Source organism: Drosophila santomea, chromosome 2L (assembly GCF_016746245.2).
Source record: "Drosophila santomea strain STO CAGO 1482 chromosome 2L, Prin_Dsan_1.1, whole genome shotgun sequence".
Taxonomy (NCBI): Eukaryota; Metazoa; Arthropoda; class Insecta; order Diptera; family Drosophilidae; genus Drosophila; species Drosophila santomea.
Genome location: NC_053016.2, coordinates 21,852,625 through 21,924,713, shown reverse-complemented (window position 1 = coordinate 21,924,713; position 72,089 = coordinate 21,852,625). Strand labels below are relative to the sequence as shown.

General features: G+C 38.8%; 2 protein-coding genes across 6 annotated transcripts; one reads left to right on the top strand and one right to left on the bottom strand.

Moving 5' to 3' along the window:
* Positions 1-16,316: 16,316 nt before the first annotated feature.
* On the bottom strand, positions 16,317-65,355 carry LOC120456148 (rhoGEF domain-containing protein gxcJ). Of its 5 annotated transcripts, XM_039642780.1 has the most exons (8): positions 63,446-65,355; positions 60,579-60,662; positions 40,001-40,096; positions 32,225-32,401; positions 31,856-32,173; positions 31,595-31,792; positions 20,491-20,934; positions 16,317-16,454 (listed from the first exon to the last, which is right to left on the bottom strand). In XM_039642780.1, the coding sequence occupies exons 1-8, from the start codon at positions 65,111-65,113 to the stop codon at positions 16,344-16,346; spliced, it is 3,096 nt and encodes a 1,031-aa protein (XP_039498714.1). In that variant the 5' UTR covers positions 65,114-65,355; the 3' UTR covers positions 16,317-16,343. The 5 variants fall into 5 exon arrangements, with proteins under 5 accessions (XP_039498714.1, XP_039498730.1, XP_039498723.1 ...); XM_039642796.1 differs by lacking the exon at positions 40,001-40,096; XM_039642789.1 differs by lacking the exon at positions 60,579-60,662.
* On the top strand, positions 24,519-25,052 carry LOC120456169. The gene is made up of 2 exons (XM_039642829.2): positions 24,519-24,909; positions 24,969-25,052. The coding sequence occupies exons 1-2, from the start codon at positions 24,559-24,561 to the stop codon at positions 24,987-24,989; spliced, it is 372 nt and encodes a 123-aa protein (XP_039498763.1). The 5' UTR covers positions 24,519-24,558; the 3' UTR covers positions 24,990-25,052.
* Positions 65,356-72,089: the final 6,734 nt, after the last annotated feature.

The window sequence follows — 72,089 nt, the reverse complement described above, 5'->3', positions numbered from 1 at the left end:
GAGGATTGCGCCAATCCCGTAGTCACTGGCGTCCGTTTGCAGAATGAACGTTTTCCCGAAGTCGGGGCACGCCAAGACTGGGTCGGTTACCAATCTGGCTTTTACCTCCTCGAAGGCTTGCTGGTGGTCCTGTGACCATGTCCACTTGGTACCCTTGCGGAGGAGGTCGTTGAGTGGCCTTACAATGCGCGCGAAGTCAGGCACGAAACGTCGGTACCACGATGCGACTCCAAGGTACTGCCTCAGCTTTCGGACCGATGACGGTGGTTCTAGCTGGGCTATCGCTGCTACCTTCTCTGGGTCCGTGCCTATCCCTTGGCTTGTGACACGGTGCCCTAGGTACAGAAGTTCTTGTTTGAAGAACTGGCATTTCTCCGGGTTTATTTTCAGGTTTGCTTTCTTCAAGCGACGGAATACCTCCGTGAGGTTTCTCTTGTGTTCCTCTAGGGTGCGGCCAATCACGATGATGTCGTCTTGATACGCAAATGCCTGCGGCGACATTTCCGGTCCAATCACCTGATCCAGGGCCCGTTGAAATGTGGCCGCCGCGGAGTGTAACCCAAATGGCATCACTTTCCATTGGAACAGCCCTTTCCCTGGGACCGTGAAGGCCGTGAAGCCCCGGCTTGACTCTTCCAGCGGTATTTGCCAATACCCATCCTTTAGGTCCAGACTGCTTATAAAGCGCGCCTCCCTTAGTTGGTCGAAGATGTAGTTTATCCGTGGCATTGGGTAGGCATACTTTATGGATTTCGCGTTTATCTGCCTAAAGTCCACGCATAGTCTCCATTTTCCCGTTTTCTTCTTCACCATGACTATGGGTGAGCTGTACGGGCTCCTTGAATGCTCTATCATTCCCATCTCCAGCAGTTCGTCCACCTTCGCGTTGATCTCCCCTTGAATCTTTGGATTCTTGGGGTAGTATCTCTGCTTAATTGGTTTATCGTCCTTCATGGTTATCGTGTGCTCGGCTATACTCGATGTTCCGGTCATGGCGAGAAACTTCGCGAGCTCTGTTTCCAGGAATTTGTTCATATCGTCCTCTTCGCCGTCCTTTTGGACTAATGCGACCGACAACTTCTCCTCGAGCCACCCGTTGTGTCTGCCTCTGGCCGGTATTCGGATTTCATGACCGGCGCACTTGGTCTCGGCCCCGACTTGCATGAGGAAATTCCATCCCAGCACCAACGCATCCACTATCCCTGGTAATATTAGCAGGCTCATGACGAGTCGCCTGTTGCCGAACTCCACTCCTAATTCGAGCTTTGCGTTGATTTCGCCGCACCTTCCATCTGCCAACCTAACCTGCCGTCGTATCCCTGTAATCGCTCCACGGGCAGCCAGCTTTTCCGCCAGCTCTTCACTTATGAAGCTTGCTGTCGCCCCGCTGTCGATCGTGGCCTTGTACGTGTCCCCACCGATCGTTACCGCTGCGGACAACTGCTGCTCCTCCTCGATTAATTTTCCAGTTAGATTGGAGAGGCGGCACCCTGCGACCCCTGCTCGCCTCTCTGCGGCTGAGATCGCTGCCCATTTCCCGCTCTCTGGCAGCATTTCGTACTTCGGACTCCTATTTCCGCACATCCAGCAGAACAGCAGCCTCTGTTGTCGGCAGCCTCTTGCCCAGTGGTCGTGTCCACCGCACCTGCGACAAGCTTCTTGTGGATTGGCCACATGGGTTGGGTGTTGACCCGAGTTACCCGCACGAGTCGTTCCAGTGTGGGTCTGGGTGGTGACTGGCGGCCTCCATAAGGTTGTGTTATGACGCCCAGACTGACCCGGGGTATATCGTGCCCACTGTCCCTGGGACTGCGTGCCTAGCTCTCCAGAGTAATCACACCTTCTACACGTGACGTGTGTTGCGGCCGGGGCTTTGTTGCGGCTGTATTTTGCGGCTGTGGGGTCTGCCGTGCAGTTCTCCTTGATGAGCTCCAGCGTTTCTTTCTTCCCATACCCAAGGGGTCTTATCAGGGTCTGCATCTCGACCATGTAGTCCTTGAATGCCTCCCTGAACCTTTGCTTCCTTTGTCTCGCCTTGTCCGCGAGCTTCGTGAAATATCCCCTGGGCAGGAAATACGTCTGGAAACTGTCTATGAACTCGGCCCAAGTCCTCCAGTGCTTGTTGTTGGCTATGTACCACTTCAGAGCCTTTCCCTGCATTAATGTCGGCATGGCTCGGGGAATCATGTTCAGGTCCAAACCGTACGTGTTTGCGGACCATTCCACCTGCTCCAGGAATTCGAGGGGTTTTTCTTCTCCGTCGAAGCGAAAAGACCACTCTCTTACTTGCTTTGCTACTTTCGCGTAGTCTGGCGGGCTGGGCCTGGGTCTTTCTGGACTTGGCCTCCTTTCCCTGCTTGTCTCACTCCGTTGCCCTTCTCGAAACATCTCCTCCATGTTCAGACTTGCGATTAAGTCTTCACCCTCGGGGTTCGTAAGCTTTATGCTTGGACCTGGTCTGTCTGGATATGCTGCCTCCAATTCTGTCCAGACTGCTGCGAGCTTTGGGTCGTTCTCTGTCTCTGCGTAGTACTCCGCTAGTGCATTCCGCATGTCCTCTGTCCTTCCGGACAGCAATATGCGCAACCTTTGTGCGACATATGCGAAATCTTCCTTTTTGAGACGGTAGATCCAACTTCTACCCATACTGCTTTATTTGTGTTTACTGCCGGGATAATCACGTTATTTGGGCGCCAGATGTAACGAACTGATTTTGTTTGTCTGCTCGCTACGGAATACGTGCGGCTAGCTCAGTAGAGTTTGTGCTTTCGTCCCACCAAATTTATAGAATAACGTGATCACCCGGTTACCAGTAATAGCACTCGCAGTTTCGTTCTCGGGTCTTTATTTGAGCTCAGTTTACAATGTACTTCAATTGTCCGGACGCCTCTGCTCTCTCGTCGTAGCGTCGGACCTTCGCCTGGTATTGCCGCTGACGCGCGAGAAGGAAGGTCGAGGGCTTAGGGAAGCGTCACCGTTCCCAGACTAGGGTGAACAATTGGTGGGCTCTCAAAGGCATACGCCTCGCTAGCCACAACCTTTTGTCCCTTGCTCTGTCCCGGCCGGTCCCGCCAGACGCTTGTTCAGTTCCTTCCGACGCACCGCGCTATCGCCCGGATACGCCGCAGTCCCTGTAGCAAGACGCCCAGTGAAAGACGAACGTTCCACCCTACCTTTTCTCTTCTGCCGGTGCGGTCGGACCTGGATGTCCTGCTCGGCGGCCTGGTTCCACTGTCTTACCGCTTTCGTCGTCCTGGGTGGCGCGGACCTTCGTTGTTGGGCGCTCGTCGCGTGCGCTGAGAATTGTTGTCGTACGCAGACTCACGGAAGCTCACGGCTGTGATCCCCAAGGCAAACGCCTGTGGAACAGCAACGCGTCAACCCCACGTCTGGTTCGGACTGGTGGCGCCGGTACCACGCCTGCTTGGATTGCACGGACACACCAGGCTATCGCCTGGTTCAAGAACGCGATCTCCTACACAGTCCACCGGGTCTACACCACAATCCCTGCCGCTTCCTCGGGTGCCCGCTTAGGTCTGGCCTCTCCTGTTGTTGGCCTCCTGGCTACTCGTGCTTCGTCGTTTGGACCTCAGCTACCTGCGTCTCAGTTCGGAGACCTTCTCGTCCCGAACGTCTTGACGTAGCGATCTTGCTCCTTGGTGACTATCACGGTCGTAGCTCCTCTGCTGACTTCGTTCTAACGTTGTTGACTCGTACACTTGCTTTCCTTGACTGTCGGTCCTGCTTCCAGCGCTCGGACTGTTTATATAGGCCTCCTCTAACGGTTTATCCCTTTGGTCTCCAGTCTCCGGATCCAAAGTCCATGATTTTACCGTTGGCCCGGTCCAAAATTCGATTTGTCCCGTTATTTGCCTTTGAGCCTGCTGACTCTCCAAACTCTCTTTTCAGCAAGTCCGGAGTCTCCATCCTCTCTCTCTCCACTTCCCGAGTCTCCAAACTCTCTTCCTCTAGAGTCTCCAAACTCTCTTTCTCCAGCCCAGAGTCTCCAAACTCTCTTTCTCCGGGCTTCGCACTGCGGTTACTACGCTTTGCTTGTTGCGTAACTGGCAACGGCAGGCCCTCCTTATGCGATCACTATTCGCATTTGTGCGGAGTTTTAGCTCCTCACAATAGTATCAATATCTTTGCGTGCCAATGACAAATAAATTCTATCCGGCAATTTTCGATCTATTACAGATTTAACAGTTCTTTTTAACATTTCAGTGTAATTTGATTTATCTAAAGGGTCGCTTTCTAATTCTAACTTGTCAAACATTATCCAATATTGTGATTCGAGCTTCTCGATGAACTTACAGATGCTTCCGGGGTATGATGTATCCTCCAGTTGTCTTATAAGTTTTATGTAGGGCCTGTGATCCTTGAATGCCATCGCCAGGACCGTCTTTGTATCCAGCCATGTGTTTACTCTTTCTTGGGTCACGACCTCCAATGCTGCATCCACTAGTAACCGTTTTACTGCTCCGTAGATAACGTGTGCTTGTCTGGCATCTTGGGTAGGGTATAAGTTGAGTAGCTGCTCGACCTTGTTAACAAACACAGACCGCTTGCCAGGTGTGCCATCGTAGTAGTTCAGTTCTTTAATTTGATTTAATAATTGATTTAGGTGGGTTTCCGAAAGTTGCGGAACTGCCATGGTGTATTTGTAAAAGTTTCTGGATACACGGTGTTTATTTTAATTTTTTGTTTTAAGTTACGGAATTAAACATTTTAATTAATTTTGTTTCCGACCGCACGGGATTTTAAATTGTTTTGCAGATGTTACTGACCACACGGGAATTTTTTCTTGAATACTACTTTCACGTAGATTCTTTTGCGGATCTCAAAATAATTTTAGAATCACTGTTTTAATTCGCCGATCCAGGATAGCTAGTTGTATAGCGTATCCTTCAATGGATCAGTCCCGTACTAAAATGACTCTTTAATTAACAGATCCTACCGACTGCGCCAATTAAATAATCGCAATACTCATACGTAAAAAAAATATAATTTTATTTTACTGAATGATTACAATATTTTTAGTTGAGAAGAACACCGACCGATTATAATTATGTCTCAAACTGAACTCTAATAATTACTCTGATTTGATTGACGTTCAAGCCTCGGTTTCGAGCTTTTCTAATATGGACTTTAGACTTTAGGGTTCTGATCAAATGAAGAGAGAAAGCTTTGGAGTTGCTGACTTTAATAGTCTTTGCATTTCTCTTGGATTCAAGTGCATTCGCTCCATATGGGTAATTCTCTGATGTCGCACGCGACATGTACCAAGACTTTATTTTAATTTTTAATAATTTTAAGCTTATAGCTCTTGGTTAGCACTATAATTGGTGTTATAGTCGATTTCGGACAATTGTCCGTTTTCAAGATAATTACAAAAATGTAAGATATTCGCACGCGACACAGACAGAAGTAACTTTTTCGCTAACCAGTTCAAGCCCTAATTTCAGCGAAACTTGATGAAAGATTTTTATGCAATTAATTTTAATGTGTTATAGATCAGTTCATCCTAATATAATATTTTAGTTGACATAAAAATATTAAGTAGTTTTTTTTTAAATTGAATTTTAATCACTGTCGCACGCGACATTTTCTTCCATCATATTTTTTTAATTCTTTTATACTTTTAAGTAAATTAGAAGAACACAGATTGCATTTTAAATTTTTTTAATATATTTAACATATTTTTTTTATTTTTTAAATTTCAAACATAACAAAATATCTTCACTAAAATTTCAAAATGTACATATTCTTCTTTTATGAATAACTTAATTACCTAACTTAAATTATATAGTTGAAAAAGTCAAAAAGCTGCTATTCTAGCAGCTTTCGTCTGTTGCCCATTGCAACCAAACCAATGCATCTGGCTCACACCAGGTTTACTTTGCACATCCTTCCGTTTTTAATCTTACTTATAAGACAGTGACATATTGTCAATTTGTGCAGGTGATATAAAATAAATTTTCATTCCATTTATGTTTTACACGTAATTCTGGCCTTTCGCATTTCAACTTTTTCTTTCCAACGTTTGCAATTAAATTTGCCTCCTTGCCTTTATTTATCTAAATTAAATGAAAGTTTATCCTAAAGATAACCAACCAACCAACCCAAATAACTTCCAATTATTAGTATTACCCTCCGGATTTATCAGCTAGGTTTTTTGGCGTGTTCGTTTTGTTTTATATGTGTAAATTCTAATTCAAATAATTACGTTATTAATCGCTAGATTATGCTATTTTTCGAGCTTATTACTTTCAAGCTATTTTTAAAGCAATTTGTTTCAAATTTTCCAATTCCGATTTATACTCGAATTCCGAAGGGTCTTCTGTTTATCCAAAGCGGGGTTGTTTGGCCTTTCTTTTTGCGATGAGCAAGCCTCCTTGCCAAGATCAACACTCCTGATCAAGCTTCTCCGTCTCCATATGTTGCAAGTTCGTCTGCAAAAAGTACGAGTCTTATGGGACAAAGTGGAAAGAGAGTACGAAACATGCTCGGACCTCATTGCTCTAGAAGGATCCCTCGACAAATTGCCTCATCTCTAGGCCAAATATGACTACTGCTCAGTATACAAGTCATGCGCAGCACAAATTAGCGAAACTATTGACAGAGCAATGCCTCAAGTCGCGCAAACACCCTCTAGCCACTAATTTCGTCCGGTTGCCGCTTGCCTCCTTGCGATACGGAAGTGTTCGATGGCGACTACCTTCGATGACCCACTTTCCGTGACCTATTCAATGCAGTTTATATTAACAAACCCAGGCTGACACCGGTCGAGAGGCTGTTTTATCTAATCATAAAGACAAGTGGCGAGGCAAAAGCAATCGTATCCAAATCCCCTCTTACCTATGAGGGGTTCGCTTCGGCGTGGGAAGCGCTTCAAGATCGGTTCCAAAACAAACGACAGCCAACACAAGCTCCTGTTCAACTTGAGTTCGATATCCCAAGAATCTGGTCATGCTCTAAAGGAATTGCAGTCAACGATTCAGGAGTATTTAACAGCGCTATCTGATTCGCACACATCCACGGACAACTGGGATTTTCTGTTGGTTTCCCTCTGCGCGAGCAAACTGCCGAAGATGTCCAAATCCGAAATCCCAGCTTTGGAAGAAATTAGCACCTTCCTGAGCGAAAGGTATCGGAGATTGGAAGCCATTGAGGATATGAAACCGACTTAGGCAGTTTAAAAAAAATTCAATCTCTTGAGTAAAAGGTCAGAACTAAACAGAAAGGGTGTGACTTATGCTCCAAGGAGAACCATCCGGTAAGATTGTGCCCGCGATTTCTCGAAAGAACAGTTTCGCGTTCCTGCTACATCAAAAAGAGACAGCTTTGTCTAAATTGTTTCGCGAGAGGCCATCAGCTACGTGACTGTAAGAGAACACATAGTTCTTTTACCTGCAAGGCACTATACGTTGCTGCATCGTAGCCCTCCAAATTTCGAGAATGCTTGTTTCTCAACCTGAGTTTCTTAGAAACGGTAATCGTTTAAAATGAGACTTTCCTCTAAAAGAGCAATATGAAAGTATCTGGATCTGGGTCACACATCCGATCTAACGATCCAGATACTGAAGTGGCGATATTTTCAATACGTGTTTAGTGCGGACATTACAAAACTAAATCGTCAGATCTGGGTCCATCCACCCCCTTTCAAAGAATTCTGTTCCGAACAAAGGAAGGAGATATCCGAGACTTTGAATTGCAAACAGTTACCTTTGGGGTCAACTGCGCCCCGTTTCTCGCCATTCGAGTACTGCAACAGCTGGCAGAGGATGTCCAGAGGACCAAAAGGGCGTACTGAAGGACGTCCCGGTCGAGCACCTCCTTTATAGCGAGTTCCTCGACATCGATGCTCGGTATTCGGTGAATGGCAAAGTCTGACGAATTCAATATCGTTCCTCCTGAAATCGCTTGACTCGTCTGCTTACAGCAAAAACGCGAGTGGCTCCGGTGAAAACCGTATCCCTGCCCCGGCTAGACTTCTGAGGTGGCGTGCAGTTAACCGAAATGGTAACAGCAATCCTTCAGCATATGCCAACCGTCAGTTTAGATATCCGCTACTGGACAGATTCCACTAATGTTCTACCAATGTTCTACACTTTCCCCACCAGGGGGTCGGCCCGAGGCCCGGATCACCCAAATTTACTCCTAAAATAGGTGTAATTTAAAAATTAATATTTGACAGACAAGAAACGAACAAATGTATTCAGGAGTTAGAAGATCAGGTTATACACATAATTTCAGCGGAACACATGCACAAATTCTTAGACCTAAGAGTCAAATTGAACAGAACGGATATAATATTCTTAATTAGATTTCCTATTTCTAAGAAGATAATGTTTTTATTGCAAAGAGTGATCGCACTCCCCACGAATAACTAATACCCGTTACTCAGCTAGTGGAAGTGCGAAGGAGAAATTTCAGCACTGGCAGTCTTTGCCGGTTTGTGGGCGTGACAAAAAGATTTTTGGAAAATCGAGAAAAAATTTGCAAGACTAACAAAAATGTGAAAAATTATAAAAAGAGTTTTCAAAAGTGTGGGCGTGGGAGTTTTAGGCGGTTTGTGGGTGTTAGAGCAGGCGTGGCAACATGTGTCAACAAACTTGCGCTGCGCATATGTCCTTGGAGGCTGCATGCTTAAACTCATCTTTCTATCTTTCATAGTTTCTGAGATCTCGACGTTCATACGGACGGACAGACGGACATGACCAGATCGACTCGGCTGTTGATCCTGATCAAGAATACTCTACGAGTAACGAGTTTAATAATGGTAAGGACAATTCAAAAAATTTTTTTCATTATCGGATGGGGAAAATAAATAGCACTATGCGAAAAATCAGTATTTCGTACTATGAAAAGGATAAATGTAGAATACTACCAGCATAAAGTCCTTAAATATGTCCATTTTGAAATTGTGGTCCGGTATAAGGTAAATAAACGTACTTATAAAAAACAAATACATAATAAAATAAAAAAATAAATAAAAAAAAATAACAAAAAATAATGAAATAATATTTAATTTATTTCCAAACATGGTTTTACATTGTAGATGTCTCAAGTTGGCTTAACTGAGTCCGTAAACAGCGATGCAAAACTATTTGAAGTTTGGCTTAAAGGACGCCAGGAAGTTTACACGTTGCAAGCACCGACAATCGGTGTAAAGCAGATGTGGGTTGCCGAAATTAAAAGGGTGTTATTTAACCAACTCGAGAAGCTCAAAGGCGATCAAATAGCGAAGTACAACCTAAGACATCAAAGTCTATGGCAGAAAACTTATATCGAAGCCCCCAACTTTACCCGCTGTCCATCTAAGCGCAAGAAAAGCTTACAACGCCCTTTTAATTATTCCAATCGAAACTCGAATAGCATAAGAGAGAAAACGTGCTTTTCAGATAAAAATATTGTAAATGGACTATCGGTTAAGGAGAAACATGGAAATAGCAAATGGAGCTCAGATTGTTCAGACTTTGATGAAGGTGAAACAAGTATCCCGGTAAGTTATACAAGCTATTACTTATATTTAACTCAAAACAAATTTATTTTTCTTAGTTAATCTTGCCATGTCCGTAAGATATATATATTATAACTATTAAAACCTTTTTACGATCCAGTTACGAAGAACGATCTACGTTAATTTTTTCTTCCCTTAAATAAGTTGTAATATCTTTCGAACCAAAGCGTTCAATCCCATTCTGCTAAAAGTATTTTAATCAGTGTGCTCTCTAGTAGGTGTTTTTCACTATCAAAAGAAAAAAAATAGTGTTAATAGTGACTTAACATTGAAAAGAGATTTAAAGTGAGACCATCAATGAAATGGACCTCATGTTGTACCTTATTTAATTCTTGTTCAAATTATTGTTGTTTATATTATCTACTAACCTCAACATCGTATCATGGTGGGCCACGTGAAGGATGGTAACCTTATAACAAGCTGTCTTAACTTTAGGGAATTAGTTGTAAAACCTTTACGGATGCAACGGACAAAATATCCTTGATAGAAGTATCGGTGGGTTCCTCGATTCAAACATTTTCCAAATCTGCATGTTCCAAGAAATTTGGACGGATTTAACCACTTATGTCAAATGATTATGGATAAAATGATAAGCATTCCGAGGGAACAGCAAACGGGTTCTGCATGAGTTATTAGAGGTTGTCCGTTTTTTATTTTTTTCTTGAATGGCATGACGCTAAGTGTCCTCTTTGAAAAGTATCCCACAAGAGCGGACCCTTGGTCCGCTCCTTTTTATTGACTTTCCAATAACCTTAGTAATAAAACTTCGCATGTACTTATTATGTGGAGTATAAGGACAATTCTTGCCACTCGGACTTACAATCCGATCTACACAGTTTTAAAAAAATTTGCCACAACATACCAAATTTAATTTGATTTTTAATAGTTATACCCGTTACTCGTAGAGTTAAAGTATGTAACAGGCAGAAGGAAGCGTTTCCGACCATATAAAGTATATATATTCTTGATCAGGATCAATAGCCGAGTCGATTTGGCATTTCCGTCTGTCCGTCTGTCCGTCCGCCCGTCCGTATGAACGTCGAGATCTCAGGAACTACAAAAGCTAGAAAGTTGAGATTAAGCATACAGACTCCAGAGACATAGAAGCAGCGCAAGTTTGTCGATTCATGTTGCCACGCCCACTCTAACGCCCACAAACCGCCCAAAACTGCCACGCCCACACTTTTGAAAAATGTTTTGAAATTTTTTCATTTTTGTATTAGTCTTGTAATTTTCTATCGATTTACCAAAAAAACTTTTTGCCACGCCCACTCTAACGCCCACAAACCGCCCAAAACTGCCACGCCCACACTTTTGAAAAATGTTTTGAAATTTTTTCATTTTTGTATTAGTCTTGTAAATTTCTATCGATTTGCTAAAAAACTTTTTGCCACGCCCGTTCTTACGGCCACAAACCGCCAAAAACTGTCAGTGCTGAAGACCTCCTTCGCACTTTCACTAGCTGAGTAACGGGTATCAGATAGTCGGGAAACTCGACTATAGCGTTCTCTCTTGTTTTATTACTGAAAATAGTGCTAAGTATAGCTTGGATAATGTAGTTTAGAATATAATACAATTCTGAACAGAATTTAACGTTGTTTGATATATTTCGTCGTAGTTTTTTTTACGTCTTCTCAGCGTTTTCTCCCTATTTCAACTCATCGCTTTTCACCTCCTCGTCAATCTTCTTTCCTCGTCACTCATCTATGGTGTGTTCGGCTAAACAGTGATGCCAGACCCATTCCCACAACTCGGCCATCCTTCTAAACATTCGTCCCGAATGGATCATCGACGTCCTCGGAGGATATTTGAATCCATGGCTTGATGTATTCGGCACAAGAGGTAGTATATCTCGGCCCTTCAGAAGATACTGACTCTTTTGAAAAATCGTAGGTATCTCTCGGTTTGACTTTGATAACTTTATATGGACCCAAATACTTCGGCTTTAGCTTAAGTCCACCACCAAGTTGAGTGCGTTTGATAGCTACAAGATCGCCTACTTTGTATGTCAATGCCTATTTTCGTTCTGCATAACAAGGATCTGTTTCTTGGCAGTCTGACGTATCTCGCCATGCTGATCCTGGAACATTTGTATAAACTCTTGCTGGATTATTTCCTTCAGCTGGACGTCTATTTTAGTGCGCATCTTGACGCCTACAAGAAGCTTAAATCGAGTCGTATGTGTACTCCTGCAGTACGTAGAATTGAGTGTCTGCTGAATCTGGCTGACGAACTTGTACCATTTGCTGGGGTCCTTTATGGATAGCTTTGACAGGACAGGCACAATCGTGGTATTTAGGCGTTCTACTTGCCCGTTTGATCTGGTAAGTCCAGGGTTTTCTGCATGAAGTTCAATGTTCTCTTTCTCGCAATACGAACTTTTCGACGGCTGGACATTCTCGTTCTTTTCATCTTCATTTTCGTCAATTTCGTCGTCTTCGTCGTCCTCTTTATCAGCGTCCTTAAGCAAATTTCCGTTGCGCAAATTTCGGAATATATGTAGCATCAAATCGTTTTTGTCATGTTGCAATCCCAATATGTTGCAAATTACAGCCAAATCGTTCTTAGTCAAATTTTCCGCGACATTCGAATCTTTCTCATGAAAGGGTCGACTTGTCTCCGAAAATTCAAAACCCTCAAAAGAACTTTCAGTTATCTCGATCGCCGTCGTATTCGTAAACAAACTTATGTAATAGTCGAACACTTTTCGTTTTTTCCGTTTTCAATGCCTGTAGAACAAAATCAAAATCAGCTAGACGCGACATGTTTCTTTTTACTCTTTGTACTCGTTGATCTTGTCGTTACACACTCCTTCTGCTAGTACACACACTCCTTCTGCTCGTCGTTTACACACACATACGCGTTGTCATAAATGTATGAATGCAGATTTACTTGGTATTTGTAGCGTCATTTACACACATAGTTTTTAACTTTTCCGTGTTCAAGTTCATAATTTTTACCGCTTTCGTCGTTTCTTTCTTTTACTTTTGCACTTTTCAGATAGGTTGAGCCCCAATATTGGTGGGATTGGTTTTGGTTTTTGTTATTTTATTTGATTTTTTATAGTTTTATTACTGAGAGTGGGAGTGGCAGCATGATCAAGAATATACATACTTTATAGGGTCAGAGCATGTGGGTGCTGTGTTTTTCTTACGCTAGGGACATTTCATCTTTCAAAAAACCTGTCCCTAATGAATTATTTTCGACCATATGTTCTGTTGATTTTTGGTCGGATAGTATGGTGAAAGAGGTCGAAGTTAAGATTAACAAGAAAGAACGCTATAGTCGAGTTCCCCGACTATCTCATACCCGGTACTCAGCTTTTTGAAGTGCGAAGGAGAGACTTCAACACTGAATGTTTTTAGCGGTTTGTGGCCGTTAGAGTGGGCGTGGCAAAAAGGTTTTTGGTAAATCGATAGAAATTTACAAAACTAATACCAAAATGAAAAATATCAAAACATTTTTCAAAAGTTTGGGCGTGCCATTTTTGGGCGGTTTGTGGGCGTATGAGTAGGCGTGGCAACATGAATTGACAAACTTGCGCTGATTTTATGTCTCCGGAGTTTTCATGCTGAATCTCAACTTTCTAGCTTTAATAGTTCCTGAGATTTCGACGTTCATACGGACGGACATGGCCAGATTGACTCGGCTATTGATCCTGATTTCCTGGTCGGAAACGCTTCCTTCTCCCTGTTACATACTTTTCAACGAATCTAGTATACCCTTTTACTCTACGAGTAACGGGTATTAAAATAGGAAAAAAGGGCCCGTGGAAATTAAACTTCCCTCACGTGGCCAGATCACTGCACCATCCTCCTCTTCTACTTCTACTTCCTCTTCAAAAAACTAAAATAGACTTAAAATGTAAGGGGCTTGTGTAGCGAGCTAACTAAATTGTATTCAGATAACCTTTTCTTTGCATCCCATATTATTGTGTTTACAGAGACTCGGTTAAAACCGGAGATTCTTAATTCTGAAGTTTTCCCAGGTATGTACACAATATACAGGCATGATCGTCCCTCCAGACGGGGAGGTTGAGTCCTAATTGAGCTTAGGTCTACCCCCACGTCAGAGGAGATACTTTTTGACGACTCGCGTAACGTCGAACTCATATGCGTAAAGCTGTCATTTTCTGATAGCTCTGTTTATATTACATGTTCTTTAGGGTTCGGCTTATTTGTATGGAGGACAAAAGAAATTCGAATATTAAAGGTCTCATGGGTCTCAAATTGTTCGTTTTGGTGTTATACTTAAATTTGTAAAGTTTAAGCCCGATCGGATAATGTTTAGAGGTGCCTTTCTCAACCAAAAGTTTGATATAGACATTTTTTGGCTTAAATGTTGTATTTTTTGGTTAAAATTCTGTTTTTTTCCGCCAAGAATAATATTGTATTAATAAGTTGGAAAAACTTTTTGACGAGTGGAAAAATTTCAGGAAGAATAAAAACAAAACTACAGCCAAACAAGCGGCTTTCGTTGACAATTTGGACAACCTTTTTGATATTGCACGTGCAAATGCAATGGATCTGATGTCAATTGAAAAGGATAAGAAATTCCTTGAAATGCAACGACAGAATGGACGTCAGGGTCATTTAGGTGGCTTAGATGCATCACTGGCAGGCAAAGAAAGGCGGAAGGAAGCACGTGAAAAAAAGAAACGAGCTCGCAAGAGCAGAGAAACCATTCGTGTTTTTAATAGTGCAGACAAAGGTAGTCATGTTGATTTATTTTACGGGATCTTTAAATAATAACAAAGATTGTATTATAGATCGTATTAGATCTTCTGAAAGTGACAACAACAGTGATGCTTTGTCTGCTGTTCAAGAAGATATGGACATTTCAAGTTCAGATTTAGAATTATCCCCTATAAAAGGAGGCAGGAAAAGCTTTATAAAATCCCGAGTTTTTTCATCGACAAATAGCAGATTTCCAATAATGCAGATACGCATTTGATTTCTGCGGTTGTTGAAGCTTTGGGTCATGACGTAGACGAATACGCATTCAATACCAGAACTTTGCAGCGGCTGCGAGAAGATAATAGGAAAATAATATCTGAGTCAGCGAAGAAAAACTGTAAAGACTTGGTAATTACCTTGCAACTCTTTGAATGTTCACATCATTTTGGAAAAAGTTGATTTTGGCATTTTAACTGTTAATTTTAGATTACTGCAGTGGTACATTGGGATGGAAAAATGCTCCCAGAATTGACTGGTCGAGAAAAAGTCGAAAGAATACCAATTATAAAATCATATTCTGATGGTGAACAACTTTTGGGAGTACCAAAAGTAGATGCATCCACTGGCGTTGAAATATCTCGTACAACCTTCGGATAAAATCGTTGCTGCATGTTTTGATACAACTGCATCCACTTCCGGAAGATTTACCGTTTCGGCAGTTTTGTTAGAACAGTTATTGGAACGAAGTTTGCTTTATCTTCCATGCAGGCATCATATATGTGAATTATATTTAGGAGCTGCTTTTGAATCAAGTGTATCATTTGCGGATGATACAGACAAGCATGAACATTCCGTTAAGCGCATTAATTTAAAAGTACGAGATTTTTGTTTTAAAAAAAATTATCTGATTTCATTATATCAAATAGTATAAGTTTTTCGACCGGTTGAATGTATCGAAATCTCTTGTCATAGATCTATTGAAGTGGCATGATCACGAAGACTTTGAAAATGCTGTTGAGATTGTACGAAAATTAAAAGTTGTTAATGATATTGCAGAGCGTGGGGCAAAAATAATGCAAGATTATAACAAGAAATTAACAACTAAAGAGCTCGAATATCAAAAATTATTACAGGTTGTCAAAGAGTATAGAAAGAAGTACCCATTTGCTCAGAAATCACTTAAAAATTAATTAAAAATAAATTCTTATATATTTTAAATAGTTTTTATCATATAAAACTAAAATAAAGTTGATTAGAACAATTTGCGACCTAAAATTGTAAATGGTCACAAAAAAACAGAATTTTAACTAACATTTTAGCCAAAAAACGCCTATATCAAACTTTTGGTTAAGAAAGGCACCTCTTAACATGATCAGAACGGGCTAAAATTGTACACATTTACACCAAAACGAACAATTTGAAACCATGAGACCCTGATAATTCGCACTTTCGTAAATAAGCCGAACCCTAGTGTTCTTACATTCCCCCGTCTTTTGAATTCACCGTTATCCGTTTCAAATAGACTGTCCGATAGGGACCAACTGGTAGTTCTAGGTGACTTTAACATACCAGGCACTACGTGGTCCACAGAAGAACCGTCGAATATCCTTCTGCCTATAGCAGACGGACGGCTTGCTCCTCCCGTACGATACACGGCAGCGCCCCTCGGTCGGTTGGCCGGAGAATGTGGCCGTAAGACTCGCTCGAAAAAAAAAACGCTTAGTTCTGCCTCCTAAATACTTTTACTCTACGAGTAACGAGTATAAATATGCAAAGTGTCTATGCAATGAAAACAATTCACGTTGTATTGTATACCATCGAAATCCCAAGCGGGCGATCTTGTTCCCGAAAAAATTTAAGCAAAAGGGTAGTACAAGTAAAATTTTTGTCTCAAAAATGTAGTCTTAAGATCAAAGATCCTTAGTCAACTAACGGGACATTAGTTCGACTTAATAAAACTTACACATTTCACTAAATATAAATATACGCAGCGGGAATACAGTAAAAACAATTAATGAGCCAATTTCAGCTGATCAACTAAAGAATATTTAATGTGTCTGGGCACTTTATATTGGCGTGCTTTAAATTGCAGATGTAATGATATTCCTTAAGTAAATACAAACACAAATTGAAACTTTATGGTTTTAATTTTTTACTGTATTTCTATTTAAAATGTATTCGTTTTTAATAAATCCATGATGAACACTTGATCGGTTCCATAAAAGTTTCTGTGGTCCAGTCTTCTGCATCCGTACCTGTAAACATATTCCAAATAAAAATTTTAGTTTTTATAGCATCCAAAGGTTTTATAGCAAGCTAATAAAATTGTTAAGAAATGGGGAAAGAGTCTTAATCAAGGAAGCTTTTAATTCATCTCGACGACAAAAGCTTTTGATATATTTTAACAAATCTTTAATCTGGGTGCTGTGTTTTCTTAGATGAACCATGGAAAGGTTCGACCTATCGCCAAAACTGTTTTTTTTTTTATATTTTACATACATAAGTGTGGGGCTGACAGTTTTGTGCGGTTAGTGGGCGTAAGAAGGTGTGGTAACGGCGTAGGACGAACGGACAGACGGGTATGGCCAGTTCGACTCGGCTATTGATCCTAATCAAGATATATACTTTATATGGTCCGAAACGCTTACATCCTTTTTAACGAATCAAGTATACCCATGTGATCTACGACTAATGTGTATAACAAAAAACTCTATGGTCGAGTTCCCCGACTATCTGATACCCGTTACTCAGCTAGTAAAAGTCCGAAGTAGAAACTTCAACACTGACAGTTTTTGGCGGTTTTTGGGCGTTAGAGTGGGCGTGGCAACATGGGTCATAAAACTTGCACTGCGTCTATGTCTTAGGAGTCTGTATGCTTAATCGACGTGCATACGGACGCACAGACGGACATGGCCAGATCGACTCGGCTGTTGATCCTGATCAAGAATACTTTATATGGTCGGAAACGCTTCCTTCTGCTTGTCACATACTTTTCAACGAATCTAGTATACCCTTTTTCTCTACGACTAACGGGTATAAATATATCAAAAGTGTGAGCGTGGCAGCATCAAAGTCCAAGGTTTAGCTTTGTGCCAATGCTCTCTGACCTCCTGTCGTCTCGGCCAAACCGTGCTGTCTCGGTCTCTCTAACCTCGCCCTCTCCACGTTCCCTCTCTTCAAATTCTCTTTTTCTCTAAATTATTATTCTCAAAACTGGCTATTTTCCTATTATTTTTCTGCATTTGCTGTCGTTTCTGAGCTCTGATTTATTACGTAACTGGGAACATTCAGTAATCACTAGCGCAGTTGATTTCTGCATTTGTAAAGAACTATATACATAGCTCCCCACCAGGTGAAAGCGAGCGTGTACAGAATTCAGCATGCAGATTTCAGAGACGTAGATAAAGCTCAAGCTTGTTTTAAAAGATAGATGCGCCCCTCCGACGTCCTCACGTCCACCTTAAAAAAATGTGTTGTTTTTTTAATTTTAATATTGGCGGTATTTTGAAAATTTATAAATTAAAAAGATTCATAAAGGGTAATGAAGGTTGTTTCCTGTTGTATTAATATGAAATAAGAAAATATAAATTTTTTTAGGACTTTGAATGTTCTGGGGTAGGTGCAAGCATAGAATAAATGTTTTTTCAATAGAAATTTAACATATTCTTTGTGCGAACGGCACTTTGCGAGCAGACAGCGATATGGGAAATAAAAGCTGAGAACGAGGAAAAATTAAAATACTAGGTGCTTTAAGCAGCAGAAAGTCGGAATTTAAAATAATTGATAGATATTAATTGATTTAAAATTAGGTGAAAGTATTTTCTAGTTATTCTATTTGGCACAGAAAAGTTTGGCCTAATGGCCATGCTGAAACTGTCAACTTTTTCCAGGAATGGCTTGGGACTGAAAGTTAATTAATAGTAGTCTACTAATATAAGGGGGTAATATACGGGCTGCATCCCGATTTGGGCGGACAAGGGAAATGAATAAGATTTTAGTTATGTAAGGATTGACAAATTACCACCTTTTTTCTTTTCATTCAGGACTTCATATAGATCGGAAAACAAAGGTATTGGGTCCAAAAGAACATCAAGATAGTTGACACCCGCCATTCTGTCTAAAAAACACTCACTTAGAGTGTAAGTCCATAGTATTGGTAAGGCAAGACAAAAATACATCAGTTGACAGTTAGCTCCACTTAAATTTGGTATGTTGGGGCACATTTTTTTAAAACTGTGTAGATCGGATTGTAAGTCCGAGTGGAAAGAAATGTCCTTATACTCCACATAATAAGTACATGCGAAGTTTTATTACTAAGGTTATTAGAAAGTCAATAAAAAGGAGCGGACCAAGGGTCCTCTCTTGTGGGATACTTTTCAAAGAGGACACTTAGCGTCATGCCATTAAAATGGATGGAAGTAAGTTCCAAATGGTTAGTGGTTAATGATCTGCGATTTGTAAAACCGTGTTGACATAGCGACATAATTAACCTAAAGAGGGGCTGCAATTGGGGAGTGACATAAAGCTTAGTGATAGCCGACGATTTAGGGTTACCTCTAAGTTTGCTTGCATCCAAATTGTTACCTTTTTGGTAAAGAGGAATAACAAACGATTCTAGGGATAAAGTAATCAACTTCAGAGCGGCTTGTACAAGCCTTCAGCGAAGAGGAACACAAAAACAATAATTCGGTCGGGAACAGTCGAAGGGACAGATTTTAAGACCCTAAAGATCTTAAATAGGGAGCTCTCGTTTAAGGTGGATCAGAATAATAAATTCGACTTAGATATAGCGCAAAAAATGCAGTTTAGAATGAGGTAACGAAGAATATGTTGTTTGAAAATCTGAGTAAATGGATCTGCTATTGCTTGAACTAATGATAACGCTGTATTTTCAAAAACGAGTGAGGAAGGGAAAGAAATGGTTTTTCGCTTAGACACAGCCAAATAAGTGAAACGATTTTATAACACCTTGGTGGAACTTGCTAGATGCCTACAAATCAATAAAGACATAAGCGACTCTACCGTGTATTTATCTTTCTGGCCACCGCCAGGTATAACAAATCTATTTATACCGTCATCAAAAAGAAACCGGCCGATTTTATGACCCGCATTACGAAATTCAAGAAAAAACAAGAGAGAACGCTATAGTCGAGTTCCCCGACTATCTGATACCCGTTACTCAGCTAGTGGAAGGGAGAAGGAGAGTCTTAAACACAGTTTTTGGCGGTTTGTAGGCGTTATAGTGGGCGTGGCAGAAAGTTTTTTGGCAAATCGATAGAAATTTACAAGACTAATACAAAAATGAAAAAATATCAAAACATTTTTCAAAAGTGTGGGCGTAGCAGCTTTAGGCGGTTTGTGGGCGTTAGAGTGGGCGTGGCAACATGAATCGACAAACTTGCGCTGCGTCTATCTCTCTGGAGTCTGTATGCTTAATCTCAACTTTCTAGCTTTTGTAGTTCCTGAGATCACAGCGTTCATACGGACGGACAGACAGACGGACAGACGGACATGGTCATATCGACTCGGCTATTGGTCCTGATCAAGAATATATATACTTTATATGGTCGGAAACGCTTCCTTCTGCCTGTTACATACTTTTCAACGAATCTAGTATACCCTTTTACTCTACGAGTAACGGGTATAATAAAAAACGGACAACCTCTAATAACTCATGCAGAACTCGTTTGCTGTTCCCTCGGAACGCTTATCATTTTATTCATAATCATTTGACATAAGTGGTTAAATCCGTCCAAATTTCTTTGAAAAATGTTTAATTCGAGGAGCCCACCGATACTTCTATCAAGGATATTTTGTCCGTTGCATCCGTAGAGGTTTTACACCCCCTAACATTTTCCACTTCATTATCTAATTCTCTAAAGTTAAGACAGCTTGTAATAAGGTTACCACCCTATATATAAGCAACAACCATAATCTGAACACGAATTAAATAAGTTACAACATGAGGTACATTTCATTGATGGACTGTGCTGGACTCACTTTAAATCTCTTTTCAAAGTTAAGTCACAATTAACACTTTTTTTTTTCTTTTGATAGTGACAAACATTTAATAGAGAGCACACTGTTTACAGAATGGGATTTAACGCTTTGGTTCGAAAGATACTATAGCTTATGTAAGGGAGGAAACACTTAACGTAGATCGTTGCTCATAACAGGATCGTAAAACGGTTTTAATAGTTATAATATATATATCTTACGGACATGGCAAGATTAACTAAGAAAAATGAATTTGTTTTGAGTTAAATATGAGTAATAGCTTGTATAACTTACCGCGATACTTGTTTCACCTTCATCAAAGTCTGAACAATCTGAGCTCCAACTGCTATTTCCATGTTGCTCCTTAACCGATAGTCCATTAACAATATTTTTATCTGAAAAGCACGTTTTCTCTCTTATGCTATTCGAGTTTCGATTGGAATAATTAAAAGGGCGTTGTAAGCTTTTCTTGCGCTTAGATGGACAGCGGGTAAAGTTGGGGGCTTCGATATAAGTTTTCTGCCATAGACTTTGATGTCTTAGGTTGTACTTCGCTATTTGATCGCCTTTGAGCTTCTCGAGTTGGTTAAATAACACCCTTTTAATTTCGGCAACCCACATCTGCTTTACACCGATTGTCGGTGCTTGCAACGTGTAAACTTCCTGGCGTCCTTTAAGCCAAACTTCAAATCGTTTTGCATCGCTGTTTACGGACTCAGTTAAGCCAACTTGAGACATCTACAATGTAAAACCATGTTTGGAAATATATTTCTTACATATTTAAAAAAATATTATTTCATTATTGGTCGTTTTAAATTTTCGGAAATATCCTTTTATTATTTGTTCTTTATTAATACGTTATTTATCTTTTATCGGACCTTTTTAGGTCGGACCACAATTTCAAAATAGACGATTGTAACACATTTAAGGACTTTATGCTGGTAGTATTCTACATTTATCATTTCCATTATTATACCCGTAGCTAATAGAGTATAGAGGTATACTAGATTCGTTGAGATGTATGTAATAGGCTGAAGGATGGATTTCCGACCATATAAAGTATATTATTCTTGATAAGGATCATTAACCGAGTCGATCTGTCCATGTCCGTCTGGAACTATAAAAGCTAGAGAGTAACGAGTAACGGATATATAATAGTCGGGAAAGCCGACTTTCTCAATTTCTACCGCTATTCCAGTATACTTTGACATTTTTCGTTCGTACTTCCATAAGCTGAGTAACGGGTATCTGATAGTCGGGGAACTAGGCTATATCATTCCCTTTAGGTTTTTTTAATATATTATAAATGATATAAATTTCTATTGATTTGCTAAAAAAACTGTTTGCCACACCCAATTAAACGTCTACAAACCGCTTATCGGTATACCAACATTATTTTGGATACGCCCCTTGTAACGCCTGCAAATAGCTCAAAACTTTCAACCCCAAACCTTTAAAAAAACTAGATATATTTTTTCATTGTTTTTCTTTTACATTTCCAAATGCCAGTAGGATCCTCGCGAAAAAAAATGTTTATATACAATAACTAGTTCAATAATGGTCGCAAGCTATACGTCCGATGTTCATGTTGCGTCCAATAACAACTAACAAAGCAAACGATGACGAACCAAAAAAAAACAATGTTTACACATTAAAGAGTCATTCACCAAAAAAATAACTCAATAAGGCGCCTATTAAAACCAACAAGTTTTGCTATACATTGTTCTCTGTTTGCATGTATTTATTAAATATGTGAACTTAACCTGCGCTGTAATTATATCTTAGAAATGTAGATTGTACTTATTACGTCTACATGCCTCATCTTTGTTCTTGATCGATGTCCTAATCGTTATTTCCTTTTCCTATTCTTTTTGATCAGACGGGACAGATAATGTTGTTTACCCTGCTCTGTAAGATTTGACATTTAACACAGTAGATTCACAGCCCGTACTGCTTCGCTTTTACTTTGAACTATAATGCCAAAATGGAAATCTCAATTGGTTAAGTTTAATCTTGTGAAAATGTTGTCTTTCAACTTGCGATAGCTGCGACTTTTTCTTTCCCATCTTTCCCTTTTTTCTCTTCCCATCTTTTTCGCTCCAAGTCTGATTGGTGTAATGTACTGTAATGTACTGGGCTTGATATCCGATTGGCCCAGCCACTCGTGAACCTGATCAGTGTAAGGGAATACGTCGAGCACGCTGAAACACTGGTGTTTCTTCAACCAATAGGATTTTCATCTCGACCGGAAAATTTTGTTTCCTTTCGGCTCAGGCACTTCTATTTGCTCTATAAATATTTCATACATGAACTTCGGTCCTGTTCTTCATATTGAACCCGCTGTTTCAGTCATGTGTTACGTACACTCTATTTGTAAGATCATTAGACTTTGAAGAGGGGTCAGTGGAAGTGTTTAAAGACGGGCCCACCGCGTTGGGGCTCCAGGAAAAACGCCCAAATTTCCGCGTGAAGCCACCGTTGAAGACAAATTTCCGGAGGTCCATGGTCCGCCAGCCGATTGATATCGGTTCATGGGATAGCACTATGGGAAATTTTACCACTTTTTCTGGCCTAAATTAATAACTCCAGAACGGGGAGAGATATTCAATTGGTGTTTTTTGTATGGGGTTACACTAGTCCATATCTTTTATGGTACCAAAAATTGTGGGCGTGGCACCGCCCTTTCTATTTTTTGTAATTTATAACTCCAGAACGAATAAAAAATTTAATTTTTTTTTTCATTAATTTGCACTAGACCATATCTAAACGTACCCCAAAAACTGGGGGCGTGGCACAGTCCCTTATATTTATATTATTAATTTTCGTAAAGGCTTTCTCTCATTTTGTATGCTTTTTCTAATCTCAGCAAAAACAACTGATTTCGTGATATTCTTAATTATTTTACATAATTTAACAACAATAGTACTAATAAAAACAAGAGAGAACGCTATAGTCGAGTTCCCCGACTATCTGATACCCGTTACTCAGCTAGTGGAAGTGCGAAGGATAGTCCTCAACACTGACAGTTTTTGGCGGTTTGTGGGCGTTAGAGTGGGCGTGGCAAAAAGTTTTCTTGCAAGTCGATAGAAATTTACAAGACTGATACAAAAATGAAAAAATATCAAAACATTTTTCAAAAGTGTGAGCGTGGCAGCTTTGGGCGGTTTGTGGGCGTTAGAGTGGGCGTGGAAAAAAGTTTTCTAACAAATCGATAGAAATTTACAAGACCAATACAGAAATGAAAAAATATTTAAACATTTTTCAAAAGTGTGGGCCTGGCAGTTTTGTGCGGTTAGAGTGGGCGTGGCAGCATGATTCGACAAACTTGCGCTGCGTCTATGTCCCTGGAGTCTGTATGCTTAATCTCAACTTTCTAGCTTTTGTAGTTCCTGAGATCTCGACGTTCATACGGACAGACAGACGGACGGTTCTTGATCCTGATCAAGAATATTGTAAATAATGTAAATAATGTAAATATTATAAGTTAAAAATAAGGTAACACTGTAACTATCGATCAGAAAATAAAAGAAAATAAAGATTTTACATACCAGGTGTGGGGTCAAGGCCCGTATAAAATAGAACGCCTTTGTTATGAGATATAGTGAAATATTAAAAAGAACGAGACCTGAGCTGAAAGTTATTCTAGAGCGAGAGAACGTGTTTTTCCAAGAAGACGCCACCATATATCAACTCCGTGCAGCGGCGAAAACCATTATGGACAATAAGAAAGCAAACGAACGGGAGAAGCTGAACATGGAGGAGTCAAACCTAGAGCATTTGGAACTGGATAAGCTAAACCTGGAGGAGTTGAAAATAGATAAAACCTCGCCCAAAGTAGCCGAAAGTTCAAGATCGGGCTGCGACGCTGGTGTTAGTTGCGAAATTGAACATGAGCAAGAAAGAGACGGCGATAGTGTATTGGCGAGCAGTGACGAAGTGGCGGCGTCTGGAGAAGTTCCTGGTAGTGCAGCTGCGAACGTGCAGCGTCGTGTTCGAGTGGCGGCGTATGATGAAATTCTGGAAGGTTCTGATGTGGCGGCTGCGAACGTGTAGCGTCGTGATCGAGTGATGGCGGACGTCGAGGCAGAAATACAACATTTGCAGCAAGTTGAAAAGCTGTACGCTGCGCGCAAACGAGTGGCTGATTTAGAAAACGCGTTGGGCCAAAATAAATCAGCTCAAAAAGACAACATTGATATGAGTGATTTGAATGCCCTAATTCAATCGTTTTCTGGAGACAATGGATACCCTGTGCTTCGTTGGATCGACGACTTTTCGAATATAATGGATATATATTGCGTGCCGGAGAAAAAACGTTTTATTATCGCCAAACGTTTACTGTCTGGATCAGCAAGAGTGTTTATGAACGAAACGGCAACTTTGGATTGGCCGAGTCTGCGAGCAGAGCTGATAGCCGTTTTTGACCTCAAGATTACTGCATTCGATGTGTTCAAGCAACTGGAAGCCAGGAAGAAGTTACCTGACGAGGGTGCTCTCCAGTATTTTTTCTCCATGTGCGGCATTGCGCGACAAGTAGAGTTGGCACAAGAAGATATTATTCGATTCATCGTAAAAGGCTTGGGAGATGAATCCGGAGATGCGTCTGCAATGGCTTATTGTAGTTCTTTGGAGGAGTTGCGAAACAAAATTATGATCTACGACAAATTCAAGAAGATGACGGCCCAAATTTCAAAGTCGGCGGAGAAAACAAAAGTGGTGACGCCCCAAGTCCGTGTGTCCATGCCCGATAACATTCGTTGCTACAATTGTAGGCAAATGGGACACATGGCTAGAGAGTGCAAACAACCGAAGAGGCCGGAGGGGGCCTGTTTCAAGTGCTTTAGCGTGGATCATAAGTACCAGCAATGACCCGAGCGGAGGGTGTCAACCAGGCCGGCAGTACTGCAGGATGAGGAGAAGTCTGGATCAGAGATCTTGGCAGCGATTCAAAAAATCGAGATCTGAGGTTTGCGAGGTGAAAAGGGAAAATATATTTCTATCTTAAGTCTATTTGATACCGGCAGCCCGGTAAGCTTAATTCGTAAGTCATTAATTCCGAAAAATATTGTTTTAAGTTCAAAGAAATCGAAGTACTCTGGTGTAGGGGGACCTAAAATTTTGATTTGGGGCATTTTGAAAGCCCCGAAAACATATTCTATCCTCTTAAATATAGTTGATGACAAAATATTACCACTCCCAGTATTAATTGGTCGAGACGCACTGAAGGTAATAAACGTTCAATTAGATCATAAAAAAATCAATAGTGATACTTATAAATCTAAAGACTCTTCCCTTTTCACCGCTAAAATGAACAATACAAATAATTTAAGTACAGCTATTCATAATCCCATAAATTTAAGTCATAATCACAACTCTGGTTTAGATAATGAAAATTCTGTAGAAATTTTGGGTACTGACAGTGATGCGCAGAGATTTTTGGCTGACATTGAGCCATCATTAGAGGATTCATTTGAGATAGGCTTTGAGTTTGGGTTGGAAATTGCAAATAAGTGTGAAAAAATTATTCAATCTCATTATTCTAGTAACCAATACGATTATAACACTGCACCTAGATATCGGATGTCTATTAGATTAACCGATACCACTCCGTTTTACTGTTCTCCGAGACGTTTGTCTTATTTTGAGAGGGAGAAAGTAGCGGAAATCATTGATGATTTGCTTAAGAAAAAAGTAATACGTCCTAGCGCCTCACCTTATGCGTCACCTTTGGTCCTTGTGAAAAAAAAGTCTGGTGAAATTCGAATGTGCGTTGACTACCGTGGTTTGAACAAGCGTATCGTTAAAGATAATTTTCCTTTGCCCCTTATTGAAGATTGCCTAGAGTATTTGGAAGGGAAATGTTGTTTTTCTGTGATTGACTTTAAGAGCGGGTTTCATCAAATAGAGGTCGCAGAAAAATCCGTGCCGTATACAGCATTTGTTACCCCTCAAGGACAATATGAGTAATTGAGGATGCCTTTTGGATTGAAAAATGGCCCGGCAGTGTTTCAACGATTTATTTCAGAAACGTTTTCAGATTTTATAAGAAAGAAGAGCCTAGTAATTTATATGGACGATATTGTTATTGCGACTAAGACAGTAGATGAGCACCTAGAGATTTTGGGAAAACTTTGGATTCGTATTAGCGAATATAATTTGGAGATAAACAAGAAGAAATGCATATTTTTGAAGAAGGAATGCGAATTCCTGGGATACAGTGTCAGTAAATACGGGATAAAGCCTAGTGAATCGCATTTGGAAGCCTTGAGAAATTTCCCTGTGCCGCAGAATGTTCATAGTCTTCACTCCTGTTTAGGATTCTTTTCGTATTTTAGACGTTTCGTCCTGTCATTTGCGCGTATAGCTAAACCCTTGACAGAGTTGTTGAAGAAAGGGGGTCCTTTTCCACTGAATGATGAGCAATTAAAAGCGTTTAAAGATTTAAAGAACGCTTTAGCTAATCCCCCAGTTTTAGCCATTTTCAGTCCTGGTCGAGAAACCGAGCTCCATACGGATGCCAGTGCCCATGGATTTGGAGCTATACTATTGCAGCGACAAGATGATGGAAAAATGCATCCTATTTCGTTTTATTCCGGTAAAACCACTGCGGCAGAATCCCGGTACCATAGTTTTGAGCTGGAAACACTAGCGATAATAAATGCGTTGCGTCGGTTTAGAGTATACCTTGAGCATAGACCGTTTAAGATAATTACGGATTGTAATTCGTTAGTGCAAACTCTTAGTAGAAAAGCTATTAATCCTAGGATTGCCAGATGGTCCCTTGAGTTAGAGAATTACGATTATTCGATTATGCATAGACCGGGTGTAAATATGGCCCATGTGGACGCTTTAAGCAGACAGATAGAAGTTGTCAAGTTGTTAAAAGATAGTGAGTTTGGCGATAATGAAGACTTGTTAGAAAACCTTAAGGAAACCCGTAGAGACAGCCGTAGAGATCAACTTCTAGAGAACCGTAGAGACCAACTTGTTGAGACCGTAGAGACATCCGTAGATACCAACCTTAGAGACAACAGTAGAGATAGCATAATTCAAAGCCTTTTAGAAATCCGTAGAGACAACCTTGTTGACAGGGTGCCACTTGATGACCTTTGTGAAGATCCCTTAGAGAGACTTCGTGTTATTTTGGAAGAAAACCTTCGTGAAGAAGAAGAGGAAGAGAATGGTGGAATAAATTGTGAGAAAGCGGCCAGTAACTACATGAACGGTAGTAAAAAGGCCTGGGGAGATGATAAATTGGAGTTTCGTGAGGACGCTTTTCTAAAATCAATACCGTTAGTTGGAGTTGTAGGAGCCACACCTGATGACGTAGACCTAATTCTACAAACGGAGCAAATGAGGGATAAAAATATAGTTCATTTGAGAGAGAAACTAGAGAGAGGAAACGTGCGTAACTTTGAGTTAAGGGATGGACTAGTATGTCGAAAGAACGTGGACGATTCTTATTGTTTGTATGCACCGGCTTGTATGGAAGAACAGCTAATTAGAAAATCTCACGAAAAACTAGGTCACTTGGCAGCAGATAAGTGTGTTAAGGATTTAAGAAGGACCTATTGGTTTCCAGAAATGAGAACTAAAGTTGAGCATTTTATTAGAAATTGCCTTTCGTGCATTTTGCATTCGGTGCCGAGATCTATTCATAACAGAACCTTGCATAGTATCCCTAAACCTTGTATTCCGTTTCATACACTCCATATAGACCATTTAGGTCCCTTACCGAGTATCATTTCAAAGAGAAAGCATCTCCTGGTTGTTATTGATGCTTTTACCAAGTTTGTCAAACTTTTTCCCGTTAATACGACTAGTACAAGAGAAGCGAGAGATGCGTTGAGTAAATACTTTGATTTTATAGTCGACCCCATAGGATTATATCGGATCGCGGTACTTGTTTTACTTCACTTGAGTTCACCACCTTTTGCCAAGAGCGAGACATTGAGCACATAAAAGTGGCCACAGGAGCGCCTCAGGCTAATGGCCAGGTGGAGCGTGTAAACCGGGTGTTAACGCCAATGCTAGGGAAATTAGCAGAACCTCTTAGTCAGTCCGATTGGTACAAATTACTTAATAAAGTGGAATATGCCATCAATAACGCAGTACATAGTAGCACTCAAGTAGCGCCTAGTGTTTTATTGTTTGGAGTAGTACAAAAGGGACCTGTAGTTGATGAGCTTTCTGAGTATTTAGAGAATAAATTCAATGATGAACCTAGAGATCTTGTAAGCATCCGTGAGAACGCATCTGTTAATATCCAAAATTCACAGATAAGAAATGAAGAGTCATACAGTAGAAAACATAAAGCTCCTCGTGAATATCAAGTAGGTGATTATGTGGCCATCAGAAATGTTGATACTACTGCAGGAATTAATAAGAAGTTTGCCCCTAAGTACCGTGGGCCTTATAGGATAAGTCGTGTGTTTGATAATGATCGATACGAAGTAGTTGATATTGATGATTGCCAGTTAACTCAACTGCCATTTAGAGGCGTGTTAGAACCTGCTAGACTTAAGCCTTGGATAAGTAATGTTAACGAACTTGTTGCCCTTTGCTTATAAAGATCGTGGTCGATCTGTAGTCAGGTCGGCCGAATGTAAATAATGTAAATATTATAAGTTAAAAATAAGGTAACACTGTAACTATCGATAAGAAGGGCACTCGATATATTATAATCGACGGTGCACGATCGAAGGAGTACGGACACTCTCTCGAGAAGGCGCCAGACGAACAGAAGTGTGAAGATCAGAAAATAAAGATTTTACAATATATATACTTTATATGGTCGGAAACGCTTCCTTCTGCATGTTACATACTTTTCAACGAATCTAGTATACCCTCTTACTCTACGAGTAACGGGTATTATAACGAAACAATTCAGCAACTGCCTTGTTTAACTCCAGTTTAGCATGAGATTACTCTGAATTTGGAAAAGTAGGGTTAAGTCTAAAATCTATAAATTCTCCCAAAATCGGTAAAAGTGGTTTTTAAAATTACAATAATCTGAACAAGAATTAAATAAGCTACAACATGAGGTATATTTCATTGATGCAATCTGCTGCAATCTGCTGCAATCACTTTAAATCTCTATTCATAGTTGGGCATTATAAAAAAAAATACTTTTGTAAAGCAACTAAGATTTTTACTAAATTACTGGGACAACACTGGTTTTTTTTCTATTGAATGTTACAAACGCCTAATAGAAAGCCCACTAATTAAAATACTTTTTACAGAATGGAAATTAACGCATTGGTTCCAAAGATATTAGAACTTTTGTAACGAAAGAAAAAATTAATCACGCTCTGAACCAACCTGGCAAGCTTGGCCGCCTTGACAGTGAACGCAACTAGCAAAATCGAGAGAGAAATGGACAACGCGGGAGCTTTCCTATGTAGCACGAAAATCTTGCGTTCGCTGATCTTGCCAAAGACTCCTGCGCCACTACAGATTGGCGGGTCAAACCTTGCTGAGACGGGAGATGAGCAGGACAGGACAAAGCGGGAAAGGACCCCAAGCAGCCCCCGGGTCATGCCGCAAAACACCTCCAAAAAGGAGGAAGGCCGATAGGCAGCCCCTTGGTGCCGATAAGCTGTCGGAAATTGGACTGGATTAAAATCCTAACCAACGTCAAGCAGGTGCGAAACATCAACGACCAGATGAAAGCAATGTTGGCTAGGATGAAGGCTCTCCAGGAACACGGCAGCAGGGAGTTGGATATGGCGGACGAACGTTGAAACGCGAACACTAATGCCCTCCCAGGGTGCCCCAAGTGCAGAGGAAAAAAGAAAAAATCGTGAGCAAATCTCAGCAGACCATCCCCAACCTAAAGGGACAGCTACGCACAAACGGACGTTTCTAACCCCGTTAGTGAACCAAGTATCACAATGAAAGAACCTTCTGCTCGATCTTAACGATGTTGGAGACGGGAGCGCATTGCTGATAAAGAGCGATCTGGAAGCGGTGCTGGAGGGAGTCGCATTTTTTGAGCGCTGTCAAAAGTCACGAGGATGCAGTTCCTTACGATTAGCGCCTAGAACCCGCTAGTCGCTGTAAAGGACCTTTTAAAGGCGTTGGTCAACCAGTTTTAAGTTAAGGCTAGCACAATAAAGATTAAAATTATTATAAAGGGGTACAGGAATACACCGGGAACAAGGCAACGTCCCACTGTAGTCCCGCTGATCCATTCTGCGCGTAGCGCTGTTGTCACCGGGGCACCCAGCTTTCTTTGAAAATATTTAAGTTAGTTTTAACCGGTTTTTAACAACAAAAAAAAATTATTGGCAAAAAGATTTTTGCCAAATCGATAAAATCGATTTACAAGGCTAACCAAAATGTGAAAAAATATAAAAACATTTTTCAAAAGTGTGGGCGTGGCAGCTTTGGGCGGTTTGTGGGCGTGGCAAAAAGTTTTTTTTGCAAATTTACAAAACTAATACAAACTTAAAAAAAAATCAAAACATTTTTCAAAAGTGTGGGCGTGGCGGTTTGTGGGCGTTATAATGGGCGTAAGAACGTGAATCGACAAACTTGCGCTGCAAGTCCTTAGATCTCCTGAGATCCCGACGTTCATACGGACAGACAGACAGACGGACGGACAGACGGACATGGCCAGATCGACTCGGCTATATCAAGAATATATATACTTTATATGGTCGGATACGCTTCCTTCTGCCGGTTACATACTTTTCAACTAATCTAGTATCCCCATTCACTCTACGAGTAACGGGTATAATAATCCTAACGGATTGAAATATAATATTTAAACGGCAGAATACATTCCGACGAATAAAGTCATAAATATAAATGGAATTATTGTTCTGTGTTGATTTATTTTAAAGTGCAGGACTGAAGCAGTCTGGGTTCAGAAGACCATGGGAAAGTACAACGACTTTATTTAATTTGTAAGTACAAGTAAGTATGAACGCTATCGTCGAGTTCCTCGACTATCAGATACCAGTTACTCAACTAGCAAGGGAGATATGTAGAAGAATTCTTCTGTTGAGACTCACTATTAATCACTAGTAGTGACCACATTATTTGTAGTCATTAAGGAGTTATAACGGGCGTATACTAAAAGACTATACTATATTCAATAAAACGTATGTAACTGGCAAAAGCACATGTTTCCAACCATATAGAGTGTAGTAGTTGATCCAATAGCTGATAATCTGGTATCCGAGTGTAAAGGAACTCCGGCTATTGTATTAATTTATTTATTTATTGTATAGATTTAATTTGCTTACGTAAGCTCTGTCATTCTTTTGCGAAGCAACAGACGGACAGAGATGGACTACTTTGCAAAACTAAAATCGATATGCCGCTTTGCCATACAAATGAATAGAAACTATATTTAAAAATTTGATAAATAAATTTGTATAATATGACTCACCTTAACATCGCCTTTAAATTGATAGCTGCTTTTGTTATATTCCGGTTTTGAAGTTTGCTTACAAAGCAGCAAAGACTTTTGATATAAAAAGATATGTCGCCGTTTTGGCTTTATTCGAAGACGAATGTCCTTTTTAGACTGTATCCATACCTGGAATGAGTCTTGCATCAAAAGCTCACCCTGCTGTGCTAAATCACTCTTTAAAAAACGCAATTAATGTCCGATTAATGATCTTTTATATATTTGGAAATTACTACCTACCGGAAACCCTGTTATTGAAATTTGGTGCATCGAATCGTTTACGCACTTCAAAACAATTAACATACAGTCCAATGCATTTTTAAGTTCATATCTGCAGCTATCATTGTCACTGAAGAGCAGCAAGTCCTTCAAGAGAAGCTGGTATTTTGTTATTCTTTGAACTGGCTTAAGCAAATATGCAGCCAGAGGAAGTTTATGTCCAAGTCTTATTTGACATTCTTGAAAAAACATATGAGTATCCACTAAGGTTTCACGCAATTTCTCTGAGCGTTGGATATTTTGACAATAAAATGAGTATAATTGATAAAATGTGTCGCGCTGTAAAAGAAACTGATTTAAAAACTCGTTGCTTAATTTTAATAATCGTACCCTTTCAACAAAGCATAGTGCGACGCGTTCAGTGACTGATATACAGTTTTCAAGATCCTTAAGAAATACATCATTATGAAATGAGTAGAGCTCATGAAGGTTCCCAAAAAGCACATTTGCTTTGCCTTGCAGACTGGCAGGAGCTCTTTCGTCAGAGTTTAAGCGATCATAGTAGCCCTAAAAGTCATTTGTAATTTTAATATATTGTAACTTATATGAACTATGACTAATAAATCTAGAAAAAAATATAATGTAAATGCATTGATTTGGTTTAATCCTTTCGGAAAAACAAGTAAGAGTGTGAGAGTTTTGGGTGGTTTGTGGGCGTTAGGGTGGGCGTGGCAGCATCAGTAAACAAACTTGCGCTGCGTCTGTCTCTGGAAATCGCTTGTCAATGTCGGAGCAACAGTCGGATCGAATTGGGAATGTATTTAATTGTAACGGGTGTTTTTTTTAGAGGTATAGAACTTTAAGTTGGCATTACTGTTCAAGATGGCGACCGATTTAACAGCTGTCAAGTGATTTATTCTCAGTTTGGTTTGGCAATTCGTCATGCGTGCTTACAAAATCCAACTCGTGCAAGAATTGAAACCAAACGATCATCAAGCAAGGCGTAGATTCGTCGAATGGGCCCAAAACGAGATTGCTGTTGTTCCCGATTTTTCATAAGCCTCCAAGATCTTGTGATTTAACACCGCTAGACTACTTTTTGTGGGGCTATGTAAAGTCATTGGTCTATGCGGATAAGCCACAAACGCTAAACCATTTGGAAGACAACATTCGCCGTGTTATTGCCGATATACGGCCAAATATTGGAAAAAGTCATTGCAAATTGGACGTCCAGATTGGACTACATCCGAGCCAGCCGTGGCGGTCATATGCCAGAAATCATATTTAAAATGTAATGCCACAAGATTATCTTTCATGTCAATAAAATTCATGTCAATCGAATAATCCATCGTTGTTTTATTGCAATTTAAAGTTCTATACCTCTAAAAAAAACACCCTATAAAAATGTTGTAGTTTTTGATCATAACTTCCTATTTTGTAGACACCAGACCTTTATACCTTTTACGTATATACTAGATTCGTTAAAAAGAATGTACCAAATGTACCGTTTTCGACTTTGGAGACACAATTAAGCAGAGGAGCCTCGGGAGCATCTAAGCTTGTCTTTCTGGCTCTATTTCTCACTTGTAATCATGCCTGTTCTTTTGGCTTAGCGTTCTTCTGTTCGCTATGCCATTAAGTCTCTCTTCTCATTCGCTTTTGTAACCTATGCATATGACCATCGTCGTACATTTAAATCGTCGTCTAATTAATAATAATAGCTAAAAGAAAAGGGTATTCGCTAAACATTTGATGACCCCATTAACAATAGATAGTGCAAATCAAACAACATTGTTTAAAGCTTAAAATTTGATTAAATCGCAACAAACAATTGCTTGCAACATTAAATAAAAAATTAAATACAGTGAACATTAAAAGTACTTTCCGTTGAAATTTAATGACATTTTTGAATCTTCAGTTCGGGGAGAGATGGCAAAGCGCGCCCCGCAAAGGCATCCCCGCTCAACCTTTGCCGACATAACTTTTTTGTATAATTGTGGCCATCAGTAGCGTCACCCCGACATAGGGCAAAGCCGCTGCCCGTGTAAAGCTCTCTAATGTTAACTGGTGCTTCAAGCGTAGAGGAGCTAAATACAATTAAGTCTGAAGTTCTTCTCGGATTCAGAGTCAAATAGGGCGTCCGGAATGTCGTGGTTGCCTAGCGAAGATGCCTTCAAGTTCTAAATTGACATTTCTGTCCATAACATGTCTCTGAGCGACAATACGAAACATACTAATACGGACATCAAAGCTGTTTGACCCTCTCGGCCTATTAAGTCCCATTGTGATTAAAGAAAAGATTCTATTGCTGGAACTTTAGCTTAATAAGAGTCGATTCCTATGCATTTGGAAACAGCTTAAAATTTGCTAAAAATCACTCGTGTTTCAACTGGATGAGATATATATTCCTCGGTTCGTGCATACCGACACGATGTCACCGGTACAGTGTTACATGCCTTTGCCGACGAATCCATGATAACTTAAGAAGCTTGCGTCTATATTCGTAGAAAAACTACCGAAGGTTATAAATTATTGTTGTTCATTTCAAAGTCGAAAGTAGCGTCGCTAAAGACCAAAATCCCACTTAACCTTTAAAGGCGGCCATTTTTCACAATCCCGACCTCACGAATATAGAAAAGCTACAGCATCTACGATCATGTCTGAAAGACACTGCGTTGAACACCATCCGAGGATGGAAACTATGCTATAGCACTGTTCTTCAGGCACACTGAGATTCCGGGGCTGAGGGCAGGGCAGAGTAGTTTCCCTTTATTGTTTTGTGAACTGTCGGATACATTTAAGGCTCATGTTTGCGCTCTTAATGGAATGGGCACAACGGGACAGCTCGATGGGTGCATCATCGTCCAAGTACTTCTTTAATAGTTGGATCCGGTAAGTGATTGGCGTTTGGAAGACACAACCTTCAAAAAATTAATTCCAAAGTGGGAATCCATGACATCCATGACTATGGATTTTTTCATGTCAAGCTATTCGCCATGCAAACAGGTGGGAAGTACATCAAAATCTAATAAGCTCTCCTTTTTCACTCACATACACCATTAACTAGCCGTTCTGCTGTTCGCTTTGCAATCAATTATGCAAGCGCGCATCGCTTCCAAACTTCACAAAAGAAATTAAACAAAAATCGTTTGAATTCGCTACAAAATAAAACAAGAGAGAACGCTATAGGCGAGTTTCCCGATTATCTGAAACCCGTTACTCAGCTAGTGGAAGTGCGAAGGAGAAATTTAAACAATGACATGTTTTGGCGGTTTGTTGGCGTTAGACTGGGCGTGGCAAAAAGTTTTTTCCAATTCGATAGAAATTTGCAAGACCAATACAAATATGAAAAAATATCAAAACATTTTTGAAGCGGTTTTGAGCGGTTTGTGAGCGTTAAAGTGGGCGTGGCAACATAAAACTTGCGCTGCGTATGTCTTTGGAGTCTGCATGCTTAATCTTAACTTTCTAGCTTTTATAGTTCCTGAGATCTCGACGTTCATACGGACAGACGGACATGGCCAGATCGACTCGGCTATTGATCCTGATCAAGAATATATATACTTTATATGGTCGGAAACGCTTCCTTCTGCCTGTCACATACTTTTCAACGAATCTAGTATACCCTTTTACTCTACGAGTAATGGGTGTAACCATCTTTTTAACAACTAAGAATACAAATAAATAAATTAATTATTTTGAAAACAAGAACATCAGCAAAATGACAAACGTGCCACCCCTGGCGGATAGCAATACGACCCAAGTTGTCTACCAGACTGGCATTGTGGGGAAATTCAACGGTGATACGGACACGCTATATACCTTTGTCAGCCGAATTGACTACATACTACCGGAAATGAACACAGCAGATCTTATTTGGGCATTTCGAACACAGCACTAGCGGAGACGTTATGCGTTGAATTGAGGCCAACGACATGAGCACCTGGCCCCAGCTTCAATGACAATTGGTACTCAACTATAAGCCCCAGACCGCTAACCACGTTTTTTTAAAGCATTTCGGAAGATCCCACTTAGAGGCAGTGTCCGGCAGCATTTCTGGAGGAAGTAGAAAACCGCAGACAAACACTTACCAGTAAGCTTGAATTAGAAGAAAACCTTATAGAAAAACTCTATATTTAAGACTAATTAAATCCCTTTTTGAAAAATTAGCTACACACAGATACTTAGGAATAAATAACCAAAACATTCCAGATTTGCGATCACTTATAAACCTTTTAGAAGAGAAAAACATGTATAAACAAATAAATCATAATAAGTACAACTACCCAAACACAAAATATCTCTGATAAGCCACAAATGTCTTTTAATCACAATACTAGTCTAGTTAGTTAGTTAATAACAACATCAGAAGATATCCACAACCTTTCCTACATTATAACTCACCAGTACCATACCAAGACCCCAAATATATCAAATGTATCATATCCAGACCCACAAAATAACACCACTAATTAATAATCGACATTCAACACCCTTTTGCTCCAATACAAACCATAATTTTCAACCGAGCCGACTTTCAAACTTTAGATTAACAATCAGTAATTCGAGTTTCCATGTGCCCAACCAACCAATAAAGCGATCAAGATAATCTAACCGTGGACAGACTAGTATTAGTATGGATGAATCGTTTAATCAAGAGATGTAACTTATTGCTTATCAGCAATATATTCCTCATGACCGTTTTTACTATCCAAATTACGACCATACGGACTATTGTCCGGAGTATCACTATCAAACTGACGAAAACAAACGAAGTTTACAAATAACACAACTGCCACAGCAGATCAATACAAACGAGACATACAATGACAACCAATGTCGAACAAGCTGTTACGTCGGTGTATTCGTGCCTGTGTCCTGGAAAACCCTCAGGCCAAAGGAGGGGCATCCGATGTTCCGTCAAACGTTATGTCATCGTTTTTGACCTACTCCACTTCGCGCGTCAGCACCCCTTCTGGAAATGTTTACCTACTCATTTTGTTGTAGTTACAATAGCATAATCGTTGGCTAGTGCCATGTAATACAAAAAAGAATTAAAAAGCTGGCATACAAAAATTTGATAAGTTGGCTATAATTTTTTTAGCGAGGAGTATCGAATTCCTCACCAAGCAAAGGTGCTCACGTCAACAAAAATTGTTGGCTATTCACGACTACAAACGTCGCTCTAAGGGCTCTTGTCTTTGCATAACAGAAAAAAGGCGGATACTCGTCGCTGAAAAGTAATTTTTATTTAAACAATATCGAACACAAAATATTTAACTTCTATTAATGAAATAAATTGCCTGGAAGAGGCTAACAATAAGATATTTTTCTTGAAACCTGACACAATATACTTATATTTACTAATGGTGTAGAAATAAAAATGAGCACGAGAATATATGTACATATATGAATATAGAGAAAACTAGGGAACACGGTTCCGTCAAACTTACCCCACTTTATTCCGGAGCAATGAGATTGATGAAGTTATACATACATATACCTTCGTGCACCAATTAATTGTAACCGAACAATAATAAGATATAGACAGACACAAAATAAAAAAAAAATACACTAAGTATATATACTGCCTATATATATATATAAATGTATGAATGAGTTCGGTTTCTTTTCTTTTGTAGCACGCTTTGGCTGCCATTCGGCTCTCAGGTTACTTGGAGCGAGCACTTGCTGTTGCTTGTTTTTGCTGATGCAATCCTGTCCAGATGCTATCCTGTCCAGGGTATGGTGATGGTCCCTCCTCCGCTGTACGGATTTCTTGTACATTTTCACGATTTTTAACAGAGCCAGGAAGATCAGTATAGCAGCGATGAATTCCAGGGTATGCTGCACTCCTTCTATTTCCTGCTTGTGGTCGACAAGCCGCCCATCCTGAGAGTTTCGTGGAACTATGGTCTTCCTTCAAAGTGTGTTCCTTGTTAGTCCTGTTATTTCTTTTAAAGGATGCTAGTTTCCTTGCTGCTTGACATTTTTCTTCGTGACTGGAGTTATCCTTGAGTCTTCCCGGCGATAGACTGAAGGATAATTGCCCGGGTATTTGATGTACGGATGATTACCTCTGGGTATTGACTACGGATGTTTTCCCGGGTACCGACGGACTACGGGTGCTTACCCGGGTACTGACTGACTTTTCATCGGTGAGCCATGGTCTTCTTATACCGGCATAGAGCTTTTTCTGATCTATTGGTCTTCTATGCCAAGTGTTCCCACCTAGGAATCATATTTCTCGCTTTCCCCTATTTTGGGAACTGGTGTTGATTTTCTTTACTTTCTGCAATCTATTGCGGCCGCTGACCGGGTCATCGGAGACTTGTTTATTGTCGACTTGCATTTTCTTTGTCGCAATCCAACTGAGTCAACGGGGTGATGGTACCCCTTCCCCTGCTTTTAGATTCTGGTTTTGAATCTTCAAAGTCTTACGATCTCCCAAAAAGGGTGTACGCAACAGCTTTCAGCTTTTCAGCCAAAAGTCTTGAAAAACCCCAATATATAACAATGAAATGCAGAGAAAATAATTTCAAATGTCCTATTGATACCGGTTTCGCAGTTAACATGAAATCCCAAAACATTTTTGACATACCAGTACAGAATTGCAATATTCTCATTCATACCAGCAATGGACCACTCATTATTAATAAAAGTAGATGCATACCCCAGCGAAATTTTGATTGCACCCATTCTCTGAAAACTACGACCTCTTATTAAGAAAAAAAGTTTGGGCAGAGGCAAGAGCAGCAATAAGTCACCTTTAAAATGTTAGCATGGCACCTAACACCATGCTCAGACAACCAAGAAATAATTCAGTCATTAGAATCAGATCTTTAAGATTGATCATTAAGACACGGTCATTATGAATTCTTACGCATGGCATTCGGATTAAAAAACGTACCTGCCACCTTTTAACGGTACATAAATAATATTTTGCGACCACTCTTAAATAAGTATCGACATAATTACATTCTCGACACCCCAGGCAGAATACTACCGTAAGTTAATTCAAACTTTGCAGACATCGGTAAACCCATGAGAAAAACCCAAGTGTTAAAAAGAACACGAGAATTGACATTACCAGCCCAGAATATGACTGACATTCAAAAAATTAAAATATCTAATATCAGACGACCCAATTCTTAAAGTGCCCGACTTTTCAAAGAAATTTACATTAACCAAGTAATGTCGGTTTGGGTGCAGTACTCTCAGAAGAGCGACATGCGCATAGTTATATAAGCTGAACGCTTAATAAACACGAAAGGAACTACAGCACAATTAAAAAGGAACTTTTTGCAATTGTGTGGGCGACAAAGACTTGGAAGACACTTTCAAATATCTAGTGACCATCAGCCACCAAGCTGGTTACCACCGTAAATAATAAATGAATGCAATATTTGTAATCTAGCAAAAACATACTCGTAACACCGTAACACAGACATGCTCAAGAAAACCACACCCATGGACATTTATTCGAAATTCGCCAAATTAGAAGAAATAAGAACAAAAGACTCAATTAAATGCAAAAATGCGCATATGCGCATATTCAACCGGCTTGACAAGCCAAAATTATTAAAGGCGGACAAAGACGGCGCATTTTCCTCTTGGCCCTCAAGCGAGGGCTTGAGAGTGAGAAAATCGATTTGCAGCTGGTGGACATAGAAAGACTACATAAAACAATTAATTAAATTAATGAAAAGTTTCACATAATCAAAACATTCAACGACGACGAAACAAAACTAAGCAAAATAGAAACAATACTTAACATATACAATCCCAAGACTAAATATGATACCACAGGCCACACCCCTGCACACATCTTTCTCTACGGAACCAACCACGGCTTTCTACTTTTGGATTATCTACTAGAGTTGGAATTAAGTATACAGTTTCACACTTTAAAAAATACGTAGATATTTTTTATTTTTTATTAGTCTATTTCTATCGATTTGCAAAAAAACTATTGGCCACTCCCACCCTAACGCCCACAAACGCCCATACTTTTAAAAAATATTTTTATATATTAGCATTTTTTTATTAGTCTTGTAAATTTCTATCGATTTGCAGACATACTTTTTGCCACGCCCACTTTAACGTCCAGCGTTCTCTCTTCTGTTTTACTTTAAAGGCATTTTCAACCACAATAATATTTCCTACCTTTAAGATGGTCTCTATTTCATTAACGTAGATTTTCTCCGTTTCAAAAAGTTCCTTTAAAACATGACCACGTCTGTGTCGTTGCAGTTCTGTTTCCTAAAAATATAATTTTAAAAAATTATAATTAAGACATACATATGTACTCTAAAGGTATTGAACTTATTTTTTTTGCATGGCAAGTTTGCCGTTCGCCCATTGTTTAAGATGTAAATTCATATATTATATTATAAAAATATCTCCTATTATATCATTCCACCGGGTCAGTCCGTGCCATTGAGTATCAAAATATCGTCGTTGTCTCTTCTTTCAGACGGTGGAGGCCATGTTCTCGTACGGGTTCGCACTGAGAGGCGACAAACATAATCGTTGCTTTGCAAATATAGGATATAGAGTATGTCACTAGATTATCAGTGAAGGACTGATATACTTTCACAGACTCGTGTTTTAAATCAACTTCTGACCGCTTTGTCATCTTTGATCATACATCCAAAGTGCTTTTAAAGCTTTTATCCCAGCGACACCAGTTACTAGATGGAGCACTGTGGATGGTTTATACGTTGCAGGACTTTCTACTTTTTTCTACTCCTTCCACGTGCAGTTTCTAACCACATTTTGAATCTACAAGAATTTGAAAATCCCTTTTTAAATGTACATATTGGGACAGTGAATCTAAGGAGTTTAGATTCTTTGACGGTTTCAAGGATCTCCCTATTACATTTGTCAGCTGTGTGTTCATTAGTTTGTCAGTTATAGCATTTTGAATAAAGTTTCTTTTGTTATTGTGAAGAAAATGGATACAAAAAATTTCGAGTGTTGATAAAATACTAATTTATAAGGGGGGAAAAAATTCCAGTTGATGAAAAAATTGATTTTACATACACTGCCCCAGAAAAATCAACCTTTATAAATTGGTATGCTATGTTTAGTCGTATTGAAATGAGCACCGAGGACGGTGAGAGCAGTGGAAAGAGGTTGTTATTAACGAAAAGATAAACATAATATTGAATGACTGTAAACTGAAATTAAATGAAATAGCTAAAACTCTTTAGATATTAACTGAACGTGTACTTCAATGATTTATGAATTTGTGGATTTGAGAAAGCTCTGTGCAAAGTGGGTGCCGCGCGACCTTAAACACTTTTGAGCATAAACAACGACGAGTTGATGATTCGGAGCAGTGTTTAAAGATGTTTAAGCGTAATAAACTCGATTTTTATTGTAGATATGTGACAATGGATGAAAGAGCCATGTTTCATTTCACTCCGAAGTCCACTCGACAGTCATCCGAGTGGACTGCACACGATGAACCTGCTCCACAGTGAGCATAAGCCCAACAGAAGGCTGGCAATGCTATGGTGTCTGTATTTTGGGATGCGTGTGGAATAATTTTCATTGATCATATTGAATAAAAAGGTCTAGCCAAAATTTGTTGACCGTAACTCCCACAAACCGCCCCAAACTGCCACACCCACACTTTTGAAAGTCAGTGGGTCACGGTCAGTGTTGGCCTAACACCAACTAGCCGCCCAATACTGCCACGCATACACTTTTTAAAAATATTTTGATATTTGTTTGTTTTTGTATTAGTTTTGTAAATTTCAATCGATTTGGAGAAAAAGGTTTATCCACGCCCACTCTAACGCCCATAAACCGGCCAAAACTGCCCCGCCCACACTTTTGAAAAATGGTTTGATATTTTTTTACATTTTTCTTAGCCTTGTAAATTTCTTTCGAGTTGCCAAAAATCTTTTTGCCACGCCCACCCTAACGGCCACACGCCGCCCAAAAAAAGTTTTGATATTTTTTCATATTTTTGTTATTCTTGAACATTTTGCTCGATCTGCCTATAATCTTTTTGCCACTGTCAGTGCTGATTTCTCCTTCCCACTTCCACTAGCTGAGTATAAGGTATCAGATAGTCGACTATAGGGTTCTCATTTGTTAAAATTGTTTTCACTCTCCATTTGGTTCTCTTTCTTGTATTTTCAGATTCACCTCCAGCATTACACAACGAAGTAACCATGGTCCGCTCCTTTTTACCTAATTTCTTAATGAGCTTCCCTTAGTAATAAGACATTCACAATGTTAAATTTGTCTGCTGTATAAGGACACTTCTTCCCCCCACCAGACTTACAATCCGATCTAGACACCTTTCAAATATGGTGCCGTGCTAACGTACTAAACTTAAATGGTTCCAAGTGTAAAGTAATGAACTTTTATCGTGTCAACCCAATAAACGCGGCTTACACCAAAAGTTAGTACTCTTTGGTCAGAAGTTTGTCAACCCGGTCTTAATGTTCTTCTGGACTAAAAACATTAAAGGTTTAATGAATCCCGTAACGTAAAATTAATATGCGTAAAGTTGTCATATTCTGATAGCTCTGTTTATATTACATGCTCTAACATCCCGCCCTCTACTGATTTCCCAGCATATCTAAATAATTTGTCTGATAGTTCCCCGACTACCAGATACCCGTAAAAGTGCGAACAAGAAATTTTCACATTTTTCTGGCAGAAATGGCAAATTAAATTAAAAAAAATGTCGAGGAAGTTTTGGGAGTTAGAGTGGAAACAAGTTTTTTTTTTATCAAATCGATAGGAAAATTACAAGACTAATAAAAATATGAATTAATATCAAAACATTTTTCAAAAGTTGGTAAGCGTTAGATTGGGCGTGACAACATGTGTCAACAATCTTGTGCTGCGTTTAACAGGTCAATCGAAATGTCCCCGGCCTACCATAGTAAAAAATATTTTTTTTGGCAAAATAGTTTTTTTTTATTTAACATAGTTATGCAGGGTAATACACTGAGTACGTAGTACGATTTCTCTTTTGCTTCAAAGTAGACCTTAGTTTCGGTGATCACCTCTTTATTCGATTAAAATTTCTCCCCAGCGAGTATTCTTTTGAAGAATACGCTGATGCGGAAGCAAATCGAAGCCCAATTCATGAATTTTTGGCATCGTTCTCACAAACTTTTTATTTGTTATGTTATTTTTTTGCATTGTTTTGGTGGAACACCACTATCTTTTTATTCAAATGCGGCCTTTTCTTGGCGGCTTCGTTCTTCAAACGGTACAACAACTCCATACTAATACTAACAGTTGCTTGTCCTTCTTTTTTCAATGTAATCAATGAAAATATTCCACGCGTATCCCGCTCGCTTTGGATGACTGGCGATTGGACTCGGAGTGAAATGATGTAACCATGTTTCATCCATTTTCACATATCTACAAAAAAAACTCGTGCTTATCCCGCTTGAACATCTTCAAACACTGCTCGGAGTCATCAACTCGTCATCCAATATAATTTTGTGGATTTTTTTGATGTTTTTGTCAATAACAACCTCTTTTGAGCGTTCACTGCGTTTCCTTTCCCGGTGCTCATTTCACCACGTCTAAACAAGGATTGGTATCCTTGATGGTTGATTTTCCTAGGGCAGTGTCTGCAAGCTTATTATCAAGCCAAGTTTTTGCATAAACTGTATTTTTCCTTTTGAAAAGCAGTTTTTTATTAACACGCGAGATTTAAGTTTATCCATTTTCTTCACAATAGCAAAAGTAGACTCACTCAAAATGCTATGCCTCACAAACTAATGAACCCACAGCTGACAAATTTATAAACATGCTTTTTAAAGGTTTGGGCGTATCAAGAATCTGTATCATCATATCAATCATCATATACCTAAAATCAATCTTTTAGCTTTTATAGTTCCTGAGATCTCGACGTACATATAGACGAATGGACAAACGGACATGGTCAGATCGACTCGGCTAATTTTTTTTTTTTTTAAGGCGCGAGTCCCACGGCCACACCTCCCGCCCAACCGACCGAGCGGCGCTGCCGTGTATCGTACGGCTCGAATCGCGGGAAGATAGACGCGATATAGAAGACAGAAAAGGACGGGGAAATATATGTAAACTAGTAAGATCTAAGAATTTGTTAAATACGTTAGTATTGATCGCTTTAAGAACGGCAGAGGGTCAGAATTAGAGATAATAGTATAGAATCTATTATAGTCAGAACATAATACTCTGTAGGGATCATGCAACTCATAATTAGATCTACATTGATTTAAAATTAAAGGTACGTAATTTCTAGTACATAATTTTTAGCGACATACAGAGAAAAAGTGATAACCTCGTCAGGATAGCCAGCAGCGTCGGTCTCGAGATAAACGTAGCAAAAATTATGCGATTCAACCACTTCAACCAAGGAAACATCATCATATATGGGAACCCAATCGAGTTCGTCAACAGCTTCCCATTCCTTGGCACCATCATATCCAGCAGTGGAGGAGTGGATGATGATGTCTCTAGTCGTCATTGCAAGGCCCGCTCAGTATTTGGGAGACTATAACCCCATATGGAGAAAGAGACAAATAAGCCGACGAACCAAGCTCCGGATCTACAATGCGTGTGTGAAATCCATACTGCTATACGGAAGTGAGACATGGCTCGCAACGAAGAAAATAACACAGAAACTGCAGGTTTTCAGCAACAAATGCCTGAGAATCATATGTGGGGTATTCTGGCCAAACAAAATAGCCAACACAGAGCTGTGGCGCGTTACGAGCGAGCCCCCGATACACACCCAAATAAGGAAAAAGAAATGGATTTGGATAGGGCACGCTCTCAGGAGAAACCCTAGTAGCATAGTAAGGATGGCACTGGACTGGAACCCCCAAGGAAGCAGGTTAGGAAGGCCAAGAGCAAAATGAAGAGAAACTGCTCAACAAAAACTTGCCCAAATAAACATCACATGGGAAAATGCTAAACAGACAGCACAAAACAGAGTTAGATGGAAAGCTCTCGTATTAGACCTAAGTTCCCGTAAGGAATAGCAAGGAATAAAAAAAAAAAAATCTATTAAATCTGCTTGGAACAGTGAAGTTCTACGGTTAGCTAAGGAGGGTAAGTTAATTAACATTAGTCTACTTGAATAAGGAGGTAATCTAAGGTTTGCATCTCAATTAAGACGCCGTAAGGCAAAAAGTACGAAGTTCTTTTGAACCGATTCAATGCGGTCTAAGTAAACTTCGGATTGTGGACTTCACACAGGTGATCCATACTCAAGAATCGGACGGACTAGAGATATGAATAAGGTTTTGGTCATGTAAGGATCATCAAATTCTTTTGACTACCGTTTTATAAAACCACGCACATCTGGCCATATTGACATTAGACGAAGTATGGTCTGAAAATTCAAGAACACCAAGATCATCGACATGTGTTAATTTGTCCCAAGAGCACCCACTTAGAGTGTAAATCGCGTGCATGAGTTGGCACGACAAAAGGTCATAACTTTACACTTAGAGCCATTTAAGTTTAATACGTTATCACGGCACCAGGTTTGAAAGCTATCTAGATCGGATTGTAAGTCCAAATGGCGAGAAATGTCCTTATATTGCAAGCATAATTTTATATCATCAGCGTACATTAGTACACGCGAATGATTTATTATTAAGGGAAGGTCGTTAATAAATAAGGTAAAACGGAGCGGACCTAGGTGGCTCCCTTGTAGGACACCGGATGTGACTCGGAGAATACAAGAAAGATAATTTTTAAAGAGGACCCGTTGCGTCCTGCCATTTAGATTTTTAGAATCCAATTTAGGAGATCAACAGGGAAACCTAATAAATCAATTTTTTTTAATAAAGGTGAATGATTAACAGAGTCGAATGCTTTACTAAAATCCGTATAGATGACATATGAAAGACAAATGAAAGTCATGCAAAAAAAGTCATGCTGTGCTGTAGGCAGAAGAATATTCGCATGTTCTTCTGAGGACCACTTAGTGCCTGGTATATTAAAGTCACCTAGAACAACTAGTTGGTCCCTATCGGACAGTCTATTTGAAACGGATTGGATAGCGGACAAATGGTTTATATATTCAGGAAATTCAGAAGACGGCGGAATGTAAGAGCTCGAAATATAAACATAGCTGTCAGAAAATGACAGCTTTACGCATAAGAATTCTAAGTTACGGAACTCGTCAAAAAGTACCTCCACTGACGTGAGGGTAGACCTAACAGCAATTAGGACTCCACCTACCCGCCTGGAGGGACGATCATGCCTGTATACTGTGTACATACCTGTGAAAACTTCGGAGTTAAGTATCTCCGGTTTTAACCAAGTCTCTGTAAACACAATAATATGGGATGCAAAGGAAAGACTATTAGAATACAAATTAGTAAGCTTACTACACAAGCCTCTTAAATTTTGATAACAGATAGTGAGACTAGATTTTAGTTTTTTGAAGATAAAGAAGTAGTAGAGGGGGAGGGGCCAGTGATCTGGCCACGTGAGCAGAGAGCTGCAACGAGTCAAACATATTTGTTCAAACTCGAGTACTGATTTGGACTTTCAACGATTCTTTCGGTTTGATTCATGTATATGAAGGATTCATGTATATATTGTAGGATACAACCGAAAATGATTCATATGTGTATGATTGAAGCGTTTGAAAGAGTTCGGGTAGAACATCATACTAACTGAAAGCATTTACTCGAGTCATTGCACCTGGCTCAGTCGATAGCCTAATATTTATACCCGTTTCTCGTAGAGTAAAAGCAAAGACATTGGAATAAGACATTATTATAATGTCTTTGGTAAAAGGGTATACTAGATTCGTTGAAAAGTATGTAACAGGCAGAAGGAAGCGTTTCCGACCATATAAAGTATATATATTCTTGATCAGGATAAATAGCCGAGGCGATTTGGCCATGTCCGTCTGTCCGTCCGTCTGTCTGTCCGTCTGTCTGTCCGTATGAACGTCGAGATCTCAGGAACAACAAAAGCTAGAAAGTTGAGATTAAGCATACAGACTCCAGGGACAAGTTTTTCGACAAGTTTGTCGAATTATGCTGCCACGCCCACTTTAACGCCCACAAACCGCCCAAAACTAAAATGTTTTAATATTTTTTCATTTTTGTATTGGTGTTGTAAATTTCTATCGATTTGCAAAAAAACTTTTTGCCACGCCCACTCTAACGCCCACAAACCGCCCAAAGCTGCCACGCCCACACTTTTGAAAAATGTTTAGATATTTTTTCATTTTTGTATTAGTCTTCTAAATTTCTACCGATTTGCTAAAAAACTTTTTGCCACGCCCACTCTAACGCCCACAAACCGCCAAAAACTGTCAGTGTTGAAGACTTCGCACTTCTACTAGCTGAGTAACGGGTATCAGATAGTCGGGGAACTCGACTATAGCGTTCTCTCTTGTTTTAAATTCAATTTATAAAAATTTCCTGCCATAAAGTAAAGACATATGTGTAAATAAATAAATAAATATATTCCTGAAGTTACTTTCTTTTTATGAGAATCGTTCAGTTTTCGCTTCATACCTACAGTTCATACATTTTTACTCGAGTATACCTCAAATGATTTGAATCAAACCAAATCAAAACAAATCAATCAAGACGTTCAATACTATGGAACGTCGTACGGCTTTAGCCGATCCACTTTGATTGCAACCGAAGTAGCCCATACCGTATAGCCGATTCTGATTCCCTACAGTTCGTGCACAGTTCGCTCTAATTCAAATCAGTTTGACGCTGGGCATACTTATATTGAATGGACAAGGTCGTGTTAATTGGTAACGATTTGATTCTCTTTTTGAACAGAGTATTTGTTCATACTTAAGCATACTCGTTGCAGTTCTCAGCACGTGAGGAAAGTTTAAGTCCCACGGGCCCTTTTTTTCTATTTTTAATCTTAGCTTCGAACCATACTATCCGGCTAAAAATCACCAGAACATATGGTCGAGAATAGCTCATTAGGGACAGTTATCTTGAAAGATTAAGTTAAATTTGTCCACTTTTATGTTGTCGGCTTTTGTTTTGTCTTGTATATAAGACAATACATCAGACGGGGAAAGCCGAGAAACGAAAATTTGTTTCTTTAGTCGAACCACCGAGAGGGGTTTTGGTACTGCAGGTTGTATTTCTGAATTGCCAACTTGTGCGGGTAACCGGACTTAATATTCCTTTGTGGTGGTAAGCTATTGAGTTGAGAAACCAGTGCGGACAAAACGGAATCCCAGGCTGGACTCCCTCCACAACGGATTGATCGGATTGCTCCGAATCTTTTTTACCGGCCGATCTAAGCAACATTTGAGGGTTGGCTGCGATCAACTAATTAGCTGTGGAGTCCTGTTGATCGCTTGCCGGAGGTTGCTGGAGAATTCCCCTTAGGCGGCCTACCCTTAGCGGCTTTCTTGCGCTTGTGAGATTCCTCTAATAGCTTGACGCTATTAAATTGTGAATCTAGCGCGGAAAGAAGATCATCAGCTCGACGAAAACTATCTTAAGCCACGCCAAAACTGGTGATCAGTCCTTTCAAGCCACCTTTAGTTTGGCGCATAAAAAGTTTAATTTCATTCGTAACTCCTAGGCAAGATTAGATTAGATTGTTCGGCCGTTAAAGCCAGCGCACTTAGTGTGCACCATTCTATCACTTAGCCAACAGGTAATTTTTGACTGCTCAGGCTTTATTACCTGACGGCATATGTTTTGGAAGCAGACAACATTGTTTTCCATAGTTAAGTGTGTTTTGACCACTGCAGTGGTATATTGACCGAAACCTTCACTAAAGCCTTTTATGAGCTTTTAAAAGTGCAGTGTTGAAAAGCTGATTGCGAGAAGGCAATTCGAGCTATATTATTTGCTTACTTTTGCACGTGAAACATTGTTAATACACATCCATGAATTATAGTAAAATATGGAAAATAAAGGTCAACGTATGTAGTAGTATGTAATAAATGTGTAGTTGTACTGTTTTTGTGTTGCTTAACATCCAATTTATGTGTAATTAAATAGAAAATTCTTACGTGTCCCCTGTCCTTTGTGGAGTATAACTCATTTTCTGACAATTTCTGACAAAAGTTTAAAACGTCAGTTTGTACCTTTAACTATTGTCTGACGGTGAAGTAATATCTTTTGCCCATTTTTGCTCGTTTTCTAAAAATTTGATTTTATATAGGCAAGTTCGAGTTCAGACATAGCGACACCTTTGACATTTGGAGGCGTAACAATCGTCAAATAAGTTATGTTTCAGATTACGTTTACTCCACAATCAACAACAATAATCTGGAATCGAAAAAGACAGAAGAGATAGACAAAAAAATAGTCAATTTTGAGTTATTTATTAAAAGAAAACTGCACGAGTGTAACAGACAACTAGACCGATTTATTTCCAAACATACTAAGTGGATGGCGTCTAAAATAACAATTCTTGCTAGTGATTTTGAAAACTCCAAGGCACCACAGCAAATGGGACACCGAAACTTATCTTACCAAAATGCAGGAGGAGAGTCTTCAACAGTTTTTGACGATTTGTGGGCGTTAGAGTGGGCGTGGCAAAATTTTTTTTTGGCAAATTTATAGAAATTTACAAGACTAATACAAAAAATGAAAAAAATATCAAAACATTTTTTAAAAGTGTGGGCGTGGCAGCTTTGGGCGGTTTGTGGGCGTTAGTGTGGGCGTGGCAAAAAGTTTTTTTTGCAAATCGATAGAAATTTACAAGACCAATACAAAACTGAAAAAATATCAAAACATTTTTTAAAAGTGTGGGCGTGGCAGTTTTGGGCGGTTTGTGGGCGTTAGAGTGGGCGTGGCAGCCTGATCCGACAAACTTGCGCTGCTTCTATGTCTCTGGAGTCTGTATGCTTAATCTCAACTTTCTAGCTTTTGTAGTTCCTGAGATCACAGCGTTCATACGGACAGACAGACGGACGGACAGACGGACGGACAGACGGACATGGCCAGATCGACTGGGCTATTGATCCTGATCAAGAATATATATACTTTATATGGTCGGAAACGCTTCCTTCTGCCTGTTACATACTTTTCACAGAATCTAGTATACCCTTTTACTCTACGAGTAACGGGTATAAAAACAATATAATTTCGTTGACTCCTGAGTCATACCAGTAGTTAATATGGGAGGCAAGAGAGGGTGTGGTCGCACGGACCAAATTTGGTGTGCAAACTATTTGTGATCTAACAACCAAATGTACAAAGTTTCAAGTCTGTACATTAATTTTTTGAACTTATGCCAATAAAATCGAATTCTGGACCACAGTGCACGTACCAAAAGACCAACGTACCAAAATCATAAATGTACCGCAAGAGCGCAGTCTGCCCTTTAGGATTTTGTGTGGGAGAGCAAGAGAGCGGGTACACCGTGCAGTTAAGTACAAAAACAACACCAAACAGCACTACGGACAACGCACAAAATACAGAGTAAACAAAACGCAGAAAGAGAACAGATTTAATTAATTTATTAAAATAATGCACAAATCTCAAGAGATTCACTCGCGAAGCGAACGGAACTTTAACTAGTACTGATTACGAAATTGAATTATTCAAGGATTTATTAAAATCCACCGCTGGATTTGGCAAAACAAAAATAAATGCGGAGCGCAGAAAAAAAAAACACGACCGTTCGCTTTGAAGCTAGAAGACGATTTCAGACGATTGATCCTGATCAGGAATATAAATATTTTATATGGTCGGAAACGCTTTCTTCTGCCTGTTACATACTTTTAAACAAATCTAGTATTCCCTTTTACTCGACGAGTAACTATTAAAAAAAAAAACAAGAAAGAACGCTATAGTCGAGTTTCCCGACTATTAGATACCCGTTACTCAGCATTTAAATTTAAAAAGTTTTTTGGCAAATCGACAGAAATTTACAAGACCAATACAAAAATGAAAAAATATCAAAACATTTTTCAAAAGTGTGGGCGTAGCAGCTTTTGGCGATTTGTGGGCGTTAGAGTGGGCGTGGCAAAAAGTTTTTTGGCAAATCGATAGAAATTTACAAGAATAATACAAAAATGAAAAAATATCAAAACATTTTTCAAAAGTGTGGGCGTGGCAGTTTTGGGCGGTTTGTGGGCGTTAGAGGGGGCGTGGCAAAAAGTTTTTTGGCAAATCGATAGAAATTTACAAGACCAATACAAAAATGAAAAAATATCAAAACATTTTTCAAAAGTGTGGGCGTGGCAGTTTTGGGCGGTTTGTGGGCGTTAGAGGGGGCGTGGCAAAAAGTGTTTTGACAAATCGATAGAAATTTACAAGACCAATACAAAAATGAAAAGATATCAAAACATTTTTCAAAAGTGTGGGCGTAGCAGCTTTTGGCGGTTTGTGGGCGTTAGAGTGGGCGTGGCAAAAAGGTTTTTGGCAAATCGATAGAAATTTACAAGACCAATTCAAAAATGAAAAGATATCAAAACATTTTTCAAAAGTGTGGGCGTGGCAGTTATGGGCGGTTTGTGGGCGTTAGAGTGGGCGTGGCAACATGAATCGACAAACTTGCGCTGCGTCTATGTCTCTGGAGTCTGTATGCTTAATCCTAACTTTCTAGCTTTTGTAGTTCCTGAGATCACAGCGTTCATACGGACGGACAGACAGACGGACAGACGGACAGACGGACAGACGGACATGGTCATATCGACTCGGCTATTGGTCCTGATCAAGAATATATATACTTTATATGGTCGGAAACCCTTCCTTCTGCCTGTTACATACTTTTCAACGAATCTAGTATACCCTTTTACTCTACGAGTAACGGGTATAATAAAAAGTGGGAAATTTCAAGTCGTTTTCAGCAAAGATGTGTCCGTTCCGTCTGTCCGTCCGTCTGTTCCTATGAACGCCTCGATCTCCGTAACTATGAAAAGCATGCAAGTTATCCAACCCGTAAACATAGCACTCTATCCCAGTTTATAAACAAATTCATTGCTTTTGCCAGCACTTAGCTACCCGCTAAGATAAACTATCAAACTCCAAAAAAAACACAGCTTCCGCTTGGAGACCAAACCATGGTCAACTTATTGCGCTTCAATCAAACTGCATCGGTCAGCATAATTGAATTTCACAATGCAGAGAAATAATTTCAGCATCAAGCTTTTATTCTAAACATAATTGAAAGTTCAAGAAGTTTCCAAAGAAAAGCTTCTGGCCGAGGTTGAATGGATCAGGATTTAGAATCTAAGAGTCAGTCTGTTTCGGGATCGGATCGAGAACGATCGAAAATAAAATCAGATAATAGTGTCTTGTAATATTGTTTAAGTGAAAAAGTTTATCACCAATAAATGTATTAAAATATAAAAATAAAATATTTTTTTAAATAATTTTTTAACATCAATTTTAATTGGCGCCCAACGTGGGGCGGTGTCATTTAAAAGTTCTAAATAAATATTAACGATAATAAGTTAAATATAAAACGGAACTCGCGCCGCCAACCCAACCACCCATATTTTTAGAGGAAAAATTAAAACATCCTCATTAATCCAACGACATCTAACTACTGTGACAGTAATCGTGGAAAAACTTAATTGGAAATTAATTAATGCAATAATCCGATTAAGAAGTTAAAAAAAATAAAAAGGTGTACTGAATACTTAATACAAATTACAAGAACACGATACTAAACAGAACTCAATAAAAACAGAACTCTACAAAACCAGAACTCAACAACAAAAAGAAATGAAACCAAACCAAAAACTATAACCAAAATATTCAAAAAAATATAATAATAAATCAACACCAAGAAGGAAGGAAGAGCAGAGTCATCCCCCGCCACTGCTGAATACAAAAAATTTTTTGAAGGAAGACCCCAACAGAAAATAATCAGGACAACTAAACTAAAGGAAGAATACAACGGAAAGTATCGTCAGCAGAATAAAATAATATTAAGTCTTTAAACAATTTAATTTAACAATAAAACAATTTAATAAAAACTATAAAGTGTAAAAAAAAAAAAATAAAAAAATTTTAAATCTATTTAAACCATTAATATAGGAAAACAATCTGGAAAATTTAATAAAAAGTTTGGAAGATTTAAATTTAACAATGGCAACCGGAGGTTCAGCACCAATCCTCTCTGCGGGCGGGATATCCAACGCCAGCAATCTGACGATGGAATTAATTAACCGATTAATAAGTGTACAATTGAGTGAGGTAACCAGAAAAATTGAAGGGATAGCAACGCTCTTAGAATTTTTATTTCTGGATTGAACGGTTCAATCTCAGAAACACTATTTTCTCTAAACCCACCAGACTTGCCGAACGCTTTGGCTAAGTGCCAAGAATTAGAATCAAATAACTTTCGAGCCCAATTCGCAAATAGGTATTATGGGTTCAAAAATGAAAATAAAAATCAGCGAAATAACCTTAGATTTAACCCAGTAAATTCTAGACAGAATAACAACACTTCAAATAGAATGAATAATAATTGGCCACAAAACGGTAACTGTGGACAAAACAACAATCGGAATTTTAACTACAATTCCAAAGATCAACCCACACCAGCACCTATGGAAGTTGATAGCACCATTAGGATTCGAAATCGTCCGAATAATAACTACAATCGTCCGAATAATAACTACAATCGTCCGAATAACAATTATAACAGGTACAATAATAACAGGCAGAATTATAATAATTTTTTGCAAAGAAATAATTATAATCAAACCCAAACACAAAAAACTGAACTGCAAGTCCCATTAAAAAGGGAATCAACTGGGTCAGTTATTCAACCAGCTCAAAAAACTATGAGGGTACCAACATTAAGGAGGACAATTTTTTAGACCAGCGACCAACAGAGGAATGCCTCATATAATAAGGGTGGATAGAAAAACAAAAAGGGAACTAAATATATTAATCGACACAGGGGCCACGGCCTGTTATATTAAAAAGGGAATTTACGAAAACAAAAATGAACTATCAATATATAAAAGAATATCCACAGTCCACGGGCATTCAATAATAAAATATTATCATATGATAAATATATATGGTGTTAGATATTTATTTTATGAAATCGAAGTTCTAGAATCCGATCTATTAATTGGGATCAACTTATTAAGAAGAATAGGTGCTAAACTAGATATGGAAAAAGGCATCTTGGAATATAACGGGGTACAAGAAAAATTTCTATACAAAGTCAGTGAAGAAAAACACGAATTGTGTTTAATTGGGGATAACAATACTCTTCCGTTGAAAGAGTATATTATAAAACAAGAGAGAACGCTATAGTCGAGTTCCCCGACTATCTGATACCCGTTACTCAGCTAGTGTAAGTGCGAAGGACAGTTTTTGGCGGTTTGTGGGCGTTAGAGTGGGCGTGGCCAAAAGTTTTTTTGCAAATCGATAGAAATTTACAAGACCAATACAAAAATGAAAAAATATTAAAACATTTTTCAAAAATGTGGGCGTGGCAGTTTTGGGCGGTTTGTGGGCGTTAGAGTGGGCGTGGCAACCTGAATCGACAAACTTGCGCTGCTATGTCCCTGGAGTCTGTATGCTTGATCTCAACTTTCTAGCTTTTGTAGTTCCTGAGATCTCGACGTTCATACGGACAGACGGACAGACAGACGGACGGACAGACGGACATGGCCAGATCGACTCGGCTACTGATCCTGATCAAGAATATAACGGGTGTTTTTTTTAGAGGTATAGAACTTTAAGTTGGCATTACTGTTCAAGATGGCGACCGATTTAACAGCTGTCAAGTGATTTATTCTCAGTTTGGTTTGGCAATTCGTCATGCGTGCTTACAAAATCCAACTCGTGCAAGAATTGAAACCAAACGATCATCAAGCAAGGCGTAGATTCGTCGAATGGGCCCAAAACGAGATTGCTGTTGTTCCCGATTTTTCATAAGCCTCCAAGATCTTGTGATTTAACACCGCTAGACTACTTTTTGTGGGGCTATGTAAAGTCATTGGTCTATGCGGATAAGCCACAAACGCTAAACCATTTGGAAGACAACATTCGCCGTGTTATTGCCGATATACGGCCAAATATTGGAAAAAGTCATTGCAAATTGGACGTCCAGATTGGACTACATCCGAGCCAGCCGTGGCGGTCATATGCCAGAAATCATATTTAAAATGTAATGCCACAAGATTATCTTTCATGTCAATAAAATTCATGTCAATCGAATAATCCATCGTTGTTTTATTGCAATTTAAAGTTCTATACCTCTAAAAAAAACACCCTATATATACTTTATATGGTCGGAAACGCTTCCTTCTGCCTGTTACATACTTTTCAACGAATCTAGTATACCCTTTTACTCTACGAGTAACGGGTATAAAAATACTTCGATACTCAAAGAGAGTATGAACAGGAATCAGTAATTGCTGAAGGAAGTTTATATAGTTTGGGAAATAAAAATCATGAACGCGCAGACGATGTTAATTCCGTCAATTTAAAATTGAAAAGTTTGGGAAATAAAAATCCTGAACGCGCCGACGATGTTATTTCCGTCAAATTACAATCAAAAAGCTTGGGATCAAAAAATCCTGATCACTCCGACGTTGAAATTAGAAACAGCATTTCTTGGTTATATCGTTTCTCACAATGTAATTAAAACGGATCCTGAAAAATCTTCTACAATTATGAAGTATCCGATTCCAAAAAACATTAGAGAACTTCGAAGTTTCCTAGGACTCACTGGATGACAACAGACGCAACAGATGTAGCTATCGGAGCGGTATTATCACAGGATAATGAACCAATTACTTTCATATCCAAAACTTTAAATAAAACCGAACAACTCTACGCCACAAATAAAAAAGAATTGTTAGCCATAGTTTGGGCTCTTAAAATTATTTATATGGAGTAATCGGTATAGAAATACAAACAGACCATCAATCTTTATCTTTTACAATCTCGGATAGAAATGAAAAGATGGTATTCTTTTATAGAAAGTTTCACCCCAAAAATAGTATATAAGCCCGGAACAACAAATGTCGTCGCTGACGTATTATCTCGAATAAAATTAAATAACCTTACAGACAGCGATATAGAACAATCAAGCTCAGATCAAAATACACAGCATTCTGCCGAAAGTAGTTTTGAAAATGTAATACAAGAGACCCGTAAACCGTTAAATCAGTTTCAACAACAACTGTTATTAACAACGGGAAGGTGTATACAATACATGAGTCATTGAAAGTTTTTGACAAGACATATAATCAAATATGATACGCCAGAAAATTTAATAACAATATTAAGGGAATATCTACCACCAAACATAACGGTAGGAATTCATTGCACTTTAGAAGATCTTTATCATATTCAATTACCTTTAAAAAATAACTTTACTAACCAATTTCTTTTTACTAAAATATTTCTACAAGACGTGGAAAAAAATGAAGATAGGGCGATTATAATAGAAGAAACACATTGTCGAGCTCATAGAGGACTAGACGAAAACTACAAACAAATCAATAGATTATATTATTGGCCAAATTTACTTACCAAATTAAGGGAATACATAAAAAATTGTACAATTTGCAATGAAAATAAATATAACAGGCATCCAATTAAAATCCCTATTGGGGAAGCTCCTATCCCAACTAAAGAGGGAGAAAATTTACACATCGATATTTATTACGCGCAGAATCTTATTTTCTTAACTTGTATTGACGCATATTCAAAATTCCTAGTAGTAAAAGAAATTCAAAATAAACTAAACATCGAGAATAAAGTAATGGAATTACTTCAACAATTTCCACACGCCAAAGTAATTATGACCGATAATGAACCGAGCTTTACCTCTGCTCAATTTAAATCCTTTGCACAAAGATGTGGTTTAACTCTACATTACGCAGACCCCAGACACAGTACCTCGAACGGACAAATTGAAAGGGCACAATTGACATTAACAGAATTAGCTCGTTGCATAAAAGAAGAATTTAATCTCATTGACTATTCTGAAATAATTATTAGAGCCGCAAAAGACTTCAATCAGAGTATTCATTCTACAACAAACTAAAAACCTTTTGATATTCTCTATAATAAAATTGAACACAAAAACATTCCAAACATTCTAAAGAACACTCAGGAAAAAATGTTAGAAACACATAATGAAGGTCGTAAAGAAAAAGAATATCATGTAGGACAGGTTGTTTATGAAAAAAAACATGGGGAAAGAAATAAGCTAAAAACAAGATATAACAAGAGAGAACGCTATAGTCGAGTTCCCCGACTATCTGATACCCGTTACTCAGCTAGTGGAAGGGAGAAGGAGAGTCTTAAACACAGTTTTTGGCGGTTTGTAGGCGTTATAGTGGGCGTGGCAGAAAGTTTTTTGGCAAATCGGTAGAAATTTACAAGACTAATACAAAAATGAAAAAATATCAAAACATTTTTCAAAAGTGTGGGCGTAGCAGCTTTGGGCGGTTTGTGGGCGTTATAGTGGGCGTGGCAGAAAGTTTTTTGGCAAATCGATAGAAATTTAGAAGACTAATACAAAAATGAAAAAATATCAAAACATTTTTCAAAAGTGTGGGCGTGGCAGTTTTGGGCGGTTTGTGGGCGTTAGAGTGGGCGTGGCAACATGAATCGACAAACTTGCGCTGCTTCTATGTCTCTGGAGTCTGTATGCTTAATCTCAACTTTGTAGCTTTTGTAGTTCCTGAGATCTCGACGTTCATACGGACAGACAGACGGACAGACGGACGGACAGACGGACAGACGGACAGACGGACAGACGGACGGACAGACGGACATGGCCAGATCGACTCGGCTATTGATCCTGATCAAGAATATATATACTTTATATGGTCGGAAACGCTTCCTTCTGCCTGTTACATACTTTTCAACGAATCTAGTATACCCTTTTACTCTACGAGTAACGGGTATAAAAAGCAGATTGTTAAGGAAAACCTACCTAACAAAATGGTAATCAATAGTAGAAACAGAACTATTCACAAAGACAATATTAAGTTTTAACAAATATTATATTTCTTTTAAATTTACAGACAATGCATTTCTTGTTACTTCTAATACCATTCGTAATGATAGCCACTTCAGAAATAATTGATTACTCCAATCACGAATTTTTCCTGTTCAAAGACAAAAAGGATGTTCTTACTTACGAATCCTATAGCGATTTATTCCACGTAACCAATTTAAGTTTTTATAAAGAAATAATCAATGTTGAATCAGAAAACATAAAGAGAGACACTAACAAAAGATCACAATGGGAAATCACATACGACTTAGAAGTTATCGAACTAATTTTATCACAGTTAATATCATCTAGATCCAAAAGGGGAATTAATGAATTAGGCACCGTGTGGAAGTGGTTAGCTGGAACTCCGGATCATGACGACTTCGTCAAAATTCAAAATACAATCAATGACTTAATAGAAAATAATAACAAACAATTTATTATCAATTCCAAATTGTTTAAAGAAATAGAATCTTTTTCTGATGATTTTAAACATGTATTTATGGACCAAGATTTACCATTAAGAAAACATCGCCTAAAACTTTTAACATTTGACTTGCAACATTTAATCGATACTATCACATTAGCTAAAATTGATGTCTTTAATACTAAAATTTTAAACCATGAAGAAATAAAAGAAATATTAAGTCACGAATTAAGACCAGTAATCATTGCAGACCTAATGGATATCTCTGTGTTCAAAATCGTATTACATAAAGAACTCTTAATAATTTATGTAAAATACCCTATAGTTTATAACAGATGCGAAATATACTATGCTAGAGCGATTTCAAAAGGCGATGGAAAACTAGTAATAAGCAATCAAGTCGCAAAATGCGACAATACATATTATGAAATGTCTACATTTAAGACCGAACTTTTTAACAATTACTGTACTATAAGTAAGGAAAAAACCTGTTTTACCAAATTATTAAATGGAGAAAAATCCACTTGTAAGAAAATAAGGGAAAAAAATAAGGAAATAGATATCATCCAAGATGGTGCCATTTTTATAAATGGTTACAATATTGTTAACAACTCCCACTTAAATGGGTCATTTCTAATAACATTTAACGGAACAACCACAATAAACAACATTTCATATACCAATTTAGAAAGTAAAATTCTTGAATACATAACCACAAACCATTTTACAGATTATGAAATATCCGATAACATATTGTCCAATAACTCGGAACTCTCTCTAGATAATATAAACATTTTAAATCCCTTCATTAAAATAAGTAATACCAAGATATCACTTTCTTTCATATTATTAATTTTATTCATTTTGTATTTGTAATAGTAAAATTCAGATATTCTTTATTTGTAACCAAACAAAAACGGCCAGAACTAGAAAAACCAAATAATGAGGAAGTATTTTTAACAGAATTAAATGAACGTTTAAACGAAATTCTTAATGAAGCGGGACGCGTCATTTTAGAAGGGGGAGAGTTATCCAACCCGTAAACATAGCACTCTATCCCAGTTTATAAACAAATTCTAAATTTCAATCTAGGCGGCATTTCCTTTGTCTTTGTTTTTGTCATTGCCCTTGCCAGCACTTAGCTACCCGCTAAGATAAACAATCAAACTCCAAAAAAAACGCAGCTTCCGCTTGGAGACCAAACCATGGTCAACTTATTGCGCTTCAATCAAACTGCATCGGTCAGCATAATTGAATTTCACAATGCAGAGAAATAATTTCAGCATCAAGCTTTTATTCTAAACATAATTGAAAGTTCAAGAAGTTTCCAAAGAAAAGCTTCTGGCCGAGGTTGAATGGATCAGGATTTAGAATCTAAGAGTCAGTCTGTTTCGGGATCGGATCGAGAACGATCGAAAATAAAATCAGATAATAGTGTCTTGTAATATTGTTTAAGTGAAAAATTTTATCACCAATAAATGTATTAAAATATAAAAATAAAATATTTTTTTAAATAATTTTTTAACATCAATTTTAATTTGCATGGTTCCAGAGACATAACGCCCACAAACCGCCAAAAACTGCTCACAATTTTGGGAAATGTTAATACTTTCTTGAGAAATGTTTATAATTTTTATACCCGTTACTCGTAGAGTAAAAGGGTATACTAGATTCGTTGAAAAGTATGTAACAGGCGGAAGGAAGCGTTTCCGACCATATAAAGTATATATTTTCTTGATCAGGATCAGTAGCCGAGTCGATTTGGCCATGTCCGTCTGTCCGTCCGTCTATCCGTCCGTCCGTCTGTCCGTCTGTCCGTTTGTCCGTCTGTCTGTCCGTATGAACGTCGAGATCTCAGGAACTACAAAAGCTAGAAAGTTGAGATTAAGCATACAGACTCCAGGAACATAGACGCAGCGCAAGTTTGTCGAATCATGCTGCCATGCTTACTCTAACGCCCACAAACCTCTAAAAACTGCCACGCCCACACTTTTGAAAAATGTTTTAATATTTTTTCATTTTTGTATTGGTGTTGTAAATTTTTATCGATTTGCCAAAAAACTTTTTGCCACGCCCACTCTAACGCCCACAAACCGCCAAAAACTGTCAGTGTAGAAGACCTCCTTCGCACTATCACTAGCTGAGTAACGGGTATCAGATAGTCGGGGAACTCGACTATAGCGTTCTCTCTTGTTTTGTTTTAATTTTTGTTTTGCCAATTTAGGCTACAATGCACAATTAAGGCCAACACAAATACACATTTGAGATGTAAGACGAAATCCCGCGGGTAGTTTTAAGTGCAACTTAACAAATATAAACATTGGCTTTATTTGCAATCTTATTATAGTTAAATTATAAAAATTATCTAAACAAAAAAAGGTTAATTACCTGTGGATTTTTTGGAAGATGGTTTAAAGAGTCGTTCAAATATGTGGGGCCACCGCTGCTTCCTTGTGTTAAATCATGGATACCCTTAGCATGCAAAATAAAATAAAAATTAAACTCAAAGAAAAGCAAGCTTATATAAGCTAATATATAACTTTATACATATAATATAATTATTTTATATATTAAAAACAAGAAAGAACACTATATTCGAGTTCCTTGACTATCAAATGCCCGTTTCTCAGATAGTGGGAGTGCGAGGGAGACATTTTAAAAATTCTTTTGGCATACCTATTATAATTGCCAGTACAATACTAAAAAAAACAAGAGAACGCTATAGTCGAGTTCCCCGACTATATGATACCCGTTACTCAGCTAGTGGAAGGGAGAAGGAGAGTCTTAAACACAGCTTTTGGCGGTTTGTAGGCGTAATAGTGGGCGTGGCAGAAAGTTTTTTGGCAAATCGATAGAAATTTACAAGACCAACACAAAAATGAAAAAATATCAAAACATTTTCCAAAAGTGTGGGCGTAGCAGCTTTGGGCGGTTTGTGGGCGTTAGAGTGGGCGTGGCAAAAAGTTTTTTGGAAAAAGGATAGAAAATAATAAGACTAATACAAAAATGAAAAAATATGAAAATATTTTTCAAAAGTGTGGGCGTGGCAGTTTTGGGCGGTTTGTGGGCGTTAGAGTGTGCGTGGCATCATGAATCGACAAACTTGCGCTGCGTCTATGTCTCTGGAGTCTGCATGCTTAATCTCATTTTTCTAGCTTTTGTAGTTCCTGAGATCTCAGCGTTCATACGGACAGACAGACAGACAGACAGACGGACAGACGGACATGGTCATATCGACTCGGCTATTGATCCTGATCAAGAATATATATACTTTCTATGGTCGGAAACGCTTCCTTCTGCCTGTTACATACTTTTCAACGAATCTAGTATACCCTTTTACTCTACGAGTAACGGGTATAAAAAGAACAGATATTGCTATAATCGAGGTACCCGACTATTTCAACATTTTCTGGAATATCGGTAAAAATAGAAAAATAAATAAATACAAATGCAGAAAAACGAAGAATTTTTTCAAAATTGATGTTTGTGGGGGCTGGAATTTTTGTCAAATCGATAAAAATTTAGAAGACTAACAAAACAATAAAAAAATATTAAATAATTTTTTTAAAGTGTGGGCGTGGTAGATGTAGGCGGTTTGTGGGCGTAGCAAACAACTCTTTGGCATATCGATAGAAATTTACGAGAAATTTCCCCGACTATCTGATACCCGTTACTCAACTAGTGGAAGTGCGAAGGAGAGTCTTCAACACTGACAGTTTTTGGCGGTTTGCGGGCGTTTGAGTGTTCGTGGCAAAAAAATTTTTTGGCAAATCGATAAAAATTTACAAAACTAATAAAAAAATTAAAAAATATCAAAACAATTTTCAAAAGTGTGGGCGTGGCAGTGTTGGGCGGTTTGTGGGCTTTTGAGTGGGAGTAACAACATAAGTCAACAAACTTGCGCTGCGTCTATGTCTCTGGAGTCGGTATGTTTAGTCTCAATTTTCTAGCTTTTGTAGTTCCTAAGATTTCGACGTTCATACGGACAGACAGACATGGCCATATCGACTTGGCATATCAACTCCTGATGAATATATATATGTACTTTATATGGTCGGACACGCCCATTAGTTAATTTTGTCCACTGGTAGAGTAAAAGGGCATGCTAGATTTGTTGAAAAGTATAGAGGGACGCGTTTCCGACCATATAAAGTATACATACATATTCTTATTCAGGGTTTATACCCGATACCCATATTAGCTTTAAAACGGAGAGGCTTGTAGGCGTAGAATATTTATACTTGGCTTTTGATAACTGTAACTCAGAAAGAAATTTTCAAATTTTTTTTCGTTTGTGCGGCTTATCAATCAAAATTAACAATACAAATACTAATGAAAACAGAATTAAAACATTTTTATACCCGTTACTCGTAGAGTAAAAGCAAAGACATTGGAATAAGACATTATTATAATGTCTTTGGTAAAAATGTATACTAGATTCGTTGAAAAGTATGTAACAGGCAGAGGGAAGCGTTTCCGACCATATAAAGTATATATATTCTTGATCAGGATCAATAGCCGAGTCGATCTGGCCATGTCCGTCTGTCCGTCCGTCTGTCTGTCCGTATGAACGCTGTGATCTCAGGAACTACAAAAGCTAGAAAGTTGAGATTAAGCATACAGACTCCAGAGACGTAGAAGCAGCGCAAGTTTGTCGATTCATGTTGCCACGCCCACTCTAACGCCCACAAAGAAATGGTACACTCGATGTTTTTAATCATAAACTTTTCTAATAATAGAAAAGAAAACCCAGCTTCGTTGTTTTCAGTCTTAAATTGTGCCCTCTTTTATTTTAATATTTAAACTTTAAGAGTATGTAAGCCGAAGCTCCCTTTCTTGTTTTAGTTAATTTCAATTTCCTATTGCAATGCTGAAAAAAATTATATTAGCCCGCAAAACAAAAACAAACGGTAATCCTCATCACTTTTGTTGGATTGACTGAGACTGCAATTAAAACGCAAGTAAACAGCAACAGAAAGCGTAATCAAAGTTTCTCTTCTTATGACTCCAATTTCGTTTTCCTAATAATGTTAGACAATAAAAATGGACGTGTTGTATATAACATTTTAAAAAAATATCTTAGCACACTTTTCTAAAAATTCAGAGAAGTGTCTTTTTCATTCACCAAAATTAATTTACACTCCCATAAATATCGAGAAGATTTCATTTATGGTGTGTTTTTGGTTTGTTCGTACAGAACTTTGTACTTCGTACTTTACTTTGCAAAACTTGCTTTACAGATTTATACGACTCACCTTTACCAAAATAATTGTTTTCCGTGAAAGTTTTTCATCTACGTCGCTCTCGTGTAGGCTTTGTACGTTTTCAGATTTTATGTCAACGCTTAAGCTTTCATCAAAGTATGAGCAACCATCACCATTACAAAAAGACGCGCTGCAGCAACAGCTTGATGATATGTTTTCTTGAAAATCGTCATACGCTGTGTTCCAAAAAACACCTTCCACTGCATTTAGGCAATCCTTGGAAAGGTCGTTAAACGGAGTTCCGATACATTGGTATTCATTACATTCGCAGCAATCTTCTTCGGAATCGCACACAGATACTTGGTTTAAGCAACTAGACAATGAAACAGAAGCGCTTGATAATAAGTCACTTGATTGTGGCCTTATCTTCCTAAATTCTTTTAGGTCGCTGCGTTCACCAGTAGGAAATATAGTTTTACAATCCTTATTATATGATCTAATAAATTTAAAAGAATTTATCTTGGTCATGGATACTAGATAAGGATCGTTATTGTAAGAGTTTGCGCTGTCATTGGATTTGTGATCCTCTTCTCTCATATTCAGATCAATTAATTTGCGCTCTAAGTCAATGTTACACTTTTTTGTCTTTTGTGCGGCAGCTTTAAGCAATTCATTGGTTGTAGCTTTAATTAAATTCTTCTTTAAAAAGTTCTGCAAATCGTTAGGGTCCCCATTGTCCCTTATTTGTCTTTCATTTTCCTTAATCAATTTCAGTTTTTGAATATTATCGTAATAATCAGAGTCCACGTTGTAGAAAGGTTTGCATTGCTGGTTACAAGAATCTTTATTGTGTACTGCTTTATTCTGATGTAAGCCTTGGGTATTTAAACAAGTATTGTAGTCGTACTTTGTATCGCTATAATTGGCCTGAAAAAGTTCTGCTTCTTTCATGGACATCTTGCTCTCAGTGGTTATCACTGGTAGCCGATTTTTTATATACGCACGATCTAACTTTGTAGTCTGTTGGAGAATATAGCCCTTATATTCTTCGGGAGGCCACTCGAAGTTAAAAGCTTTTAATTTACTGATGTCCCCAATTCTTGCGTTCTTAAAAATCCAGTCTGGTGCATGTTGATCGAAGCGGGTTTCGTTAAGCTCCGTTACGGGCATAAGAATTTGGGCCTCTGGTTTTAAATGGGTGCTGCTCTCAATGCGTGCGATGCGGTCTGCTCGCGATTGAATTCCACCAGCCGCAGTCAGAAAATCCGAATAGTCACATTGGCCATTCAAGCTATACGCCTGATTACCACCATTTAGATTAGCACCAGCCTCTGTGTTGGCAATGGTTAGATTGTGGCAAACGCAAGAGGATTTTGAAAGAGCGTCCTGCTCCTTATGCATTGGTATATACTCATTTTCTTCACTTTTTGTCAAGACCAGTCGCAAAGATTGAACTTTTGGTTCAGTCTTAGCGGTATTCGGGCAGAGACTTCGACCGGTTTTATGGCTATGCTCGGCTTGAGAAAGATTTCTTAGTGCCCGTCGGTTTCCTATAAAACGAGTATTTTTACGCTCGCTCGACCTGTACATCACAGCGTTCTTGCTTTGTTGTATATAATTGTTCTGGGGCAGTTCCATTTTGGGTAGATAGGCACTGTTACGCGAGTCTAAATCTTCTTCCATCTCTCTGAGATGCATTTGCCACTTGGGAACAGACATTTCTTCTCAAATGGTTTATGATTAACGAAAAAGTTTTTTCCACCTGGCGTTATACTAATTATTTTGTTGTAACATTTTTACAAATCGGGTGCGCTTGTTTTTGATAAATAGAGAAGCTGGGTTTAATTGCACATTTATTTAACAAAATCAAAAACGGTTTCTTTTGTTTAAGCCCGGCACTTGTCTTTGAATCTAAAAACATTCCGACTGCGACGCAACGTAGTTGATAGATCAAAAGATCAAATTACACTGTTGCTGCGAAAGTCAGTAACAGAGCTTGCGGTCTCAATAAAGTTGTTTGATTCGATGAAACTGAGAGGTTTTAACGCGCTGTTAAAAACTACTGTTACAGTCCGGTCTGTTCTCTAAACCGCTAATCGGGATGGATTGTTAGAAAAGAGAGAGTTTTTTAAAAGACCCAATTTCGTTTGATGTTAGGGTATTCATTTTCAGAAAATGTTAAACAAAAGTGTATTTTAATTGTTAGAATTCGTAATTTTCAGAACTTTATTTCAAAATATGATAGTTGGTCTATACTTTTCGAGAGAATATTTTCTTGGTTTTAGGTGAAATTGTTCCAATGGTAACTAATTTTTACTAAAGAATTTTTTTTTTGGTGTTCCAAAAAAAAATTTTATAAATTGAGAAAAATTAAATTTCTTTAAATAAGGTATACATGAGTTTGAAATTTAGTTAATTAATTATTTCTATTGGAACTCAGTAAATTGTCTGCCTTGCATTCTTGTAACAATACTTTTAAAATCGCATGCAAGGGTTTTGGTGATAACCCATCGGTAAAAGTACATAGTTATTCAAGTTTTAGTTTTGTGTACCATTTTGGTGTTTAAGATAAGCACGCTTAGTTACACGCAAGCTGTTTGGTTTAACAGCTCTGTTAGGAGCAAGAAACTTTACAGACTGTTCCGCAAGTTTGATACAACTTGTTGGCTTTCTTTGCAAGTTTTTGCTCGAGGCCAAGATTAAACTGTATGTTGGCCGTAATATCATTTATTATTGTACTATATATATGTACATATGTATTCTATATCGCATAAGCTTTAAGTTGCCTATTTTCGTGAAGTGCAAATGTCTTTTTGTATATTATACGGTTTAATGACAGAAGCAACTTTAAATTAAGACTTTGGAAACCATTTTAGTTTCGTTGCGTTACGTTGAGACTGAACATTTATTACAAAATATTATATTTATACACTTTACTCGTTAACTAATTGGCATATGTACATGATTTGATAAGAAGTATGTAACATGTAAAAGGAAGCTTTTGCGATCTTTTTGTGCTGGCTCCAGAGCTGGCTCCAGACTCTATCGAAATTTTGTTCAAAAGCCAGAGAGCGGAGAGCTCTAGAACCAGCAGCTCTGCACACGTATGCTCATGCATTGTAAAAATTACAAAATATGCCCTTCATTTTAGACTTCAAATCCATATTTATAGAAAAATTGCCACCACGTAAGAACTCTAGTTTTGCATCGCGTTAATATAACATTTATTCGAATTCAACATAGAAATAATAGACCAATCTATGTGCATACATAATAACTTTCAAATATGACTTTATATTAGAATAATTGTCATTAGAGTATTCAGCTTGCGACGTGTGAAAAATAGACAAACTTTCTTCGGTGGTTATTTTGATTTTTTGTTCATTTTGTGGTTTATTTTTGCAATAAACAGTTTACATACATATATTTATTTATTTTATAAATATTAATTTCTTACTATGAAATATTTATTTATTTATTAAATGTAATTTTTTTTGTTGGATTTTTTTTTTTAAATTACAGTAGTAATTTTCTTTGTATATGTTTTATTTATTTACTATATTTATTTAGTCAAATTACTAGTATGAAAACAAAAGGGGAACGCTATAGTCGAGTTCCCCGACTATCTGATACCCGTTACTCAGCTAGTGGAAGTGCGAAGAAGAAATTTCAACAATGACAGGTTGTGGCGGTGTGTGGGCGTTAGAGTGGGCGTGGCAAAAAGTTTTTTGGCAAATCGATAGAAATTTATAAGACTAATGCAAAAATGAAAAAATATCAAAACATTTTTGAAAAGTGTGGGCATGACAGTTTGTGGGCGTGGCAACATGAATCGACAAACTTGCGCTACGTATATGTCTCTGGAGTCTGCATGGTTTATCTCAACTTTCTAGCTTTTATAGTTTCTGAGATCTCGACGTTCATACGGACAGAAAGACGGACGGACAGACGGACATGGCCAGATCGACTCGGCTGTTGATCCTGATCAAGAATACTTTATATGGTCGGAAACGCTTCCTTCTGCTTGTCACATACTTTTCAACGAATCTAGTATACCCTTTTACTCTACGAGTAACGGGTATAAAATCAACTTAACAAGAGAACGCTATAGCCGTATTACCCGTTACTCAGCTAGAGGAAATGGAAAAAAACCGTGGGCTTGAATGTTGTGGTCAAAATGTTTTTAGTATACCTGTAGAAAATAGCTGGAAAATAGATAATATTAAAAAGAAAAAATTTTAAGACACTTTGTAAAAGTGTGTGCATAGCATTTTTGGGCGGCTTTGCGGCGTTAAAGCGGGCGTGAAAATATTTGGCAACATATTTGCCGTTCATACGGACAGCCGGACTCGGCTAGTGATCGTGATCAAGAATATATGTATATATATACTTTATATGGTCGGAAATGCTTCCTTCTGCCTGCTACATACTTTTCAAGGTATCTAGTATACCCTTTTACTCTACGAGTAACGGGTATAATTACCCATTTTCTGCATTTAAAATGCAAATAAGATTCAGTTAAATTATTTTGTTAAATTTTATTTTGATGTATTTAAAAACGCCCTATTTTGGGTGGAAAAAAAGCGCGCCAACTTTTTTGTTTTACATTTTAATTTCTCTTAATCCGTTTGCTTAGAGCTGACTACACGCAGGAGCTCCAGGAGCTCCGAAAACATATTTAATTGAAGTAGTTTTGTAAAGTACAGAAGTATAAGCGCGAATAGTAATTGCGATAATTAGTGATAATATAGGACCCCATTACAATTGTAACGGCCTTCCCGTGGTGTTCCGTGGGTACCGAATATTACATATTAGTTATTATTAATTAATAACTTAAAAATAAATATTTTAACGGTAGCTAATTCAAGCGGCGACTTTAACAAATGAATATTTCAATAAAAAAACTTCTTTCGGCATCAATTCTGAAATAATATTTTATTAGATCATATCGAAATTGATTAAAATATTGGTCAATATTGGACGCTAGAACGGACAAATCCGTTATAGATGTGGGATCCGTATAAATGCCACGAATGTCTCGCTAATGGACAATAAAACGAACGGCACGCGACAAAAATTTTGTTGCCAGCACATTTTCTAAAAATAAGTGAACGGTTCTTTTCCTTCCTTGTTTGTAGTTTGTAGCTCAACTCTTTTGTTTTGTGGAATTTATAACGACGCGACCCGGCAAAGAGTGCCGACGTGAGCTTTGTTATAAAGTCAGTGCAAATAAAAATTGTTATTAAAAAATTATTTAAAAAAATATTTGATTTTAATATTTTAGTAAATTAATTTAAACTCATACAGTATTACAAGGCACTATTATCGGATTTTATCTTAGATCGTTCTCGATACGATCTCGAAACAGATTGACTTCTCGATTCTAATTCATGATCCAATCAACCTCGACCAGAAGCTTTTCTTTTGAAACTTCTTGAACTTTCAATTATGTTTAGAATAAAAGCTTGATGCCGAAATTATTTCTCTGCGTTGTGAAATTCAATTGTGCAGTTTGATTGAAGCGGAATAAGTTGACCATGGTTTCTCAGTTTCTGCTCGCTACGAATTGCAACTGCTAGCTCAGAGAGTTTGTTTGTTCGTCCCACCAAATTTATGATTTGTGTGATTTCCCGACCAAAGAGAAGACAGAGTTTCAGATTTAATCCACCTTTATTCAGTGACTTGATAAAGAGAATCCTGTGATCCTCGCCGTCAAATGCGCGTCGTCGCTCCTTCGTCGTCCTTTTTCGCTGGTCCCGCGTCGCTCTCGACGGCGTATCCGTGCGGCTCGACTGGACTTAGGATGTTATGGGGCAGGGTGTATCGTCCGTAAGATCAGCTAGAGCTTCTCCCCGAACCACCTTTGCGGCCACTGACTCCACCGTCGCTTCTTGCGTAAGCCAGGCACTCGTTGCCCTTGCCGAAGGACCAACCTGCGGGCTTGGCCGGGGCTTAGGATGTTATGGGGCAGGGTGTATCGTCCGTAAGATCAGCTAGAGCTTCTCCCCGAACCACCTTTGCGGCCACTGACTCCACCGTCCCTTCTTGCGTAAGCCAGGCACTCGTTGCCCTTGCCGAAGGACCAACCTGCGGGCTTGGCCGGGGCTTAGGATATTATGGGGCAAGGTGTATCGTCCGTAAGATCAGCTAGAGCTTCTCCCCGAACCACGTTTTCGACCACTGACTCCACCGTCCCTTTCTGACCACGCCAGGTCCTGGTGTTTGCTTGTCCTTCGCTGATCCTTCCTTGCGGAGAACCTCTTTGGATGCTCGCTTCGACGCACTTGTACTTTCACTTGTTCGCGTCACTGTGTAGCTCTCCACGCACTATTCCGGATCGGCTGTCTGCCCGTGTGGCACTCCGCGAACTTCCTGTGTACTCCGCGTACTTTTCCCGATCGACTGTGTGGCTGTATGGCTCTCCGCGCACTTCTCATTGACTGTCTGTCTGTATGGCACTTTCTTCACTGACTATCTGCCCGTATGGCACTCCGCGTACTCTCCTGATCGACCGTGTCCGCATCTTCTGCGTCTCCTCCGACCGTCCGGCCGCACGCCTATGTCCTGAATGCGCGACTCGCGCTCGATCTCTCCGCTTGCTCGTATGACCTACGCGTGTTAGTTTGACCGACTCCCACGAGCCGCGCCTGCGTCGCCTTTTTATAGGCCGCGAGGATCCCGCTATTTCCCTTTTGCGCACGGCTCGCTCGGGTCCAAGGTCCAACTCATATCCCGTTTGTTCACGGTGTGTCCTCTTTGCGCTTGTTCAACGTCCGTACCGTTACCGTACGACCTCAGCGCCCTTGGCCGGTTCGAGTCCAACGTCCAGTGCGGTACCGTTAGTTCACGGTCTCTCCGCTTTGCCGGGGTCCAAAGTCCATTATTTCCCGTTTGACCTGACCGCCCTTGACTCATCTCGCATTCCAGCCGTCTTCTCCGTTGCTATGCCGATCTCCTGCACCCGGATTTGTGGGGAGTTTTAAGACTCCTCACAATGGTTTGGTCTCCAAGCGGAAGCTGTGTTTCTTAGAGTTTGATTATTTATCTTAGCGGGTAGCTAAGCGCTGGCAAAGGCAATGACAAAAACAAAGACAAAGAAAATGCCTCCAAGATTGAAATTTAAAATTTGTTTATACAATGGGATAGAGTGCTATGTTTACGGGTTGGATAGCTTGCACGTGTTTCAAACGGTAAGTTTTAAATTTAAATATATTATTCCTTATACTAATCAATCTCAAGTTTTGCAGCATAAAATAGAAGAAATATCAGGAAAAATTACGCATTTAATAAACAGTTCTACGCATATTTACACTTCCTTAATTAATTAACAGAAAATGGGGGGACACCCAGAAGTTGGCCAGCTGAATATAAAAAACATTCTGGTAAGGTATAATGCAAGTTTTTAGCAATAATAAAAATCTAAGAATATTATTTTTTATTTTTACAGAATTAATGAACTTGCTGGGCGGCTTTTGATGGAGGTCACTTCTCTAGGAAGTGAATTGGCTTCTATCAAAGCCAAGGGTTGCGGGGAAAATAAAACCACTAACGTCGAGATCTCAGAAACTACAAAAGCTAGAAAGTTGAGATTAGGCATACAGACTCCAGGGACATAGACGCAGCGCAAGTTTGTCGAATCATGCTGCCACGCCCACTCTAACGCCCAAAAACCGACAAAACTGCCACGCCCACACTTTTGAAAAATGTTTAAATATTTTTTCATTTTTTGTATTGGTCTTGTACATTTCTATCGATTTCTCAAAAACTTTTTGCCACGCCCACTCTAACGCCCACAAACCGCCCAAAGCCACCACGCCCACACTTTTAAAAAATGTTTTGATATTTTTTCATTTTTGTATTAGTCTTGTAAATTTCTATCGATTTGCCAAAAAACTTTTTGCCACGCCCGCTCTAACGCCCAAACCGGCAAAAACTGTCAGTGTTGAAGACTCTTTCGCACTTTCACTATCTGTTTAACGGGTATCAGATAGTCGGGGAACTCGACTATAGCGTTCTCTCTTGTTTATTATTAATAATTATTTACTTATAATAATTTGTATTCTTACAGTCGCTTTCAAGAATAAATATACTTTATATGGTCGGAAACGCTTCCTTCTGCCTGTTACATACTTTTCAACGAATCTAGTATACCCTTTTACTACCCTTTTTTTTAATCAGGATCAATAGCCGAGTCGATCTGGCCATGTCCGTCTGTCCGTCCGTATGAACGTCGCGATCTCAGAAACTACAAAAGCTAGAAAGTTGAGATTAGGCATACAGACTCCAGGGACATAGACGCAGCGCGTCTGTCGTTTCATGTTGCCACGCCCACTCTAACACCCACAAACCGCCCAAAGCTGCCACGCCCACACTTTTAAAAAATGTTTTGATATTTTTTCATTTTTGTATTGGTTTTGTAAATTTCTATCGATTTCAAAAAAACTTTTTGCCACGCCCACTCTAACGCCCACAAACCGCCCAAAGCTGCCACGCCCAAACTTTTGAAAAATGTTTTGATATTTTTTCATTTTTGTATTGGTATTGTAATATTCTATCGATTTGCAAAAAAACTTTCTGCCACGCCCACTCTCACGCCCACAAACTGCTAAAAGCTGTCAGTGTTGAAGACTCTCCTTCACACTTCCACTAGCTGAGTAACGGGTATCAGATAGTCGGGGAACTCGACTATAGCGTT

Excerpts from the sequence above, each read along its gene's own strand:
- LOC120456169 (XM_039642829.2), top strand. The coding sequence starts at position 24,559 with ATGAACGAAACGGCAACTTTGGATTGGCCGAGTCTGCGAGCAGAGCTG. Across the intron at positions 24,910-24,968 it reads AGTCGGCGGAGAAAACAAAA|GCAAATGGGACACATGGCTA; the intron begins GTGGTGACGCCC and ends CTACAATTGTAG.
- LOC120456148 (XM_039642780.1), bottom strand. The coding sequence starts at position 65,113 with ATGTCTGTTCCCAAGTGGCAAATGCATCTCAGAGAGATGGAAGAAGAT. Across the intron at positions 40,097-60,578 it reads ATCTTCCAAAAAATCCACAG|GAAACAGAACTGCAACGACA; the intron begins GTAATTAACCTT and ends TTATATTTTTAG. Across the intron at positions 32,174-32,224 it reads CACTATGCTTTGTTGAAAGG|CGCGACACATTTTATCAATT; the intron begins GTACGATTATTA and ends TTTCTTTTACAG.